Source organism: Marmota marmota, unplaced genomic scaffold (assembly GCF_001458135.2).
Source record: "Marmota marmota marmota unplaced genomic scaffold, marMar, whole genome shotgun sequence".
Taxonomy (NCBI): Eukaryota; Metazoa; Chordata; class Mammalia; order Rodentia; family Sciuridae; genus Marmota; species Marmota marmota.
The window spans coordinates 5677459-5749547 of record NW_025999990.1 but is presented as its reverse complement, the minus strand read 5'-3'; the positions used below and the strand labels follow the sequence as shown (position 1 = coordinate 5749547).

Here is a 72089-nt window from a genome sequence, read left to right as displayed (position 1 = left end):
TGGGGGAGCTACCATTCCCACCACTAGCAACCACAGGAACCATCCCCTTCCAAGAGCTCTGGCCAACACGCAAGATTATTTGTTTCCCCAAAATATTCCTTATGATTTGCCTGAATGAGATGCTACTTAGCATTATGTACCATGTGCTTTAATATGTTGGTTTCTTTCACCCTTTAACTCCATTTTTTTTAGAGAGAGAGGGAGAAAGAGAGAGAGAGAGAGAGAGAGGGAGAAAGAGAGAGAGAGAGAGAGAATAGAGAGAGAGAATTTTTAATATTTTTCAGTGGACACAGCATCTTTATTTTATTTTTATGTGGTGCTGAGGATCGAACACAGTGCCCCGCACGTGTTAGGCGAGCGTGTTACCGCTTGAGCCACATCCCAGGCCCTAACTCCATTTTTAACCCTCTGTGTGACAATTGCCACATTTTTGTATATTTAAATAAGGGCCATCACTTTCTGTGCTTCTATTTACCAAGTTCACATGATTTCTTGTGTTTCTTGCCAATTTGCTAAACTATTGCCCTGGGATAGTCCATCCAACTGATGCCTTTACTCTATATTTTTACATCCTTGTCTTCTTGATCATAGTCCCTCTGATACTATTTTTTTTTAAAATCTTTTGTTCTATCACTCTAGAATTAAAGATCTTAAGAAAGTTTCAAAAATAATTTTAAAATCCCGTTGGTTTTTAATGTTGATATAGAATATCTGTATTGTGTTTGACTTTTCAGTGGTTTAACCCATCTAAAATTCTCCTCTGTATTTTCTTCAGCTGTTGCAGACATGTAACTGCCCCACTCCCCTGGAGCTATTTCCATTTACCCAAGTGCACCTGTCTGTTTGTGCCTCTTTTGTGTGCACACTTCTTTTTATGCCGAGTCATTTGCTTTTAATTAACTTCTACTCAGACTAGAAGTCAAATGTTTCATCTGTTTTTCACTTTTTCCTGCACACATTTTCTAACCTTCTCAATGGTGTCATACTGTTCTCAATGTGAAACATAATCACCCACTCATGTGTGTGGTCTGACACCATTCCCTGTCACTTTCTTGACTAGTGTTCCCCAGGTATTGATCTACGGAGAAGTAAGAATTGATGTCAAGTTGTTATTTTCTTTTTCAGAGAAATAAAAAAGAAAAACACAAGCAACTAAGGGAGTTTTCCATGCAGCTACGTTTGGAAGTCTACCATGCTATTCATTCTCATTTTGTCTTCTCAACTTTGTGGTCATTAAAATGGCTTTTAATTATAAAATGAGGATGACAAATGTCATTATGTGTTCCTTCCAACATTTCCTTCTTTCAATCCATCTTCTTTCCTCCCACTCTCTTTTTTTCTATGTTTCTGCATTTATTTAGTCCCTCTTTCTTTCCCTTTATTTCTCAAAATATTTCTTTTTATTTCCCTAATATAGTATAATAACAACATTTGGATCCAAATTTCCAAACTGCTTTAATGCTCAGAACTACTAACTCTCTCTCTCTCTCTCTCTCTCTCTCTCTCTGTGTGTGTGTGTGTGTGTGTGTGTTTAACTTTTCAAAACACACTGTCAACAATTCCCTGGTAGCTTGATCAGTGGGCAGAACACTGTTGATGCAAAGTATGTTGGATAAGTGAGTTATTGCACCCTCAGATATGCCAAAATGGTTACAATCTAAGAACTTAACAGGATATGGGATGGAATAAATACAGACACTACCAGCGCTAAGGTGATGGGAAATCTGCTTGGTTTGCAAGCTAAGCAGGTTCACTGCCTAAGTATTGTAATTATCCCCAATGACTTCTCCAGTGATTCTATTACTTATACTACTCTACACCCTAATGAACCCAGTGCCCCCATAATTAATACTCACTGTTTTTGGAACAGCCCAGTATATTCTGTGTTGCACAGCTGCTGATCTGCATACAAACTACTGAGTTCGATTAACATTTTTGACTTCAGTCCAGCACATAATTAAGGCCCACCTCAAAACCTCAAGGAAAAGTAATATTTACAGAAAAAGGGGTGTAGAATGTTTTGGACCTAATATGCCAGTTCAAATTCAGCAGCAGATTGTGAGAGCAATAAATTGTGACCTTTTGGTAGAACTGTAAAGTGGTACGTAAAAGATAGTCCTCTAATTGCTTCACTTACTGGCAATTGGGTGAGAAATAATCCAATACAGGTCAGATAAAGTGATTGAATTACCCTTTGGCTCCCAAATAGCTAATTTCTGTGCTGTAGTCGACTCCACCTACAGGTGTCTGTCTCTATTTCCATAAAAATACTAGATGGAATCCTTTGGGAAAGTATAAAAAATACATGCAGACACCATAAACCACATAATAGAGTGAATTCAATACCTATTCTGCACCCCCACTGAAACAAGGTGCAAATTCAATTTTAAGGAAAGCTAACACTTTTATTCCATTTTAAAGCAATTTCTTACCTAGCAGATGGGTATCTCTCTCTTCACTTGTATTTCTTGAGGTGCAAATTAATTTTTTGGTTCAGCTAGTAACTCATCCTAGTATAAGGAAATTGTAAGAGTAAGGGCTGATTTCTTTCTCTCATGAAGACCATTGTGTTAAATAATTATTCCGAATTCAAAAAAATATTTGCATTCTTTAGGAATTAACCTCTACTGGCAGATTATTCCCTAATAGGTGATCATATTTTATTTCCTCAACATATGTTGCAAACTATTATTTATTTTTAGATATCAACAGGGCAAAATAGATATTTTATGCACTACTGTAATTGCAAATTCAATCTGCAAATGCAGTTCTGAAGTAAACAAACATATTTCATTTAAAACATGATAAATGTTTTCCATTTTTTAGTATGATAAGCTGCTGACAAAGAATTTAATAGCTAGTTTTCTTCTTGAAGAAATTTAATACTTATAACTTAGTTAAAAATTTTAAATGATATTTACCCTGTGATTTCAAATGAGACATGAAACCTTCTATTTTAGAATAGAAAGAAATATTTGACTGTGTATGTGTGGGTGGGTGGACATCTTCTAGAAGTAAGGATTTGCAAGTAGATGATGACAGATATTTTGATGTTGAAAAATAATGTTTCATCTGTTGTACATTTAAAGTCATAGAATATCTGTAAAATATTTAATTTGATTGATATTCAAGGCTGAAACTGAGGAATCAAATTATTTCAAAAAATTGAGTATGATGAAGAAGAAATATGAATTAGTATCGTCCACACAAAACAGATCTTGTCACCAGATTGCCTTTCTTAGAAAAAAAAATCTGATTTTATAAATAAAATGTTTATTGACTCTCATAAAGCCTCTGTTTCATGCTAGGTGAAGTCCATCTATCCTACAAGAGGAACATATTGGTGGTGAGTAAATTTTAAACTAACAACGATCACCCATATATGTAAAAACTAATTTTTCCATGATCCCTAGAATAAAAGTTTGACTCCTGAGCACTACTTGCATGACATAATCTCACAGAGCCTTCTGTCACCAATCATCACCACATGTAACACACTCATTGGTCACTTGATCCACTACCTTGGTCTTTCTTGTGACTGCTCAGTGACCTTGGATGGCAAGCTTATCCTCAGCTCCCCTGATGGGTTTACCCAAATCCTGCCTTCTAATCCTGACCCAAATGTCACATCCTCAGTTTTTGTCTAAGCTCACTATTCCCATTTTTTTCTCCATATAATCTATAATTCCTCCTAGAACTTGCTATAACTAACATTGATATTTTACATATTTATTTGTATAGTGTCTGAATCCTCCACTAACTCTCTTCTCCAAGAAAAAGAAGGGGGGGGGATGTCTTATTTATTGCTTTTCACTAAATTAAAAAAAATCTAAAACATGTACACACAATCATTACCATAAATAGTTTCAATAAAAGTTAAAGCATGTCAATGTTGTTTTTAATATTAAAACAGTGACAAAAACGTTGCTGTTAATATTATAAATACCATACGTGATAAAAGAATTAAAGAAGCAGTGTTTTTTTAATCTGTAGTTCTCAGTTGTAGGAGGGAGTGCACTCTGTCTAAATGTTCCACTGATATTTCAGCTATAGATGACAGTTTTTCAACAATGTAGATTAACAGGATTGAGGCAGAGTGTTTAAGTGAACACAGCATAGTTGTAACCTGTAATAATGTATTGCATCTGTGTCTTTGGCAATACTGAGGTTCCTCCAGGAAGTCACACCATCACTGGAATACAAGGGAATTTTGTTGCTACCCATTTTTGTATAACAAAGGCGATAAATGATCTATTCAAATACTGGTAAAAAGTGAAAATTTATAATCATCATGGATGCCTTTATATTCAAAGTAAGATTTTACTTATGATTGGGTTGTAATTGATTGTGTTCATTACATGTTTCTTTGCATAGCGTTGTTTTCAAATTTTGCAAGTTTTAGAAATGTGTTTTACAATAATGTGGTATTTGAAATGTGCTTTAAAAATAGAAAGGAAAATAATTGTCTCATATGATCTGGGTTCCTTCATTAAACAAATTCTCTGGGTTTCATTGGTCTGATAAATGTTATGGGTATGTGATTTATTTTACTCTTCAAGAATCCTTCCATAAATATTAATCAAAACACGGACATAAAGCCTCAGGCATGAAAATTATATAGAGCTTAGAGAGTATACCAATTTTTCTTCTTTCCTCTCGATTGAAGAATAGAAAATAATATTTATTTATTTTCTGCTAAGAGTTAAGTTATTGTGCTGGTTGCTTTCTTAAACTTTATGTTAATTCTTAGAAGAATACTGAGGTATAAGGAGCTTCATTTAACAGATGGGCAACTAACTTAAGTGGAAGTTTAAAAGATTAAGCAATTTCCATAAGTACACAGAATTTTATAACCAATGGAATCAGAATTGAAGTCTTGGTTGTCTGATTGCAAGCTATGAAATTTTTCCTTCTTCTGCTGTTTCCTCTAAATGGCTATTTGAAACAAAGATGATTTTTACTTTGTAACCCTCCAGATAGTGTTCTACAAAGAAAATTACTTACTGAATTTGAAAATAAATTATTTATAATAATATTTAATACTGTATGTTAAAGTTTTTCATTCTAAATCACAATGTGCTTCTTGCATATGCTTTTGAATCATTACTTAATTGTTTAATAGACTGTACACAATAATCTCTACTGATCATTTGAGTCAGCAGCACACACTCAGACAAAAAACAATTATTTAGAAAAATAAAAAATAAAGAATTTTAAAAACAAAACAAAGAAACATTTTGAAAATGTCACAAATTTTTATCAGTATGAATTATTTACTATTTATCAGATAATTTTTATAACAGCTTTTCAACATCTCACTCAGTAATCCATACTATGTAAATAAGAATGTGAGACTCAGGAATGCCTAAATAAACATGCGTAAGAATGTATAAACTAAATGAGATTGAAAGAATAATTTTCCGCCTCTACAACCCAATCTTTATTGTAATGTTATGTCAAAGATCCTGTTAGTCCAATGAGCAATATTTGAATCAGCTCTTAAATCAGTGATTTAAATCAGCTACCAGATTCACCACCAAAAAGTTCCTAAACTATACATAAACGTGGACAAGCAAAGGCATATTAGTTTATGAATAAAGAAGGAAAACTTGTGAGGAGGAATTCTAGCTTTCACAAAGAACTTGAATGTCTGCCAAAGCTAAAAGTAACAGTAAAGACCACTGAAATGATACATATAGTTTATGTTTTCTAGGATGATTCTTAAGGCAATCCTGTATACCCACATTCATGCAAGATGGGATGGAAACAGCAAATGACTAGGGTAGTGACAAATTAAGCATTGGAGGAGAATATAATTTAGTGGCAATCTGTGTGTCTCTCAATAGAACTATGCTTTTTCAACAATAATGTTGTTAGTCATTTACCCAAATTGATTAAAATTAAAAATAAAAACTACTTGTCGCACTTTTATTATATTTGAGAAAGAAAGAATATATTTTCAGCAAATTACTAGTATGGCTTCATAAATGGTGAATTAATTCCTAACGTTTCATTACAAATCTAAGATATTTAATTCAAGATTTTCCCCTGGATCCTTGGTAAAAGCAATACTAAACTCTTTGCAAAGCAATTCAACTAAATTGCTCATTTGATATTTAAAAATATCTCCAAATAGTTTGGCATGTACTGCATTACAGTGCCACACTAACATATCTACTACTTCCTCACCAGAGTTTTCACTATTGAAAATATTTAATTATAAATTGCAAATCCAAGAAAAATATATTTTTTTATATATGTGATACCTGGGAACAACTTCCACAACAGGCTTCACAGTATACTATTCTTGGGAAGACATAAAACATTTTTTGATCGCCAAAGTTTTTAGATTTCACTTTGGTCATTGTAGATTGGAATTCTTAATATGTCCAATAAAAATTATTAAAACAAACAAACCAACAAACAAGAAAAATGCTCTAAGTAATAAAAGTGCATTGCATTGTCTCTTTTAAGTGAATTATATTTTCAGTATAACATTAGGTAGTCTAGTTCATTTAATTTAAATTAAGACATGATAGTCAACATTGTATATACTATAGAATATTTTATGAGAACTAAAGGATGTAAAGAGTTGAATTATAAAACAAAGTACAATAGAACAAAGGAACACACAGGAAATAATTTAAAATTGCTTCATTCTTTTTATAGTGTGCAATACAGACATGTATAGAAGCACAAATTTAAATACAGACATACATACACCTATATAAAACAGGGGTATTACAGAAAAACTTAGACTTTTATTCAGTGTGGTGAGTTTTATAAAATTTGGGACAGACTTCACATTCGGAATCACTAAAACAAAAACAGTTAACAGTGGCAGCATTTAAAAAGTTTTAGTTGAGGTGACATGTTAGAAGTAGCTTCAACAAGTGACTCTAACACATTAAATCAGAAACTCCTAGGTTGATTACTTAATATGTTATGGTTTGGATATGAGGGGTCCCTCAAAAGCTCCTGGGTGAATGCAAGAATATTCAGACAAAGTGAGTAGATGATGAGAGATGAGATTTAATCAGTCCATCCTGGTTTAAATGGATAATGGGGTGGTAGCTGTCGGCAGGTGGGGCATGGACATAGGAAGTGGGTGACTGGGGGCTTGCTCTGGAAGGGTGCATCTTCCTTGTGGCTCCCTCCCCTCTTTCTCTTCTTTGAGCCATCAGGAAGTGAGCATTGCTCCTCTACCAGACCCTTCTGCCAGGATGCTCTGGCTTCCCTTGGACACAGAGTGATGGACTTGTTCGTCTCTGGACTAAATGTCTAAAATTTTGAACCAAAATAAACTTTTCCTTATCTGAGTTGTTCTTGTCCGGTATTTGGTTCATAGTGATGAAAATCTGACTAACACCATAAGGAAACCACAATGACATAAATGGGCGTATTTTCCTGAATTAGTGTATTTCTTATCTGTTAAAACAAATATTCAACTCACAGCTTGATGTGGGAATTAAATCAATGTGCTTATGCATAATGTCTGAATATTTGACATACAGACAAGTATAGTGAATATTGCATTTAAAAAAAATTCCCTTGTTATAAGTTGATATAGACAAGAATTTTAATCCATTGACTTTAATACTCAGTGCTTGACCATGTCATGCAATACTTGTTGCTTTAAGATAAGATCATCTTGGCTGGACATGGTGGTGCATGCCTGTAATCCCAGCAGCTTGGGATGCTGAGGCAGGAAGATCACAAGTTCAAAGCCAGCCTCAGCTAAAGTGAGGCACTAAGCAACTCCGAGACCATGTCTCTAAATAAAACACAAAATAGGGCTGGGGATGTGGCTTGTGCCAGAGTGCCCCTGAGTTCAATCCCTGATAACTGGAGAAAAAAAAAAAAAGATAAGATCATCTTCCAATCTTTGACTCATATATTTGAGATCAGCATGACAATGAATCATTATTGCACAAGGCTCTTATCAGTGAGGCACAAAGAAACATAGTAACTTTTTGTAGCACAAATGATGTCTACAAAAGGCTCAGGGATAAGGGAACTACCTGAAAGAATCAGGAAGGCCATTGGGGCTTTTGTCCATTTTCCCAACAAAAGGAATGTTTTTTGTTGTTGTTGTTGTTTTTTCCCCAGCTCTTCAATTAAATCTAGAAGTCAGATGTTTCATGTTCAAAACCAACCTTAGTTTCTATCAAGACCCTAGAAATGAGGGAGAGGTTCATTTTAGAGTGGTGAGTTCCATGGAAATCCATGTTTGTCACCTTGAAAAACTTGTCTTGGCAAAGGATTGTTGTCTGTAAACTTTCTAGAAAGATTCTTCACAAATTTTCTTCTTCTAAGATGTCCTTTACATTCTTAATGAATATTGAAAAGTCCCCCGGTTTTTTGTTTATATGGGTTATATCAAACAATACTTATCATATTACAAATAAATCAAAACCAAATTATATGAAATGCATTTATCAATTCACTAAAAATAACAATGAACTATTCTGTTACTTTAATAAGACTTTACAAAAATAGTTATATCTTTCCAAACAAAAATAATGAGGTGTGACATTCTAAAAATGTTTTTGTAAACTTTATTAATGGCTACTTAACAAAGATAAGTGTGTGAGAGAGAGAGAATCCCCAGTTGCCTGGGATCTGCATTGCAGTCTGGGGCTCTCGCTGACTGATCTTACTGTCCACTCCATTTTCTGTATCAGTTATCAGACCTGCATTGTGGTCTGAAGGCCTTTCCTACTCAGCCCTGCTCATTCTTCCTTATCTTGCTCCCAGATGTGACCCTTGCCTACCTGTTACATCTCTTGCACTTCTCAGTCCATCTCAATGTCCCTTTCCCACAAGATTCACCTGGCTACACACATTCTGCAACATGAAAGTAAACTGCTTTTGTTTTACACCTGCAGAAACAGAAGTTACTGAGATGTTTAAGGTATCTTTGGGTTATGGAACTGAGAGCTATCTGTATGGGCATTTGCATATCAGAGCTCTAGGTTTTATTCTCATTCAAGTCCAACTCAACTATAACCATCTGTGCTTGGATGGCATGCAATGAGGCAAGGGACACTTCTCCGAGAAGCCCTTATTTACATGAAGTATACACCTAATTCACAGTTAAGCAATGTTAGAATTTGTGCAGCCCCCTGAAGACACATTGAAATTCCTTGTCTTTATATTTCAATTCTAGGGACTTTTAACTGATGCAGGGTTATAGATAACTAATGCTGCATGTGAGTTCTGCTAGTGAAAGGAACTGCACTGAAGGTATTCTGGAAACAATACCCATGCTCTTTTTTATCCATAGTGAGCTCCAAGCACCAGAGACTTCCACGGGAAAGACATACTTCATACTTAACACGTATGAAGGAGAGATTCTTAAGAGAGCTGCTGTAATGCTCATCCCCTGGTATTCACACTACAGCCTCCTTCCCTCCACCTGACTGTGAGCAGACAATGACTTTCTTCTGCACGGTAGAATGAACAAAAGTGTCACATCTGCCTTGTAGTTCTCTCCTTCATTGGTTTGAGGGAATAAACCACATGCTCTGATCCAGAATATGGAGAAATCCATGATGTAAGAAAATAGGACCACACATCCAATGTCCCTCAAAAAGCTAAGTGAGCCTGGAAGTGGACCTTTCCCTATGGAGCCTTGGGATGTGACCAAAGCCCCAGCCTATGCCTTTATCAAGGCCCAGAAAGAACTGAAATCAGATACCTGTTTCAACCAGGCCCAGACTACCACAGAAAATGTGAAGTTAAGGAATTTTTTTTTTTTAGAACTCTGGTGATTTTTTTACATAGAAATAAACAATTAATAGAATAGAGGCTGGGGTTGTGGCTCAGTGGTAGAGTGCTTGCCTAGCATGTGTGAGGCACTGGGTTTGGTCTTCAGCACTGCAGAAAAAATTTTAAAAAGAAATAAAAGAGTAACTCTCACCTTCCTTCCTCAAGACCCCATTTTGACAAATTTCATGATAAAGTTCATCTACTCAATACATTCAGGGACCTGTTTGAGAGCTGTCAAGGGCATGGCAAAGCTTCTTGTCAGCATGTCTATGGACTCCAGAACCCAGAACAGGTTATCAGGTGCACATGCTGAGAAAAGTAGCAGGGAGGGTTCAGATGCAAAGACACAGAGTGGTGTCCGCGGAAGTGCTAGTTCACAGTGAGGGAGAGTGTTCCACATTTAAATGTACTCCATATAATCCTTTCCTATTATATGTTACTATCTAATGTATGTTTTATCCTCAGCTCATCTGTTTGCCCACCAATTTGATCAATCGTTCAGTCTCTGTCTGGTTAATTTTTGCTATTAAATTTTGTCAGTCCTCCAGTCTTCAGTTATAAGATACATGCATGTCACTCTGTGTGTGTCTGTGTGTATGTTCACACACACACACACACACACACACACACACACAGAAATGCATGCATAGCTTTATTTATGTTTTCTAGGATCCAAAAAATACAGCCTTTCTCTTGGTTATGACACCTAACTAAAGAGGTTTTCTATATGTAGTATGGGCACCACTGTTGATTTTCAAATGTGGTGGCTGAAAGACTCCTCTGTTCTTCCAAATGACCTACTTTTGTAAGGCTGTGATGATGTGTTGTTGTTACCCTACTGCTGTGGCACATAGCATGGCTATCTTTGAGGCCTTACTGACTCCTGCCAAGGAACTCTGCAGTTGTATTAGATCTATCAATCAATTGGAGGAGAACTGACATCTTTACTTGAAGTCTTCCAAACCATTAACATGATGTATCACTCCAGTCATTCAGACGATTTTCCTGTCTTACATCTGCATTTTTGTAGATTTCAGTTCTTATATATTTATTGAATTATTTTTATAGTTTCTATGGGTCATATTTTTCTATTCATTTTTAATGCTTGTAATTTTAAATCAAATGCAGATCATTAGCATTATTTTCCTTACAGTTCTGTTTGCATGACAACTTGCAGAAAATATCCCTGTATATTTATGGTATTTTTCCTGCTTTATAATCTGATTTTTCTCTTTTGACTGTTTAAAAATTTGGTTAAAATCTCCGACTTTACACATTATTTATGGATTTTTTTCAATACCATGTTAGGATTAATTCATTTATATTTATCTCAAATTATTATCTTAATCCTGTTATTAAGAGGCTATACTGTCTAATTCAGAGATGATGGTTAGGATGATTTCAATATTAAGTTCACAGTGTATATTATGACATCATATATTGAACATTGTTAGTCATAGTATGATAAAATGATACAGTTTGGAGTTTAGCAAAAATAAACCAGAATCTTAGTAAATATAAAAAACATTGAGATGCTTCGATTAAGTGATGATATTGACAAACCAAATATAGCTATGTATAAGAGTAATTGTTCACCATGACCAAGTGTCATACATCCCAGTAAGCAAAGCTGCTTCAACTTTCCAAACTCAATTATGTAATTTGAAATATTAAAGAGGAAAATCATATTAAAAAACTAAAGAGGAAAAATCACAGTTACCTTATGAATAGATTCAGAAAAAGCATGTGACCCACACAATACCTAGTTATGATGAAATCTCTCAGAAAACTAGGAATAGGGGAAGATTTCCTCAAGTTTATAAAGGACATTTTCAAAAAGTTTACAGATAACTTTATACTAAGTGTTAAGAAGTTTCAAACTTTTCTACTAAAATCAGGAATAAGACACAGATGTCCTCTCTTATAATAGGTATTCAACATCATATTGGATGCCCTCGCTAATATGGTAAAACGAAACAAAACAAAACAAAAAGGTACATATATTTGGAATTAAAAAATAAAATTGCCTTTGTTTACAGATAACATGACCATCTATGTACAAAGTCATAAGGACTGGAAAAATTATGTAACTAATAAGTGATTATTTTAGCAAGGTTGAAGAATACAATGTAAGCTACAAATTGATCACTTTCTTATACATCGATAAAGAACAAGTAGACAAAAATTTAAAAACAATGCATCACTATGAACATCCCCCACCAAAAAGGAAATCTAACAAAATATGTATAATATCTACATGAGGAAAAAAAATACAAAAATTTGATGAAAGGTATCAAAAGACAGCTAAACTAATGGAGAGACATTCCATATTCATGCAGATGTCAGACCTTCAAGCTTCATGTATGGATTCAAGGTCATCTAAATCAAAAGGATAGCAAGTTATTTTAATCAGTTTAGTGTAAAGTGTATATAGAGATGAACATAATCTAAAATAGCTGATTCAATATCGAAGTGTATAGACTCAATCTGGGGACGGCTACTACCTGACTTCAAGACTAACTATGAAAGGTGCAGTAATCAGGACATCATGATTTCAGAAAACAATAAACAAATGGACCAAAGGAACAGATAAAGAATCCACAAATAGATCCACATAAGTGTAATCAACTAAGCTTTGACTCAGAGTCCAGAACTGTATAGTGGAACACAATCGACTTTCTCAGCATTTGGGGCTGGACCCACTGGACCTCCAGCCCCACCCTACTGGCAACCACACAAATCTTTATGTTGTTCCTACATATTTGCCTTTTCCAGAATATCTGATGGCTGGCATTGTACAGACATAAAGAATGCATATTTACACCCCATGTAGTGTTTTTTTGTTTGCTTGTTTTTGTTCTTTTTCAGAGTACATAGGATATTCAGGGCAGTAAAGTTTATCTGTATAATATCACACTGCTGTGAATACAGGTTACTATACATTTGTCAACAAATAGTCCAATGAACCATAGAATGTACACCACCATGGGGGGACCCTCATATAGTGCTCTGGATTTTGGATTATACTTTGTCAATTTGTTCACTATGACAAATGTATCACTGTGGAAAGGAATGCAAATTGATGAGAGCTTCTGCTTGTGTGGGGCAGCAGATACAAAAATTCATTTTTCACTCAATCTTGCTGTGAGCCTAACACTTTTATAAAAATAAAAGTGTATCAATAAAAATCATAAATGTGAATTTTAAAAACAGAGCTCTTTTAATATGTACTTAGTAATATTTTAGAACTTGGTTTTGAGTATTCACCATTAAAATAGCACTTCATAATGAAAGAATTTAATCGTTTTAATAGCTAAACACCGTTGGATTTAAGTCTGATACATAAAAAGAGAAATCATACTGAGAAAAATCTATTCAGAATTAAAAATTAGACATGAATTTAAAGTAATTTTGATTGATTTTATTAATTCAACAATAAAATGTCTCTGAAAATGTTTCCTAAAGAGGAAACCCTTTGAGATTTTGAACAATTGCAGAAAAATTAATTTGTTTTTTCAAGTCAATATTTTTAAGACAACTGGAATATATGCATATTGCATTCTGTTATTTCAGATAATCTTATCAAAATTCAGTCTTAACCATAAAAAATATAAAGAATACCAAATATTTGTTTGTATTTTGTACTTTTTTGTGACTTCTGGATAATTACTTTACAGATATAATCCAGGTGATACACGTAAGTATATGCATATGCACACCTATATAAAATATCACATATCTAATGTGCATATGTGCTAGATATGAAAATATTGACAGAGAATTTATTTTCTCCTAAATTCATAGAAGTGCCATTTAAACATTAGGAATCTTAAAGCATTTCAAACGTTATATCTGTGTTTCATTATACCATTTGCCATCCTAAACTTGAGATTCAAACAATGCTTATTGTACCAGTGTTTTATACTCATAAATCCATTAGGTCATTTGCAAATTTTGTTGGAATTGTGGTTTTTTATTACTTATTTCTTTCATACATGACAATAGTGGAATGCATTACATTCATAATTATCCATTAACAACACAATTTTCATAACTCTGTATATAAAGTATGTTCACACCAAATTATGTTGGAAGGACTGTAGCATTCATTAGAGAAAAAAATACAGTGAGGTGTGGCTTAACAATAGGGATGCATTCTGAGAACAGTGTCAACAAGCAATTTTGTCTTTGTTTGAACAACAAAGAGCATGCTTCCACAAACCTAGAGGGCAGAGGTGAATTCTGAATGAGGCCATTGGTGTAGTCAAGAGACAGAGTAAACAAAGGATGCATGAGGCATGTAAAATTTTCTTATCTATAAGTAGAAGGATTACACTCTAAACTATGGATAGAAAGGAGAGTAAATACATAAACCAGTAAGATAATGGTTTCTAGGTACTCTACCTGCGTGCTGAGTTTTTGTATGACTGGCAGGGCAATAGTTCTGTTCACACCAGAATCATCACCAACACATTGTACCGTGACATTGTCATAACTACCAAGTCTCTAGGTGACAGGAATTTTTCAACTCCATTGTGGTCTTTTGGAACTTCCATCATATATGCAGTCTGTCATTGACCAAAACATTGTTATGCAAGTCAGGACTGTACAGAGTATTTACAAATTGTTTAAATCCACTCATTAAGAAATCCTGTCCCAGGTTAATCTCTCAATAAAAGCTCTTACACATGGAAAGGCTGCAGGATGCTATTTAAGCTGTATTTTGCTAAATGCAGATTTTGTCAAAGTGTTCCAGGGAAAGACTTTCTCTTATCTGAATTCATAGTTTAAACCATCCAAAAATGTAAGCCTCACTATTGTACTCAGGTCTAAGAAGGAAATATCAAAACCTCTAGGAAATTATGAAGCCTAGCTTTATTAAAGATAACTTGTCAAGATCATTTTTCTCTTTTTCTCATTTCATTTTGTAACACCACATAGAAACTGATACACTTGGATAACCTTGTGTAACATCTTTCTGTAGAAACCTGAGACCTCCCCTGCTCCTTGCTACAGATTCATTCTATATTTCTACATAATTTTGTTCCAGGGGTAGCATTTTATAAATGCTCACTTCAGTTGGCTCCAAAGTGTTGCAGTTTTTTTTTTCTTTCTTAAGTCTTTATTACAACATGTAATAGACAACACCCAAGGGTTGTGTTAGTCTACCAATAATCCTATGCAAGAAATTAAAAGTTTACTTTTTCCATTAACTCAACAACTATTCTGTATTCTCTCTTTACAATGTAAATATGTAAACTTGAAATAGAAAAAAAATTAAAGCTCCAAAGTCATTTGCTGAAGGTATCTATAATGATGAATGTATCTTTAATTTTCCTTTTTCCTTGTATGTCCCACATTTAATATTTCACAAATTCTTGTCATTTTTACTCTTCAAATCATTTCCTTGAATCAATTTCATTGTTACTAAGTTAGTGTAATCTCTTATAATTTTCACTTCAAGATTTGCAAATCTCTCCTCTCTACCCCTTTTAGCTGGTTCACAATATTGTGACTACAGCTATATTTTTGAAATACAAATCCAATCTGTCATTATTCTAATTAAAATCCCTTGACATCTTCATGACAGACAGGAAAAATTCAAACCCAAAGTAAATCAACCAAGGCGTCTTGCTCTCTTGTCACAAAATAATATTTTATATTTAATTCCAAGGATTTTTTTAGATATCAATCTAATGAGGTTTAGGAGACTTCACTCTGTGTCTCCTCGGGGGCTTTACATGTTTTGTTTTGTTTTTCCTTAGAAGGATGTCATGAATTTTTGCATCTATTTCTGTTGAGTTCTTACACTCTATTCTGTGAGCATTTGTTTACATGTTGGGTTATTTTAAAATATAATTCAATCTTTCAATTCCTGAATGGCCTGGATTCTTGAACAATATTTTAGACATGCTATTGTCCTATACAAACTCTTAGATATTTATACCACTCATAATATTTCCTGAAATTTCAATCCATATTTGCAAATGCCCCATATAACAAAAACATCTCCAAAATGCACACAGATGAGCTTATGCAGGGTGAGGATTGTAAGCTCTATTCCTCAGAGGTAAAGTGTTCAATAATGAGTAAGGTTGTTATGGGTATTTTTAAAGAAGCTCTTAGTCTCATCAGTATCAACAACAAACATATCTGGAATGTTTCTATCTATAGGATACTGTGATTTAGTTGAAGTAATCTAAATATTTAAATTTATTGTAGTTTAAATTGGCAAGACATCTGGGACATTTAATTCCACTTGCATATTCATCTACCAAATTCAGATATGAAAAGTGAATTTCACTACTATATGTATAATTCAATGTCTGCAGTGTCTCATTCATGAATGTCCAAAAAGACAAATTGTTCTCATCTATCAAACCTTATTTTGGCAAGAAACTGGCAGTAAAACCAAAAAAAAGCTGCCAAAGTTTGGACTTCACAGAACTTTATGCCTCCTTCAGACTCTATTGTAATCTGTCACCATGTGTCATTTTGAATGTGTTTCTTTTAGGACTGGCATGGAGTCATATTGGCAGGGAAAGACAATCTTTATTATTGTTATACTTTATTCAAATGAGTGAGAAATCCAAATGAGGCATCAGAGTTGAGAACACATATTCAAAGCTGAAACTTATTAGGTAAGATCTTTGGGGCCAGAACTCAATTAGCATGCATGTCTATCTGCCATAGTTACGTGCCAGGGGCGTATGGGTACTCTTAGTCAATAATTCACCAACCATCCAACTAATACTCTTGCATGTTGAATATTTCACATTTCAAAAACAGCAAATTCCATCTATTTTATCTTATTTAATATTCAAAACATTCTAGAGGGGACACAATGTACTTGTTAAATCCCCACTTTTTATACTACTAATTTGAGACATTTATTTAATTGACCATCCCAGTAAATCAAGTAATTTGCATCAAATATAGATCACAGTGGAGCATTTTCCCCTTTCATTGTAGCTGATATGCCATCACTTTTAGTTTTTCTGAACTAAATATATGATCAATAACAAAACGGAACAGCAAATAAGCAGAGGGCTTTTTGTTATGTCAGAACAAGTACTAATGAATTTCCACCCTTGGACCTCAGAATTAAAAGAGTCCCTAATTGTGGGTGTGACTTCCAAGCATCATGCACACTTAGGAAGACCACTTACTTAATCCATGGAACATTCAGTCTCAGACTGAGCAGACTTTGTAATGGGGATGTGCAGGATGAAGTGACAGCAGAACCAGCAGCAAGTGTACCTAATGCCTTGGTGACACAAGGGCAAATCAGGCTTTGCTGCTGAGTAAATGCTTCTGAATGCGTGATCCTTCCAGACACTCAGCTCATCTTTTATGTCCAATTATTTGGAATATGTAAAACATTTCTAACTTGCATGAAAAATGTGTGCAAAAATAAAACCTCCCTTCCCTCCTTTGCTCCCTCTGTCCCTCACTTTCTTTCTTCTTTCCTTCCTTTCTTCCTTCGATCCTTTCTGGACTCAGATATTTATTTTAACTTTAGGTTTTAACCCAATAGTGTTTATTTTCTTGCTCATATTCCTCACTTTTAGGCACTGGAGACACTTTCTGTTACCTCTGCAGTATCCTTGGTGTATGCCATCAATGGGGGATAAACTATTGAGGGAAAAGTAGAGGACTTGGACTCTTAATTTATCAAAAGATGCTTCGGGATCATCTTCTTCACAGCTCAGGATTCTGTCACTTCTCCATGGAGCTTTAGTCTTTCTTGTTGCAGAATAGTGTTTTAAACCAATCTCACCAAGTTGTCCTTATTACTTCTTAGTGTAATTGCTGGTGTGCTCTCTGTGCTGATAGAGCATGAATGAATGCCTACCTGTTTGTGTTTGTGTACTGTTTCATGTACATACACATGCGTACCATGTTTCTTTCTTTAATCACCTGTATTGAGCAAAATGTGGGTCTGTATGTGTCCCAAGTCTACTCCATTGTCACATACTGTCTTATTTTCTCTTTACCTGTCTGTGCATCATCACTCCACAGTAAGGAACCTGGTTGCAACCATACACCTTCCATTTGCTTAATAGATTAGTTATATAACATGTGGTGTTGGCAGTATCAAAATCATTTCCCTGGACTTCTTGAGCAACAACTTTATCAACTGCCATAGAACCCTTCTGTGCTGGGCCTTTCCACTTTTACCCTCTTCACTCACTGCTCAAGTTGCTTAGGTTAGCATCTTCCTAACTCCCCATTCTACCCACCTCCCTTACTGGGGATGTTTTGTATATTTGGAATAGAATCTCTTGTTACTGTTTATGTTCACTGCTGGGAAGATTCATCCATCTAGATGGTATTGTTTTTATTTTTTAAAATTTTCAGTTATAATAAGAGTCTACTGTTTCAATATGTAATTCAAAATTAAGAATGATACACATGTTTCATATGTTAATTTTCCATCCGTATTTTTTTTGGGGGGGACCAAGATGTGACTGTTCTGTTCTTTCATTGTTTTTTAATTTTGTTGTTTCCTTATTGTTTAATTTACACAATTTTCCAAGTCCTCTATCAGATTTGTGCTTTGCGAACCTTTTCTGCCAGTCTGTCACTTGTCTTTTCATTCTCTTAAAAGTGATTTTCACAGAGCAGGAAAATTTTCATAATGCATAAATTATTGATTTTTGTTTCATGTATTATGCTTCTGGTATCCTAAAAATTCAGCATCAAACCCAAGGTCACCTTGATTTTCTCCTGTTATACAAATTTTAGAGTTCTGCTTGATAAAGTTGGGTTTATGATACATTTTGAGTTAAGTGTTTTAGTGTTATTCTTGTGGAAACTCTAAGACTTTGTCTAGACCCACTTTTATTGCTTATGCATATCAAATATCAAATTGATGGAGCCGCCTTTATTGGAAAGAATATCCTTTATCCATTCACTTGCATTTACTTTTTGTAAGAGATCAGTCGATTATGTTTGTAAGGGTCTACTTCTGAGTGTGCTTCTACTCCATTGATGTATTGTTTTGCCAATATCACTCTGTTTTGAACACAGTAGCTGTAGAGTTAAGTCTTGAAATGGGCTAGAGTGCCTACTTACATTGTTCTTCAGTAATGGGTGGTGATTCTTGGTATTTTGCTTTTATATATAAGCTTAGGATCATTCGGTAAATATCCACAAAATAGTTTATTAAAATTTTGGTTGATATGATTAAATTATATCTGTTAATCTAATTCCAAAAATTCTCTACTAAAAATATTTGAAATAAGCAATATATGACATGAATGTCTCTCCATTTACCCTTCTTTAATTTCAGAACTGTATACCTTTCCTCAACTAAATGCTTAGCATTTTTGTAGGTTTGTATATTAATATTTAATCTTTAGGGGTATTTTTAACTGGTATTGCCTTTTTCATAAATTTCAAATTACAATTTTTCATTGCTTTTATAAGAAAAATCAATTAACATTTTTCCTGTGACTTTACTATATTCACTTACACAATCTAAATGTGTTTTAATAGATTATTTGGGATATGTAAGACAATCATGCCAACTATATACTGCAGGTTCATTGATTATTTTTTTCCCTCTTCATTGATCCGTGTATTTGTTTTTCTTTCTTTTCTCCCTGCACTCATTAGCTATTCCAGGCTGTTGCTAAACAAGAATGATAACAAAGGACACCCTTGCCTTGTTCCCAGTCTAGATGTTCTGCCCTAAGCACTGAGGTAGTATGAGATAGGTTCTCATAGTTATCCTTTATCAAGTTCAAGAAATTCCTCTCCACTCCTAATTTGCTGATAGTTTATAAATAAATGACCTTTGTATTTTGTCAAACGTTATTTTATGCATCTATTCATATGATCATATAATTTTTGCTTTATGCTTTTACATTAATTGATTTTTGAATCCTGAACCAAACTTGCTTTACCTGAAATAAATCCCGGTTGCACATGGCAAATTATTTTTATACATTGTTTCACTTAATGCCCTTATAATTTGTTGATGATAGTTGCATTTGTGTTTTGAGAGACACAGGTTTGTAGATTTCTTGTTAAGTGTGTGGTTTTTTTTGTTTTTGTTTTTGTTTTTTTGCTGTTGGGGTAATACAGGACTTTTAGAATGAGTTGAGAATCATTTCCTTAATATATTGTGGATAGTTGTAATTTTTTCCTAATCATTTATTAATTCACAATTAAAGCCAAATCAAGTTATTATTGATTCAATATATTTAATAGATATAGGCATATTCAAACTTTCTATTTCTTCTTGTATAAGTTTTATTTAGCGGTCTGTATTTTCTAAGAATTTTTTACATTCTAAGAAAATTAATAAATTTGTGAGCACACAAATGTTCTCAGTTTATTATTTCTATTAATGTTATTATTATTATTATTATTATTATTATTATTATTATTAATGACACCTTCTTTATTTCTGACATTGGCAATTTTTGCATTCTTGTTTTATTTGTTGGTAGCCTGGCTGAAGGCATATCAATTTCACCAATGTTTTCTAAGAACTAGAATTTGCTTTAATTTCTACTATTGGTTTTCTGTTGTAAATTGTATTGATTTATTATCATTTTTGTTGTTGTTATAGCTTCTCTTCTGTTTTCTTTGGGACAAAATTCTTCTTCCTTTATTTTGTTATTGTGAAATCCTAGACTATTGATTTTGGATAAATGTTTTCCCTAATGTGTACACTTAATGCTATAAATTTCTCTATCAACATTGTTGGTGCTGCATCTCACAAATTATTAGGCAATATTTTCATTTTTATTTTTTTCAAAATTATTGCATACTGCCTTTGAGTCTGACTTTTTCTCATGTGTTATTTATAAGTGAATTGTTTGATTTCAAAATTTTAGGCATTTTCTATGTTTCTGTTATTTATTTCCAGTTTAATTTCTTTGCAATTGGATAATATACCTCAAAAGAATTCTAATTTTAAAAAGTAATAACAGTAATAATGTTTAAATTTGTTAAGGAATGCTCCATGTCTTAAAATGTGGTATGAGCATGAGAAAAAATATACTTATGGTTATTAGATGGACAATCTTACAAATGTCAAATAGATCAAGTTGATGGAAAGTGTTTCAGGCCAACTACAAACTTAACTAGTTTTTCTATTTGCTATATGTATTAGTTAACGAAAGTGGTAGAAGTGTTAACTATAATAACTATATTTATATTTTTCTTTTTATTGCATAATGATCCAATTCATTATCATTGCTGTTACTAAAGAATCTTTTCTTTTCCTTTGGTTTTTCTGGTTTTCTTTTAAACACACTACACACACATATACTCTCTCACACACACACATGCACACACACATATTTGGTGTTTCTGTAAGCTTTTCTGGTGGTGTGGTTTGGTGGCATGAATTTGGGGAAGTTAATAACCCCTCTTACTTTACATATATGTCAACTCCTTTGTCTCTTCCTCAGCATCATACACAGCTCTTCATATGCTACAGCTTTTGGAACTGCCCCACAGCTACTGAATATTTTTTTTCCATTGAGTGTATGTGTGTGTATGGTTGTATTTACGTTTCTTTTTAAATTTCAGGTTGAGAAGTTTCTATTGACATGTTCTCAAGCTGTCTGGTTCTGTCCTGGGCTAAATTCAATCATCTGATAATCCTATTAAAGAAATTCATTTCAGTTACGGGATTTTGGATATCTGGCTTTTTCTTTTGATTCCTCCTTAGAATTTTAATCTTCCTATTTAGATCTGGTCTTTCCAGTTATGTCCTTTTTAGAACCCTTAAGATATTAATCTTAGCTTTTTAAAAAAATATCCTTCTGGATAAGTCTAATATCTGTATGTCAAATGAGTCATGCTCTGAATTTTATTCACACTTGTGGGTTTACACTGTGGGGGTTTTGTTCTGTTCATTAGTCTTTGTGGATGGCCATTCTGTTAGTCAGATAATAGGGCTTTACTGTATCTGGTGTGGAGCTGGTCCTTGTTCTGTCTTCACTGAAGTGCAGATACCCGAGGCTTCACCTTTCTTGAGAAGGTTCCTTTTTTTTTTTTTTAATTTCATCTCCACTCTTGACTCAAGGACTTTTCTGTCTCCTTTTAAGATAGATTGTGTCCTGCAGATCTCTCAGCTGTAATGCTCTGCAGTTATACTGGGGTCCTGTTGGTGCAGAGCAAGGTGTGGGAGGAAACCATCTCACCTTATGGGTAATGTGAGAACTCCAGCAGGTCTATGTTCCTGAGCTGTGAGTTTCACACATGTGTCCCCTTCCACCTATGCTTTTTCTTTAATTTGTGTTGAAAGGTGGAGGGAGTCAAGTGGGAGGAATGCACATACTCTAGGACAGATAAAGTTCTGGAATGTTCTTTTCCCTGTACAGAACACATTCCCGTTTGTGGAGAACTCAGGGGCCATACTTCACTGGGATTGCTCTTCCCAGCCTCTACCAGAGACAGGAGTGGATCTCTCTTTGCTCCATTCAGTGAAACTTGGTGTGGCTGCAGTCAGTAAAACCCATGAAAATGTGAGGGCCCTCTGAGTCTACAGGCCCAGGGCTTTCTATTTCAGGCTGGTCCTCACTCAGCCTCCAGCAATTTATGTAAGTCATCATTTGAGTGCTCTAACCCATTCATGGCTCCCAGGGCATCTTCTGAAGTCCATAGATCTTACTGTGCCCATCTGGACTTTCCTATCTCAATTTCCACAGGGGTGGCTGGCCATGACCTTACATCTCTGATATGTCCACAAAAGCAGGATTGTTCAGCCTCTTCAAGCTTTCATGTTGTCAGGATACCTTCTAAGAACTTCAGGTATGGAAGGAAAAATGCAAATCAGGACATCTTTTTTGTATTTTGTATTCGAAGCTGCTTTCTCAAGGAAGCTATATTAATTTACTTTGTATTTATGATACCATCGGTTATTGGTGATACGTTCTGTTCCCTCACATGTTGAAGTATAACTTTAGAGAAGCACGCTGAGGCAAGCATATAATGCAGGGTTTATTTTAAAAGGAGTAACATAGACTTCTCCCTGGAGGGAGATGGGGGCCATAGCTGGTGTCTTGGTATCCCAAGGAGCGAGGGTGTTCTGCCCTTTATATGTCCCAGGCTTCTTTGGTTCTCCTGTTCTTTCTCTTGTCTCTGTCCTTCCTTCATACATGATGAGACCCTGGGGATGCTGGGTGGGATGGCCAAAAGGTGAAGAGTGGATGGTCTGGAGGGGCCAAGGTGGTGTGATCTGGGCAGGAAGGGGGCATAATTAACAACTCCCTGTAAGGAGGGACAATCCCTGGGACAGCTTATCTTAGCAACAGGTTGGAGCTGGGGCAGGTTATCATGATTAGGGTGGAGGAAGGGCTGTGAAGGCATTAGGATTTCAATCTCTAACCAAGGTTCCAGACCCAAATTGGCCTCCTTGATCCAATCTCACTGATTTGCCTCCTATAATGATTGCCTGTCTAATTCTGGTTTCACTTATGGGGTCTTTTGTAAGGGAAGCAACGAAATACAAGGACTAATTTTTAATAATTAAGGAGGGATGACCTGTTCTCTGGGGACACTTTCTGGGGTCAACAGGAATCAGTGTGTCACACAACATGGTAGGCTGAGCTGGTGAGTCCTGTTAGTGCATGGACCACATGGGGAATCCACACAGGAACAATCGTATGCCATGGAATTTCCTCTTGCCTCTGCCCTGACCAAGGTAAGTTTAGGAAAAGGGATCTTGGGAAATGTGTGGAACCAGCAAGCTCCTTACTGTCAATACTGTTACTACTGGGGGACAAGTAAGCAGATAGCACCAGCCTTCCTTGAAGAGATTGAATGCCAGAGTAAAACAAGAGTGATTAGATTCTGGACTTCCCTTTTCTCCAGCATTTGGATCCATTACACTTTGAATTAATAAACATTTGGGATTCATGGATAAATGGAAAGCCCCTTGAAAGCTCCACAATGGACTATCTTCTAGTTGTTGGAGCTGTAGTAGGGGCAAAATTGACAATTAAAAACTTGAAACATGTGAGTATTATGTATCAAAAGTTTTGGAGATATGTAAAACTGGTAAGAAATTGATGTCCTTAATGTATATGTGGAATGAAAAGTATGTAATGCTTAATTGTATTTAGTATCATTTAAAATTACAATAAATATGAACACAAAGATCTGAAATAAATTTTAAATTTAATATCTTTAAATATATTTTTATTCTAAGCATTTTATACTTGTGCTTTTTAAAAACTTATTTACATTTATTACTAATTTGAGTCAGGTTATGATTGAATAATATGGAGGGATCTTTGGATCATTGAATTCTTTATTTCTTCATAAATTCACAGCTCATTTTAATTAGCAAATTAAAAAAATAAGTTAAAAGCATATATGAATTTTTTAAGGTATGAAATACAGTAATAATTCTTACTATTGATTTAGTTATCTGTGTTACCCATTCTCAAGAAGCCAGAGGACAGCATCCCAGATGAACATCATATATTCCCAGATGTGTTTCAAGGAAAGATTTGTGACTGAGCCTGAGTCCTCTCTTATATAAGAATGCTAATAACTATAAGTACTCAGCTAGCATTTACAAAACAGGTCTGAAGTGAAAGTATCCCTAATATTTATTATATGGTTTAACTGAAAAAAATACATTAACATTGTGCTTTTTTCTTTTATCAAATTGTACTTCAAAGATAATAATAGTCCTAATAATAACAATAATAATAATAATTACATCTAGCTTTAACTAAACCTTTCATCTGTCAGGCAATTGCCAAGCTCCCTATCTATATCAGCTTACATAATTCCTGAAAACTTCCCAGGATAGAAATAGTGCAATGGTTAATTTGAATAGTCAACTTGATTGGATTAAGAGATGACTAAGATTCAGAGGATTCTGGGTGGGTGTGTCGAGGAATGATTGGCTGGTGGGATAGTGAACTGAATCGGAGACCTTCCTAAGTATGGGCAACACTGTCCAATGGGTTGGAGGCTTGGACAGAATAAAAGTTGGAAGAACAAGGAAGCAGAAGCAGATGCAAGCTTGATTCTTCTCAAAAGGTTCTTGATTGCTGCTGTGATGATCTGAGGATATCAGACTCTTACTTCTTCACTGTGAACTCTGCCAGTGATTCTCCAGGGAGTTTCCAGAAGCCTTTGGTCTCAGACTGGGGTTGCATCATTAATCCTCTTGTTCTGAGGCTTCAGCATCTTGAATTATGAAGATACTGTGTCCTCCAGCTCTCCAGCCTGCAGAAGGCCACTGTGGACTATATAGCTTCTGGTTCTATAATCCAATCTAATAAATCCCCTTTTTACAATGATACCTCCTGTTACTTCTCTTCCTCTAGAGAACCCTGACTAATACAAATAGTTTACTTTTCATTTCACAAATATAAATCTAAGGTTTGAAGATGTGCATGGATTCTCAGATTGTCTCTAAGTTGGTAGTGGACAGAACTGGGATTTTATCGCAGAGAAGAGAGTCTCGGGTTCACTTCATAAACCCTCCTTGTTAATGCAAAAATTGATTCTAATAGAACTTCTCCACTTTCATTTTTCTTGAATTATTTTAGATAATTATGATTTTTTGTCATTTGAAATTTAACATAATATGTAAAATATATGATCTGTTGTAGACTTATAATTTTGAATGAATTATACTTGTGTGATGTTTTTATGTATCAGTTGAAATAAAGTTAAATTAAAAATGTGGGTTAGGTTATTTAGGTCTAGCATGTTTCTGAGCCTTTTTTCACTAAATATGCAAAATATTTTGTAGGCTGATACCTATTCAATTTAGTCATTACCCAATTGATAATAATGCATTCATCTATCAAAGTAACTAACACACTAATTGAGATAAATTAGACCATAAGCTAAACTATTTATGAAAGACAGCAGCTAATAATTTATAATTCAGTTTAAAATAAATAATGGCTCCTTCCTTTTAGGAAGAAAATTTTTTTTCTACTATCATTACATTCAGCCTTGTGAAATTAATATAAAAAATAAAGATTACCCACCTTCTCTTAGAAACCTGTTTTTTTTTAAATTTCTTCTGTGCAAGATGGCTAATAAAATTTCTAATCACATTTTTCCCTAAATTCATCAGCAACCTAATAATATTCTGATCTATTGTCAGAAAAAAGTGTGTTTTAGTCAGCTTTTCACTGCTGTAACTAAAGGTTCTGACCAGAATAACTATAGAGGAGGAAAAATTTATTTGACTGCTCATGATTTCAGGGGTCTTAGTCCATAGAAGGCCAGCTCCATTCCTCAGGGCTCAAGTTGAGGCTGAATATCATGGGGAGTGTGTGCCAGAGGGAAGCAGCTCACATTATGGTGACCGGGAAGCAGAGAGAGACTCCACTTGCCAGATCCAAGTATATACCCAATTCCCACCTCCTCCAGCCACACCCCACCACTTCCATTACCACTCAGTTAATCCCTATTAGGGGATTAAATCACTGATTGGGTCAAGACTCTAACCAACCCAATCATTTTTCCTCTGAACCTTCTTGTATTGTCTCACATGGGAGCTTTGGGGGGATACATCCAAACCATAACAAAGTGTGAAAATAATAAATTTATTTTAAGTAAATTTTTATCTTTTTGTTTACTCTGGCATACTCAGAGCTCAGTATCTGGTGAAGTGAGAAGAAAGGAGATTTGTGAGTTAAGTGTTAGAGTCTGTAAACAAGTCAGAATGGCACCTGGCAAAATGCCAGAGGGAATGGTTTGTGAAGTAACACCAGCGAGCCATTAAGTGTGAAAATTCCTTATTGGTTGACTGATGTATCTAGTTTATGCTAATAAGATAAGCTGTGTGGAATGTATAAATACTGCTCCTGTCCTGCAATAAACGGCTCCCATTCCTGCTGTATCAACGTACACAAGTTATTCGTCACCCCCCTGATTATTCTGCTGCAGCCGTATCTCCGGCAGTTAAGCCCTCTAATTGTCTCAGAGGGGAAACAGAAAGAGGGGTGACTGGGAACTCAACACTTGTATGGCTGGGAGCCTCCCGTGGCTGCAGGTGAGCCATGTATAAACACGTATACAGAAGGGCCAGGTCTGTGTATGCTTCTATCAAGAACATATCGGCAGGGAAAGGTGAATGGATGTGTGCACCTCCTCCTCAGAACAGCTAGCTGGCCTTTCAGACAATGCCAGGCACTTTTCCTGAGCCCTAATCTTATCACTAAGAGCTTCATTTTAGTCAACTTGTGATTGAAATTTAAGGACTAAACATGAAACTTAAAAATTTTATGTAGAAATAGAGTATGAAGATTTTCTCATCATCAAAGGTGACAATTCATAGTCCCAAAAGTGGCTTAAAACTAACTCTGAGAGCTAGAATAAAGAGTTCTTTTATGCCTACAATTCCTAGTAGGATATTGTTAAAATTATCATCATCAAATTCTCTTTCCTTTTGATGATGGAAAGGCAGAGCCTATCTTCTAGTTTGTTCTCAGGGGCCATGCTAGTGCCGGGTATTGTTTCTCTTATTGCAAAAGGACGGAAGGAACTTTCCAGTAGCACCAGCATGAGGCACTTATGTGTTTGCAGGGGTGTTTAGTTTGAAATAAAAGTATTTCCAAAGTGAGATACATTATATTCTCTTCCTTTCCTTAAAATGGCTAATCTGATGTTGTTTTCCTACCTTTTCCCAAGACTCCGAACCTGGTATGGTGTGATCTCACTGTCTGTAGGTCCTGGAAAGCTTGGGTCTCCTCCTTTTTCAGGAATCTCCAGTCATCTCATAACCTTTATTTTTAATATAGAATGACATCTTCTTCTGGAAAGCAGAAACACTGATAATTAGGCACACTAGCAGTACCGTCAATATGTTAATGTATGCTTTGAGTGTGTGTTAATTTTCATAACTAATGCTAGAATATCAATTACAGATTCTTATTTGGTATTTGCACAAGCCAACATAAAGGGGTAGGGATCTCATATTGCATCCTGAGAAAACTAAAGACTTGAGTGTATACATGTGGAAAGGGGGAATGTAAGAGCTATTTCACTTTAAACTATAATTTTATCAAGTGCAACAACATTCGAGTTGCCCTGAATCAAGAATTTTGTACTCAAATTACAGTCTGTGGGCTAGCAGTAACACTAATGTCTCCTAGAAGCTTGGTAATAAGGCATAATCTAAGATCTGTGGTTTAACAAGCAGTTCATATAATTAAGGTGTATTAATGTTTAAAAAAACCCACTGTGATAAAAATGTATCACTCACCTTATATTCAGTGGTAAAATTTTGTTGAGAGACACCTACATCAGGCTTTGTGGGATATGTTAGGGCAGTCTGATTGTTTGAGGACCTCGAGTATTATTAATGTTCTATTGGTGGGTTTAAATTAATCAGTTAAATGTGTTCTCTCAACACCAAGCTAAGTAGTGGTTGTAGATTAGGACAAAGGCTGACATTGACCAGAAGGACAGTTCTAGCTTTCTCCACTTATAGTGGAAATAAATTTTCTGTCCTCATCCAAATAGTAAGCATTTGTCTGCTGTTTATTACTTACATAGATAGGTCCAAATTCATTTTAAGTCTCTACATTGGCTTCAAGAAGATGGAATTAAGGATGGGCTTGAACAAGTCAATGACTGTATAAATCCATAGAAGCCATTTTCTTGTTATAATGGCTTCTATCACTTCTCCCAAATTTATTCTGATGGCAAAATCAGCAACATTGACTTTCTATCTGCATGGCTCTTTAAGATGCCATGTTCTATGTAAGATTTCTGTGTTCTTCAGGTTAGCTCTGCCACTGCTCCTGCAACCTTGCCACTCATTACATTCGTGTTCATCATGAGTCTGAAGTTTGAACTCTCCACCCTGAAGCCTGTTTTTTGGGGATCCTGCATCTGTTTTTCTGTAAGCACATTTTTATACAAACATCTCTTGTAGTCAGCTCTGCTATACAGAACACAATCCCATCTGAGAATTTCTCCATGTTTTTTCTGTGGCTTTTGACTCCATTTTATTATTTGCCAGGGCAGTTGAGGTATTTCTGCTTCATTTAACGTGGGCCTCTTCTTACTCCAATGTTGTAAGAGTGACTCTTGCTGTGTATTTGCAGCACCTCCCAGGTTCTGCAGAGACATTAAATGTGTCTATTCTGTCAGAATATTCTCATATAAATAGATTCTAACTTACTCCATCTTATTTTCAGGAAATGATCACGTACCTGCAGGTCAAACCTGTGCTGGTTCTCACTGGCTCTATTCTGCCCCCTCACCCACTGCACCTGTCCTTCGCTAACTGGCCCAGTAGGGTTCCTTGCAACTTGATCATAGTTTCAGGTTTGGTGGTCAACAGCAGATATTTACTTCCTCAAGTTTCTTTAGTCTGGGAAATCCAAGGTCAAGGTGATGGCATCTGATGGGAACCCTCTTGCTGCGTCCTGACAGGGTGGAAGGTAGGTGGTCTGAGCAAGCCCACCCCTGGGAATCCCTTCTACAACAGCGTTACTGCCTTCATGAGAATGTGGCCGTCCTCACCTAAACAACATTCCTCAGTTCACATCTTTTTTACTTTGAGGATTAAGATTATCACATTTGTTCTGGGGGATACACTTAGACCATAGCAAGACACAGAGCAAGAGTATCTAGATATTGGTGTGGCACTGTTTGGGATTTTTGTTTGTTTTGGATGTCGCACCAAAACCTCAGGTTATGAAAGGAAAAATAAATATGACTACTACAAATTAAATATCTTCTGCACAGCAAAGGAAACAAGCAACAAAATTAAGTATCAAACTATAAATTCAGAAAAAATATGTGCAAAACCATATCTCTGAAAAAGAGATTAATAGCCAAAATTTATGAAGAACTCATACAACTCAGCAGTAGATAAACAACCTGGCTAAAAATGGAGAGTGGACCTAAGTGGACACTTTACTAACATTTTATATTAGACATAAATTTGTCAACAAGTAGTATGAAAAAATCACCAGCACTAGTCATCAGGGAAGAGCAAACCAAAGCAACTGAAATGTCTCCTTACACCTGTCACAATGGCTATTATCAGAAAGCCAAGGGAGTGTGTAGAGAAGGGAACCCTGTACCCTGGTGGTGGGAAAGAAAAATGGGGTTGCCTTTGAGGAAAGTAGTATGGGGGCTTATAAAAAAAATAAAATAGAACTACCATGTGGTCCCACATCCTTTTTCTAGGCATTTCACTCAAGGAAGTGAAATCACAATTTCACAAAAGTATTTTCACTGCCATACTCACAGCACCATTATTTATAAGCGCCAAGATATGGAAATAATCTGGGTATTCATCAGGGGACAAATTAATTCTGGCACGTACATACCATGGAATATTATTCAGCCTTAACAAAAGAGATCCTGTCATTTGAAATAGGGATGAAGTTGCAGGGCATTATGCAAAGTGAAATAAGCCAAGCACAGAAATGAAAACATTGCATGATCTCACTTATGTGTCAAACCTGAAAAAAAAATAAAAATAAAAAGTCAAATATACAAAGAGAATAAAACAATAGTTACTAGAAGCAGGAGCTGAGGATGGAAATGGGAAATATAGGCCCCTGGATGCAAAGCAACACATGTGCAATGAATAGCTCTAGAGAGAAAATGGCAAAATGAGGCCTGCACTTAATAAAATTGTATCATAGTTGGAATTTCTGCTGAGTAGATTTTAGCTACTCCTTCCACAAAAACAAAACAAAACAACAAAAAGAGGTTAGCCATGTTATGACAGATATGTTAATTCACTTCACTATAATAACTTTTTTTTACTATCTCTCTATTCTAAAACATCATGCTGCATATCTTAAGTTTACACAAAAATTGATTTTTAAAAATAGACCTATAATTTCCTTAAGTTTTGATCCTGTTAACTGGCTGTTTATTCTTTTCCTAATGTGATATTTTTTTCTGTGTCTTTTTCTGTTTTATAAACCATCATGTGAAAGTTGTAGCTAGTTTTTTTTTTTTAATGTAGTCTTTGGCACTGTCAAACTTGAAATTGTCTAGAAAAGAATTAATATTGGTGATGCTTGAGAAATGGTTCCTAGAATATCACCATGGTTTGGATGGCCAACTTGAATTCTAGCACACTTAAAAGCCTGGTTCTATGTAACCTCTTGAAGTGTATTTAGCCTAACCCTCAGAAAATTTATTTTCATGTAATGGTTAGAATGAATATGACAAAGCACACATTTTGTGGAATGTTGATTTTCATAAAATAGACTGCAAGCTAATATGTTATGCATTATTAAATAACATTGATCTTACAGTAAACGAAAACCTTTGACAATTTTCACATTAGTTGATAATCTCAAGCCCCCAAATTAATGTGTTCATTCTTGAAGGCCTTTGAAGCTTTTTCTCTCTGATTAAATATACATATTTAAAGGGTGTATTCAAACAAATTTTAATCTTTTCTACTTTTTTCATTAATATTGAGTCTTCCTGTATATCTTTCTCTTGTTTTTATTCTACTCCAAGTACTAAAAAAATGTAATTTTTTTCTTCTGCCTTTTAAAATAAATTGTCAATTGTTTTTAAAAGTGGTCTGGACAGAGCTCATGGCCTTTAAGCTAAACTTTCTAGTGATCTTTGTCCAGATGCTATGAAAATAGTGGTAAAATCACACATACACAGGTGTGGTCCATGCATCTTACCTTCTGTCCAGGAACTGAATTGCTGTCTTCTATACACATAACAATCTGTAGAACAGGTAATAATTACCCTATCAAAAAAAAAAAAAAAAGGTTTTTACCACAGGTTATTATTACATAAATGCTAACTTCTCACACACTCAGAGTGGTCCAGAGACCTTTGAACCAAATCAAAACATGAAATTCAGCAAGAAATATAACTCAAAGCCTATGTGACCTTTTAGAATCCATTTTGTTTTCTATTGTTAAAAAACTATTAATTCAAAATATCTGTTCATTGTTATGAGGTACAATGTAATGTTTACACTCATGGCAACACTGGGTTATATCAGCTCACTCTAATTGACATGTCTTACACTTCAAGCGTTTTAATTTCTTTATTATGAGTACATTCAAAATTCTTTCTTCTATTTAACAATATTACATTTCAAGATATACAAGGAATCATTGTTAATTATGTTCACCTTTCTTTACATCATAGACCATCAGAACTTACTCCTCCTGTCTAACCTGACATTGTACCTGTTGACCCTTCCTCTCTGCCTATCCTAACACTGTCTAACCTAATATTGTGTCCATTGACCCTTCTTCTTAGTCCTTTCCTCTCCCATTATTCTATGCTCAACAATGTCTACAATTCTCAAAGGGTGGAAGAACTGATTTCTAAGGAATAGATTAATTTATCTTAGTTCTGTTTCTTAGACCTTGACCAGCTGTATATGTAAGGAAAGGGATTCACATAGTACAAAAGGACCCTCAAGGGCTGAAAACAGGGATAGATTCTTTTTAAGGCAGTTCAAAAGGCAAGAAGAGAATCACTAGTAGACAAACCACAGTACAAATATTTGGCATTTTCTACCATGTCTTCAATAGCCTCTGAAAGAATTAACAATTAAACTGCATATTTTATTTAACATTACCTTTGGCTTGACTGTAGCTAATACTATAACATTGTCTCCAGGTGAGTATATTTTCTAGTCAGAAAACATTGTTTCTGCATGGAATTTTAAGGCATTTTCCTTGAAAATTTGATGAGTCAAAAAAAATGGTTACTTATGAGAAGATTCAGGAAAAGGAAGCACAGCTGGGGATGGCTGGCCTCTGACTGGTGAATACAGTGTGATTAATAGACCATGGTATATTTTTATTTGGAGCACTGACATGCAGAATTACCCACTGGCAAGAAAGGGAATTTTCTATTCATACTCAGAGGTAGTCGTATGTGTACAGAAAGCCTCATTTTCCAGGCACTTTTCAGGGAGGGTGCTCATCCTGGGTCATATCTGTCTATAGACTCCAACTATATGGTGAATTTAGAAAGCACAGAAATAGGACTTTCCGCCAGTCCTCACCTTTCATCCTCATTAGACAAACAAGCAGTTGAAAGTGTGTAATGCTGTCGAATTCAGGCTAGAAAAATTAAAGAGTGCTCAGTGAGAGGATGACTTCATAAAGTTGAAGATCTTATTACTGAAGCTGTCAGCGACCTCACAAATAGGTGTTTGTAAGTATCAACCCAGACATTCAGTATGAAACGCTTAAGCATCAGATTGAATTCATCATCAGTTTCGAGTCTGTTGTGGGTCGAATTGCCTCCCCATAAAAGATCAAGTGTCATCTCAATGCCTGGTATTGGGAGTGAGTTCTTATTTGGAAATAGTCTTTGCACACATAATCACAGTCAGAAGAGGGCACAGGGTGGGCCCTGATCCAGCTTGGCTGGGGTTTGTCTAAGCAGATAATACAAAGACACAGACACACAGAGAGAGAATGCCACGGGGTGGCAGAGGCACAGACCAGAGAGATACAGCTATAAATCAGGAATACCAAGGGCTGATGGCCACCAACAAGAGATAGCAGGAGGTAAGGAAGGATTCTACCTGTGGCCTTGTGAGAGCATCCCTGCTGATTGCCTGAAGTCAGATTTCTACCCAGCAGAACTGTGAGAAGACCATTACAGTGGTTTTCATACACTCAGCTTTTTGTACTTGGTAGTGGCACACTTAATAAACTCATGGACACCTCTGCATTAAACACTAAAAAAAAATTATGAATCTGAATTATTCACTTCATTTTTATAATTCTGTGAATCAATTCAACATAATAGATGATAACCTTGGGTGTCTGAGAGATAAAATAATGTTTGATTACTACGAAATTGTAACATCGGAGGACACTGAAACACCTCAAGCTGTCTACCTCTTAAATTATGATTCACTAATTCATATAGTTTCTTCAAAATAAAAATCAGCAACCAAAGAAGATTTAAAGAGAGCTCATACATTGCTAGACTTTTTAAAAGTACTTTTTAGACAAAGTTGTCTATTTTTAGTTGTTAATTTGTAATGTATATAAATGGTTACTTGGGATTTATTTTATATCATAAATAATAATATTAACCATATACTAAATGATCTAAATGTGCAATAAAAAGTTTCATTTGTTAGTTTTGTTTTTATGAATACTGAGCAATTATAACTAAGAAAAGTAAAGAAAAAGATTTAGACTCTTATTTCTAAACAGGGATCCCTGAGTGTCCATCATGCCAAGCTTTCAACTCATATTTTTTCTTTAGAGAGAGAGAGAGAGAATTTTAATATTTATTTTTTTAGTTTTCGGCGGACACAACATCTTTGTTTATATGTGGTGCTTGAGCCACATCCCCAGCCCTCAACTCACATTTTGCTATATCTCCACCTTCAGGGCTTCTTTACAATGTGAGAGAGAAGAGGAAGAGGAAGAGAGGGTGAGTCATCTTGATTGTGACTTTCAACCTGAGCACTCAGTAGGCAACAGACACTGCACTAAGCACTCTTTATGCATTTTCTCTTTAACTTTTGTAGAACAGTGTGAGAAGATATTGATTTTCAAGTAATATTACAGGAAAGAAAAGCAAGTCTTATCCAACATCATCAAGTCTCAAAGCTATTGATTGGCACAGTTAAGGCTCAAATGGTTGACATTTTTGTAACTACTTCTGGTGTGGCTCTATTTCCATAGTGCATGGGAGGGTAAGGGGCTGAATGTAAAAGCTAAGCTGTAGCATTATATTTAGTTCATACATGTTTATAGGTAGAATACAAATCTGCACCCAGCATGTGGGTATGTTCCACACACGTGCAGAGTATAAAGACTTTCTATTCATGGCAACAACCTAAATTGCATTTAGCCAGTCACAAGAAACTAGTCTACATTGAACAATTACAATGTGTTAATAAAACCATCACAGAAATTTCATTTAAAAGCTTGAAATAATCCAAATTTTTAGCAGCTCTGACTTCATTAGCATTACCTCATTTTATGCTAGTCAGTGAACTGTGCTGCTTTGGGATTCTTTCTTTTTTATTATCTTTTAATATTCTAAGTCAGCAAAATTGTATTTACCCAAACCAACAATTATAAGCACACAAACAACTCTTTCAAAATGTAACTATTTTTTCACTATTATGCATAAAGAACATAAACTATCACTGATAGATGCATTTTCTAAACAGAATATTAACATTAGCTGTGTAGACAGCTTACATAGATATTCTCTTAAATATTTGTTAACATTCAAAGTGAAAGGGATTATTAGTTTATTTGAACACTATAGTACTGATCTATCTTTACAAAATAATACAAAAAAATGAAGAAGAAAGTGAAAGCTTACTCCCTCGCAGCCAGAGCGCAGCTTGATTTCACAGCCAGCCTTCCACGTTTCTTGACCATGTGCAGTTTGCCGATTCTTTGCTCTCCACACTCTGCTTCAGCCATAAAACAAAAGATAATGTATTCTGTCAACAGGATGAAATAAGGTAGGCAGGTAATAGAGTCTGAAATGTTTACAAACCTATAAATGAAGGCTACACCATTAATATGAATGAATATAATCAAATGCTTTCATGATAATTGCTACATACATAGCATAGCATAACCTAGCAATTTTTAGTACATTAGTTGCAGGTTTTATAATCATGGGAAAACAATTAGTGCTTACAAGTACTAATTTTCATGTTATAAAGAATGTTCTTTTAAAATCTTTCCATGTCAACAGTAAGGCAATTATCACAGATTCCTATGGTTTCTTCATGAACCCCAGACAGACTAGGTATTGTAATGTATTTAGCTCAGCCATTGTGCAAAGTAGACTACTACCCAATTAAGGACAACTAGCCAATTAAGATTTCAAGTAAGGCAGGCCCTTTTCTAGTCTATGTTAGTTATAGACCATGATCCTGAACAACAATAACACAAGGAATATTCATAGAAATCAACTTTGCTGAAGCAGTGGAAATCTTATAAGCAAGGGACAGTCCTCCTGTGATGGTCAGGATGAGGCCTCTTTGTGAGCACCCATCGAGGCGGGACTTGTGTCCCTAGTTATAGGAAGTGGTGTCAGCCTAGAGCTGACACATGCTACACTGATAGGCTGTGGTGCAAGAAGACTCTCAGCTGATGTCACACCCTTCCTCCAACAGCGCACACCCAATGGCTGCTAAAGGCAGGACAGGGAATAAAAATCTTCTCAGGAATTATCTGAGGAAGACAGCTCCTGAGAAGGGGGAAGCCTGAAAACCTACCCTCCTCCATGTGAAAATCAGAGCATGGTTGCAGCTCCATCATCTGTATAAAGATACACACCAGGCTACAGAAATAGAACTATTCAATCCACACAGTGAGCACTCGATCATTTTATATTGCAAAGATGCAAGATACAAGTAATTTTTACACTGAATCACTGAAACAGAAAAAAAAATAAATCAGACATAAATAAAGACAGAGTTTAAGGTTCATAGATTCAAGGTTAGATTGACACATTGACAGTGACTTTATTATTTGTTATAAACCTAAGAATGAAAGAGAATAAATTTACGAGATTATTATTTTATTTTTTGGTACCAGGGATTAACTCAGGGGCACTTAACCACATTCTCAGCCCTTTTTTGTATTTTATTTAGAGATGATAGGCTCTCACTGAGTTGCTTAGTGTCTCACTAAATTGTTATGGCTGGCTTTGAACTCAAAATCCTCTTGTCTCAGTTTCCAGAGCCACTGGAATTACAGATGTGTGCTACCACACTGGGCAAGATCATTCCTGATAATAATAATAATAATAATAATAATAATAATAAATTTGCATATAAGTATACATATAGGCTCATAGAATCATTGATGTCTTAGGATCAAGTATTAAGGATAGCTTATGAGATTTTCCATAACATCTAGAAACTTAAATGGTATACTTTTCTGAAAATGTAATACCTATTTTGAGCTTAGCATCATATTATATGTTCTCTAATATATGACCAACTAGTTAATAAGTGATAATGTCATTTAATCATTCATTGGGGATAAGATTTGAATATTTTAAGACATTCTCTGAAAACCATGACTAAGTGAAAATTATTACTGTTAGCTCAGCTATTAGAAAGGACACCAGTTCTTCCAACCCTCAGAAATAAACTAGGGAGTGACATCAGCAAGATGGCAGGATAGGAGGGCTCCCTCATATCCCCACAACAATAATTGGTAAGCCATCTGGGAACAGACGTGCCTCTGTGGGGGTTTGGGATCCAGAAAGGAGGCTGCAAAGTCTCAAAGGTGTGCAAGCCCCAGGGGGGCTATTTTGAGGCTCTACACTTCCATGTAAATATCAGGCTCACCTACTGTAGTCCTAGTGACAGACCTGGAAACAACCCTGTTTCCTGGCATTAACAATTAACACAACTTCAGGAAAAAATAGACAGCATTTCAATCATAGTAAAGACCTCCCAAATCCCAGCTTCAGCAATTGGATTGGTTATCTAGACAGCAATTAATAAGATAATCAATGGATTTGAATAAAACTAAAAAAACAAGTGGACCTACTGGATATGCACAAGGCATCCAATACAGCAGCACTATGAATGTTCGTCTCCAGAGACACGGAACATTCTCCAGGAGAGATCCTATGTTAGACAATAAGATTAGCCTTAACATTCTGGGAGGATTAAAATCACATCAAGTATCACTTCTGAATTAATGGTATAAAAGTAGAAATCAATACTAAGAAAAATATTTGAAAATTCAGAAACATGTATAAATTAAACAATGCATTCCTAGAAATAAGCAGGGTTGATTTAGTTCTTCTAAAAGGTAGTCGAAGGAAGATAAATGTAAAGCTGAGAACAGAAAAAACAAATGAAATTCAGACTAGAAAGATAGCAAAGCCAAGAGTTCAATAAGAAACAACTGACAGAATTTAGCTAGACTAACCAGAGAGACAGACAGAGAGAGAGAGAGAGAGAGAGAGATATTACTACATTTTAATACTTTTTACAGAAACACAGAAAGGATCATTGCCATGGTTTAGGCCTTAGGCGTCCCCCAAAAACCTCCTGTGTGAAACAATGCAAGATAGCATAGAGGTGAAATGATTGGGTTATGAGAGCCTTAAGCTAATTAGTGTTTTAATCCTCTGATAGGGAGTAACTGGATGGCAACTGGAGCCAGGTAGGTGTGGCTAGAGGAGGTGGGTCAATAGGGGCGGGTCTTTGGGGTGTATATTTTGTCCATGGTGAGGGGCGTCGCTCTGTTTTCTTGTGCTTTCTCAAGTTGCTTTCCACCTCCACAGTCTGCTGTGTGATGTTCTGCCTCCTCTCAGGCCCTGAGGCATGGAGTTGGCAATATGTGGACTGAGACTTCTGAAATGTGAGCTCCACATAAACTTTTCCTCTCTAAAGTTGTTCTTGTCAGGTCTTTGGTTACAGGGGCAAAAATGTTGACTAAAACAGTTAGAAAAGCTACCATGAGTTATCATATGCCATGAATTATAGAACTTAGAAGAATGGATAAATTCTAGAAACATGATTGTAAGAGTGAATCATAAAGAAATAGGGATCTGAACACATCTATATTGAGTGAGGATTCAGAGGATTAATCAAAAACATCCCCAAAGGAAAAATCCTTGATTTCATAACTCTACTGCCGAATTCTAACAAATACATAAGGATAAATTAACACCAACCTTCTCAAGATCTTCCAAAAAAAAAAATTGAAGAGGAGAGAATATTTGCAAACTAATTTTAGGAGGCCAGAATTACTTTTGAACCAAAACCAGGAAAATATGCTATTCAAAAGAAAATAGTTTTGTTTCAACAGGGTGTTACAATCCTCTACAAAATACCAGCAAAATGGATTCAACAGCACAGTAAAAAAAATTATAACCTGATGACCAAAAGGATTTTAGCCCTGGTTGGTAAGAAAAATTTCAACATATACAAATACACAATTATAATCAACCACATTAACAGAATGAAGGATAAAATTTGTATAATCTGAATAGATGTAGAAATTTTTAATCCAACATCTGATCATGAAGAAAACTCTCAACAATTTAAGTGTAGGAGGATTGTATCTTAATAAATATCATACTGACCCATCACCTAACTTGAGACATGATGCTGAAAACTGAAAGTGTTTCCTCTGAGACTAGGAACAGAACAAGAATTTCCATTCCTGCTATTTTACTTTATCATAGTCCTCGAGGTCCTATCTATATCAATTAGGTGAGAAAAGTAAATCAAATGTATTTTTATTGGGAAAAAGATGTGAAATTATTATTAAATACAATGCAATTATGTATGGAAACCCTAAAGACACCACCACCACTACCACCAACAAAAACCTTTTATTTCTATTTTTTTTTTAGATATTTATTTTTTAGTTTTCTGCGGACATATCTTTGTTTGTATGTGGTGCTGAGGATCGAACCCGGGCCGCACGCATGCCAGGTGAGCATGCTACCGCTTGAGCCACATCCCCAGCCCCAACAAAAACCTTTTAAACCAATAAACCAATTAAGAAAAGTTACTGGGGGCTGGGGATGTGGCTCAAGCGGTAGCGCGCTCGCCTGGCATGCGTGTGGCCCGGGTTCCATCCTCAGCACCACATTCAAACAAAGATTTTGTGTCCGCCGAAAACTAAAAAATAAATATTAAAAAATTCTCTCTCTCTCTCTCTCTCTCTTAAAAAAAAAGAAAAGTTACTGGATACAAAAAATGTAAAAATCAGTTATATCTCTATGTAACTGTGAAGTTTCTGAAACACTAATTAAGAAAACATTGCCATTTAGAGTTCATTCAAAAGAATAAAATTCTTAGGAATGAATTTAATGAAATAACTGAAAGTGTTTGTACATTGAAAATAATAAATAAGACATTATTGAAAGGAATGGAAAAGAACCAATTGGAATTATATCCCACATTCATGTCTTAGAAGTTTTGATGCTATCAAATTGTCCATTCTACACAATGTTGATCCCACAGAATTAGAAAAAAAATCCTATAATTTTTATGAATCCACAAAAGAGCCCAAATAGCAAAAGCAACATGAGCTCATCACACTTCCAGAACATAGCTGGAGGCACACACTGGAATCAGTTGCGTAATAAATCTGAATTTAAAGAGTGTTGCTGGGGAATAACAGCAGATACACAGACTCCTGGAAGAGAAAGACCCCAAACAAGTTCATGCTTGTAGAGTCAACTCATTTTGAGAAGGGGACCTATGTATAGGGAGATGTTCTCTTCAGAAACAAATGGTGGGAAAGCTGAGTAGCTATATCAACATTGAAACTGGATCCTTATCTGACATTATATTTTAAAACTAAAATGAAATATCTTAAGGACTTAAATTTAAAATCTGAAAAAAAAACTTCTAGAAGTAAACAAAATAGAAATCTCAATGACATTGGTCTTGGCAATGGTATTTCTAGGTGTAACACCAAAAGCACAGAAATAGTAGTACAAACAGACAGCTAGGATTATACCTCACTAAAATGTTTCTGTACGCAAGAAACCAGTGGGGTAAAGAAAGAACCCATGGCATGGAGAAAAATTTTATAAACCATACATCAACCCAGGGGCTAATATCTGAAATACATAAGGAAATAAACTCGACCTCACACAAAAAAGCCAAAGCAGAAAGAAAACTAAGCTGCAAAAGAGGAAGCTGCAAAATAGGCAAAACACAGAATAGAAATATCTCCAAAGTAAACACAAATGGCCTAAAGACTTATGGAAAGGTTCTCAATATTACTCATCACAGGGAGAGGCAGATTAAAAGTCCAGTGACACATAACTTCACACTCACAGAATGGCTAGCATAAATGGGATGAGAAAGAAGTGTCAATGATGGTGTGAAGAAAAGGGAACACTTATATATTATTCATGGGAAAACAAATCCGTATAACCATTGCATCAACTGGTTTGGACTTCCTCATGAATTTAAAACCACTATACCGTGCAACAATCCCACTTCTGTTATCAAAGGAGATGAAGTAAGCACCTCAAAGAAATGATAGTACTCCCATGTTCAATGAATCATTGTTCTCAACAGTCAGGATATGAAGCAACATAATTTGTCCATCGATGTCTTAAAAGGTAAGAAAAACTATATATATATATATANTATATATATATATATATATATATATATATATATATATATATATATATATATATTCTGTGGTGTATGTTACTTCATATATTATGGAAAATTATTCAACCATTAAAAAATAAAGAACCCTTCCCTGTGCAACAATATGGATGAAACTGAAGGACATTATTCATGCTATGTGAAATCAGCAAGACACAAAAATACCAAAACTTTATAGCCTCACTTAAATATGCAACTTTAAAATGTCAAACCTGAAGAATCAGATATTAGAATATTGATTTCAGAGACTGGGGAGGGGTGGGAAGAACGAGAAAATGTTGGTTATATGGTACAAATTTTTAGTTATAGACTGAATAAGTTCTGGAGATGGACTGTACAACATGTGGCTACTGTCAATTATATTATACTAATCTAATTTTTTTTAAAGAAAGTGGGTCACAATGTTTTCATCACACACAAAATACAATTAGTGTGGGATTTTTTTCCAAGTTTTTTTACTTGATTTGGTAAACGTTTCATACTTCATACTTATATAAAATCATCATGTTGTACAATTTAAATATACATGATTTTGTCAATTATATCTCAATAAACCTGAGGAAAAATAAATTATGGATTGTGTTCTTGTATATAATTATCTGATTTATTATCAAATTGCATGAGACATGATTATATTTATCAGTTCTAAGCCCCTATATTCTAATTCTAATTCTACAGTTTACTGGGTCTTTTCCAAATAATGAGTAAAATACTACATTAAATAACATTAAAAGTAATTGTGATTTAAATGGGGTTAGGTGAGTAATGGCATTATATATAAATAAAATGACCTTGCCTAGGGGCTGTGATCTTTGTGAGAAGTTCTCACATTGTGTGACCTTGGGTAGCAGTGAGTTATGAGCTCTCTTCTTTGCTAGCTCTTCTATATGGCAATTGCATTTATTTCTGCTTCAACTAATAGTAAACACAACCTTACTGTGTACCTAAGCTTTCTGAGGTACACATTAGAATTTTTTTTTGCACTAACAATATACAGAGAAAAGAAAGGTCATACATGCAATTATTTCCAAAATAGAAAAATTTTATGTATGTGTATGTTCTTTAGAATTGTTCAAAACTATAGTGTTCTCTTTTTAAAATAGGGCAAGGGAAATGACTTCTGACTGTCTTGTTACTGTAGGAAACTACATATTCAGTGGGGGAGAAATAGGATTGCTTTCATTATGTTAATTGTATGACAATTTTCCCGATCCAGAAAAGAATTGATATTTTTTTTAAAAAGTACTCAGGTGTAGTAAAAAGTCTATATCATACTGAAAATGTATATGATATTCACTTACTTTTCAAAAATATGTGAAACTTTCTACAATCTTCCCACATAAAATAATGTAATAACTTAATTTTTTAAATTCTAACCATTAAAAAGTTTTTTGAAACATAGTTACAGATAACCCAACTGCATTCATTCATATTTACTACTTGCTTTTGTTAAATGCATAAACTTTTTTACTCAACTGTATAATGAAATTTATTTCAACTTTTTTCTAAATTCTATGCATTTTCTTTGAGAATGGGATACATGAGTTATGTAAAATCTGCAATTTATGTGCAGTGAGGTAAAATGCTAGAAATGGAAATGTGATGGCATTTTGCTACAAGGAAAATATTTCATTGGGGACAGGTATTTGCTCTGTTTGTAAACTCACTTTTCTTTTTTAGGTGTTGTTTTTTATTATAACACAGTAGCAATGAAAGACTAAATTGTAAACATTCATCATCTAAACATTGCATTTATTGATTTTCTCATATACAGCACTTTGCATACTTAGTGATAGATGTAAGAACCCATGAAAAATGAAAGGTTATAACTGTTCCCGGATTATGGATATACATGAAAGTTAAAAACAAACAAACAAACAAAAAACCTCTGTAATGCATTGCATTCCTATGAAAATACTACTTCAGTAGTCCTAAAAAGACAAAGAATTCTGTGCATGCTAATGTATGCATATGCCTTTAACTTCCTAAAAAGCCTCCATATCTATGTCATATTTATGTTCCTTCTGTCACTCTTAAATCAAAGCAAAAGAAAATCTTTCATTTTTGAAGGTGGTAATTATCTCCTTGTGTTTTAATTTTCCATAACATAAAGAGATATGTAGTGAAATTAACTATATATCTTTTATTTTAATATATTGGGGTTTGAAGCAATAATATAGCAGCACAAATGTTTCCACAGAAATAGAATTCCATTTAGACTTGAGAATCCAGTTACCCACTCTGCCCAATGGGTGCACGGTGCAATTAATAAGTAAGTATGGAATAGAGGGTGATAGAGACCAGGATTGAAAGAGTAGACAAAAGCCAGTTTTCACTGTTTGTCTTATTAACATAGATAAGAACCATCTTTTAAACTTCTACCATGGAAGAAAAAACTCTGTCAGATGATTTTCAAATAACAAAAAAGCTACATTTTCCTGAGTGCCTATTTCTTATTCCATCTGAAATTTATGTAAGTAAAGGTAAATAGTGGAACTCACAAATTCTATGCTCATAAACTCAGACTGACTATGGGAGCTAATTGCAATCAACAAAGGAAATAGACACTGAAAACCAGAAGAATCACTTTGGTTTTAATTTTGAATCTAGTTTCTTCCGTGATCTGGAGCAAATATTCTCTCCAGTTCACCTTGATTTCATAACTTTTATACAGATAAATTTCCTAATTCACAGATAATAGCTCTTAGTCCAGGCACTAGGAAAGAAGACATCCTGAATAAGTGAAAGAACTGGTATGATTACTAAAACATATAAGTAAAATCCGAACAGTGAGCTAAAAAGTTGACAGTATATTATGTAGAAAGTGTAAAACTGCCTTAATTCAAGTTCTGGCTTCTTTCTGAGGGGACGTTACACCATGTATAAGTGTGAAGGCATAATACGTGTTGTGTGCAGCCAGTGAACATGCCAGTGTCTAGCATCAGGCTGCTTGTTTAGTGGCTTGTTTTCCAACAACCCATCTCACTGTAAAAAAATCAAATATGAGCAAAGTCAACAAACACCTAAAATTGCTCTTGTCAAGCCCACATCGACAACTATGCTATCGTTCCCCCCCCCTTTTTTTGGTCTTCCCTCAGAATCTTGTTGGCTGTAGGTAATTTAAAATACTGGGTTTTTTTTTTCTCCCCCACAATCTACAGCAAGTAAGACACAGTTGAACACAAAAGGTTTGGTAATGATGACAGCTGAAAAATTCAGCTCAGAGAGAGTAGAAATGACAATTTGACAGTTTGGTATCAAAGAATAAGACAGAAGAGTCATAAAAAAAGTATTGATGTAATATGCTGAGATTTCCTACAGATGCCTGGAATCAACCACAGTGCAAAAAAAAAAAAGTGAAATCATCTTTGATGGCCTTAGTTAAGAAATCAGTAAATTTCATAGACCATTTTACAAAGATGTTATGAAACCATAGGAAATGAATCCAGGAAAAGATGCCAGCGATGATCTGAGTCCTATGAATGCCCCAGTTTGTGTAAGAGACACTAAAGCAATATGAATTTTATGATTTACTCAGAAGTATAAATAAAGCATTAAAATTGTTTAAAAAAATCACTTGCTGGGTAAATTATAATTCTCTATAAAGTTTTCTTCTGTTAAATAGATTATTCATTAACAATCTAAGGGGTGTATATATCTGTGTACATATTTATATATTCACACTTATGTATATACCAGCATATGGAACTTTCCAGTAACTATGAGAAACATATGTCCTAGTTGTCAAGTAAAACATTACTTTAGACTTTCTACTGTATTTTTTAAACTTCAATTTGAGGTTGAACATGCTTATGCTTTTAGTATTCATTTTAAAGTTACAAGTTTATATCTGGAAAAAAAAAAGGTAAGTCCAGAACCACTTAATTGTTATCACTGGATTGGGAGTAAGGACAGGTTCCACTTGAGACCTGATATCTAACTGATATATACACATGATGGATGGAATCGTCTTAGGTTAATATTTTATACATATGTTTAATATCAAGCCAGCGAGACAGAAGAAGACAATATCCTAGACATTTGAGCCATGCATAAATTTTCATTTACATTTAGTGTTTTCAAAACGTAATTGATGAGTCACTGAATGAAAATCACTTCAATACTTGATGCATTTATTCTAATAAAGTAAAACAACTACCACAAAGCCATGGATAATGATACAGTACTGACGCCAGATCAGGGGGAGAAGGAAGAGTGAGTAGGGGTATCTCATGTCACAGAACAGCTCTCAGAATATTTTCTCTCCTTTCATGCTCTCTCTCTCTCTTTCTCCCTCTCCTGTTTTCTCAAACACACACACACACACACACACACACACACACACACACACACACTCCATTTAGGAAAAGTCTAATTGGACTTTGGAAGACTTTTTTAAAAAAGTAATATCTCAGCAGAAAACTGAAAAATTAATAGAAGTTCTCTACAGGAAGAGAAAGGTAATGAGTTAAGAGTGTTCCAAGAATTACAGGCATGTGCAAGTTTGGCAGGTTGAAGAAGTGAAATGTGCAGACTTCACTGACGATGGGGCATAAAGTTAGGGGTCGTTGTGGATGCCAGAGAATCATGTAAGAAAGAGATTTAAAAATCAGGGCAAGGAGTTAGTGTTTGAAAGAGGAATCTGAACATGAAAGAGGTTAAATATATATATATATATATATATAAAGCATTAAGAAGAAATCATTAAAAGGAAGAGTTGAACAAAGAAAGGCAAGAAACAATTGAAAAAAACAGTCTTGACTGGAATTAGCACTAGAATTTACCTTGTATTCCTTTTTTTGCTTGTGAAAAGTTTGTGCTTACTTACCTTCTGTCCTCATAGCCAAATGAAGGATTTGCCTTCACACTTGGAATGATTTCCAATCATGCATCTCACCTCATCCCACTACAATTTGCTAGTCTCTTTATGCACATCACTCATCTGAATCTAACAGAAACAACTGAGTCCCTTTGAAAGAGGCCAGCGCATGGCTGGACTTTTACCATATAATTTATTATATGTCCAGTGACCTTTGCTGATGCTGATTATTACCTCCTCTGAAGAATCTCTTCATATTCCCAGCATATCTTTACCCAAAGATAAGAATTTTGATGATGGTTCTTTTATAATACCCTCAAATTGGAATCAACAGTAATATCTATCAGATTAGCAGTGGATAAATGAATTCTGGTGGTTTTAGTTTATTGTTATTTAATAGTAACAAAGAGAGAAGCTTAGTTACATACAGCCACATGATGTCATAAGTGAGAAAGCCTTGCAAAAAGTATAGTCCAGATATTTATAATTTAAAGAGGTTAAATTGGAATGGGGTATATGAGGGTATTAGGAATGTCCTAGGATATTGGAAATGTATTATTTATTGGCCAGGATTTTGTTCATGACCTTAAGTTATAGTTAAACAGCAACCTTTATTTTCATGAATATTTCCTTAAATATATTCATTTCACAATTTTAAAAAAATGAGGGGTATTGGACTGAATATAACAGATATGACCACTCTTTCTCTGTCGAGTTTGTGACACCATCCCTGGTGTATCATCTTACTTTTCTAACTGTACCTTCTCAACATCTTTGGAGGGTCTTACACCCCAAAATTTTGGTATTAATCAGAACTCTCACTTAGGTCTTTCCTTGGGCAATCACTTGCTTTAATAACACAGCCAACATTGTTTATATACCATCCGTATTTCAAACTCAGAAAAATTTTAAAGCTCAATGCAAACATGCCCAACTCCATAATGAATATTTCTTTTAGAAAGCCCCAACAAAAATTTCAAGCTCAATTAGTCCCAAGCTAAATATTGTCCTACCCTCTTTTAGTTATTAATTTTATTTATACCCAATTGCTCAGACCATGGGTTTTGGAAATAATGCTGAATTCTCCCACTGCAATGCTTCCCATCCTATAGATTTCCAAGCCTTGTGAACCTATTTTCAAGTAAGTTCCTAATCTACCTATGTCCCTTAAGTAGTCTTTCTTCTAGCAATAATGTCATTTGAAGGCAACGCTTATGACTTGCTTGAAATTATTTGCAGTTTCTGTAGCTCATTCCTAAATTAAGCACTGCCTCTCATCAATCTATCCCTCCACACAAAAATTGAATAAACTTTTTTTTCAGAAACAATTTGATCTTATTACTCTCCTAATTAACTGCCATAATCTTTCAATTTTGTGTAGATATTTTTTTTCAGTTTACTAGATAATGTTTTCAAGGTAGATGTTCATCACCTTTGCAAAGGGTATCAGGCATATGTAGATTAAATGAAGGGTTAAAGCACATACAAACTTTAAACAAAATAGTTCTCATAAGTACCAAAGAATGACCAAAAGTTGATCATTAATTTCCAGAAATTTTCCTTTCTATGCACATTCTAAATTGACTTTTATACATACCTCATGCAAATAGAAAGGGGGTCAATCATGACCTCTACATATTTCTCTCCATATGGTCTTGCCAAAACCCAAATTTGGAAAATTCCAAATATGACCATCTTTGGAAAGTACTGAGATTCAAAAGAACAGCATATGTCCCCTAGTTTTCAAGTTTGTATATTATTTCTCTCTCTCTCTCTCTCTCTCTCTCTCTCTCTCTTTGCCTATTCTCATTATCCTTATCCTTGATTGAGAAATAAATTCATATTACTAAAATATGACTCTGTGAATGCAGAGAAAGTGTCTGTTCTCTCCCTGGCTCTATCCCTAATACCTGCAACAGTGCCTGAAACAGAGTAAGTTTTCTCTGTATTTAAATCCTCCAATGAATGAGTGAAACCAGTGTGTATGGTAGGGGTTTCTAGATACCCCAAAAATTGAAGAATGAACTCTTCAGTCAGAAAGAGGCATTTAAAGTAAAATTCCTTACAGAGGAGCAAGAGGAGTTACTAATCTCTTGTGATGGTCTAGCTGAAGTGATGTGGAAAAGCATGCAGTTTGGAAAGCAGGAGGACAAAGTAACAGGGAGCAAAGACACAAATAAGTAGAACATTGCTGGATACCATTACCCCCGTGGAGAAATACCCAGAATGATTCTGCTGGACACAGTCTTTCTGTGTACTCACTTCAGTGACACATTGTCTTATGCATCCCCAGGTACACTTGATCTGAATCTAGCTACTTACTGTATCTCAACAGTAGTCTTGGCATATAACTCAGTGACCAAAATGCCCATATAACACTTGGGTCAAATCTTCTAAATTGGAAATAAAAAATAATAGATAAACATCTCCCTGAGGTAAAATGCAGGTAAAAACACTGCTGAAAATACCTTCTGTAGATGACATTTAAATGAGCGGAGTGTCTGGAAACCTGGTCAATTGAGGATAAAGCTGGGAGTGAAATGGATAAGTAATTGGACTGAGGACAGGATTGTCTGGATTTCCTTCTCAATTCTGACACGTTCTAGAAGTGAGGACTTGGGGAATTGACTTACTCTCCTTGGATTTGGTATTCACATTTATAAAATAATGATAAAACCATCTTGTCCTTCCCTGAGGCATCGGCAAGCTCAGGCTTAATAATACCTGTGAAACCATTTCATGAAATTCATAGAAATCTTTGAATCACCCTTTTCCCTGTAATTGTTATTATAAAGCTCTGTTCCATGTACAGTGGTCCTTTTTATGAAGCTGTGCCTTTTGTCTTTTAACAGGGATTCTAAGGTGAGTTTTACTTTGTGTCCAGTGATAACTGAAGCAGCTTATCCCTGGAGTGTGTAGTCAAAGTGGAGCACAAGGAACTGCAAGTACAGGTCTGAAATCCAACTAAAGATCAGGGAACTACAGAGAGTCAAGTTCAATGTAAAGCTGTCTCTTGATCACTTTCTCGGGGGAGAGAAAAAAAAAATGAAAAAGGAACAACAAAAAAGACACTGCCACCCAGAATGAAAGTCTTGATATAAATACGTCTGACTACTGCTCCTTGAGAGGAGTCTAATCACTGCTTACTTAAGGCAGAGGCAGAAGGAGGGCTGTCACCTCAGCCCCTGAGGAGGGAGGTCAAAAATATGCCTCGGCTTTTTGCAGCAATTAATCCCACTGCATCCTTCCTGTAAGACATCCTGGGGGTAGAAAGACCTTAAACTATAAGGAGTCTGTCTCATCATTGTACATCTAGTTTCCAAGGATAGTATGCATCGGTGTGTCCATTATAGAAAGCAAGAGTATTATGGCTTGAAAATAACTATACAGAAAGAGAAAATAATCTCCGCGTTAGGATGCTCAGTTATGGAGGCAACATATGTGGCTGCTCAGCTGGCATTTAGAAAATATTCCTATGCAATCATTGTCCTCAACTCTGAATTTCAGGGCTGTGGTTCATCCAAAATTCTGAATCCAGAGTGAATTAAAATTAAATATAAATCTAATCATTTTGATATTTCTTTTCCAGAAAATATATAATTAGATAGATAACAAAGTAAGCAGTTTGATGTCCTTTATTTCCTGGTAGTTATTTGTAAACAAGAGAAATTAAAGAAGGAATCAGTTTTGTTCTGAAAGGTTTTGTATCTCATACTCCTCAACTTGAAGCCATCACACAGTTTCCCTAATGACCTTGGAGCACTGTTCTGAGTGGAAAAGCTATGAGAAAGGCAACTGCAGCAGTAACACTGTGGCTCGAGATACGAATTTCAATGTTGCAAAGGTGTGGGGAAATATAATTTTTCCATTTATTTTATGGAACAGAGAATTGAGATCCAAAAAACCAAATAACTTGCAAGGTCACAAAACAGATATATGTTGAAATCAGCATGAGAGGTTCCTTTCCGACCCCTTGTCTGTAAGTTCCCAGTTTGCATTGTCTCCCCATTATACACTAGGGGTTTGTTAATGTTATGTTAATGCTTCCAAACAAGATGTACTTTTGCTCTACAAAATGTTGTGTTTATTAGACAACAAGAACAAACTGTGTTAATGCATTTTTCATACTTTGTCTATGCCAGTGGGCCCAGAACAGTCAGTGAAAAACTCACCTGAAGTCTTTCCAACATGTCCAATCTAAACGCAGACCCCTTCTGAGTTGTAGGGGATTGCTTTGAATTCCTGTGAACAAATATTCTAGAAACAAAGAGTCTTCTTTGTGCTTTTTCTTTAAACTCAGTAATAGTATCATTTTATAAATAAGCAGATAAAAACTATAAATCATCACAAGATAAGTCCTAAAAACAAAATAATACTGTAAGGGGAAATATAACAATGGAACAATAGCATGGATCTTGAAATAAGCACGTACAGTATGTGAACCATCATTAAAATTAATTTAAAAATTAACCTATGAATAATATTTTACATACAGACAGAACCAAACATAATTACAATTAATTGTGAATGTTGTTATTAAATTATTTGTTTGGTTTCCCATTTGGGGGAATCATTATCTCAAAAGATGTTAAAGAATGTGACAAATGAGACAAGTGTTTATATAACTAAAAATATCTAGCTTTAATACTTAACTAAAAAGAAAGAAAGAAAGGAAGGAAGAAAGGAAGTAACAAACAAAAATTCTGATAGGGAAACACGGGGATTATTTTAGTTATATTGTTTCATAAATCTACTTTGAATTCATCACATATATGGTTTCCTTACTGTATGTCTCCTCTCCCTTAACAATGACAGCAACAACAACATCCATGGAACCTGTGAATGTTGCATTGTTGGAAAAGGGGAATTTTGCGGATATGATTAATATGAGGCTCTAGAAATGAGAAGATTACTGTGGGTTGTAATGTCTGTCCCATTGCTCTCTGCCCTCCTCTTCCCTCTGCCTTACCCCAATTTGTCGGTTTTCTGGGTGGATCCACAGAAGTAGAGATTGGAGTGGTGCAGTCACAAACCAAGAAATGCAGGCAGCCACCCAAGCTGAAAGCCACCAAGAGCCTCCTCAAGAAACCAGCCCTGGAGAGGGAAGATGGCGGCGAGGGGAGTGCATTGCCCCCGTGTGCTGCTTCACTGTGTGGGAGTATGACAAGTCAGGACAGCTAAAGGCTATCTTGTTAGGAATTTCCAGCAATAGTGGGGTGCTCCAGAACCTGGAGGAAGGATTTCCATCGCACGAGGATCGGCTACGGGGACTCAAACGCGAGAGGTTTGTCGCACGGAGGGTAACACTGCTTATTCAGCAAATCGCCCCGTGGCTAGAGTCTGCAGCGCGTGCTGGGAAACGAGGAGATAGCGACACAGGGATACAGCGCTGCAGATTCTGCCAGCCGTGCAAGCACCATACTCAGGGCTGAATTCTGGGTTCGAGACGGGGAAGGAAGCGGTCCATCTCGGTTCTCCACACCGGTCAGACCACAGAGGAGGCCAGCAGCCACCATGTTGGAAAGCTGACGTCACCATCCCTGTTTTCGACTGACCGCAGCTCATTCAGCCATAGAACAGGTAATTTCAGGCTGCCATTCGCCTGCGGCTTGCAGACAGATTGCTAGGGTTCAGTGCCTGGGTGCTTCTTAGAACCTGATCTTATTGGAGCGAACACCGAGCGCGGGGCGGCCGAGTTCCGGCTCCCGGAACTGCCCTGGCCCAGGGCTAGGAGCCCACGGAAACTGCTTCTCGGTCCGGGTCCTGCTGAGGGCCGGTCAGGACTCACCCGTTGCTTTGGTTGCCCGGCAAGGGGAACGAAATGCTGCCATTCGCATAGGATACCAACATGGCAGAGATCTGATGTCATCAGAAAGCGGCGGAGGAGAGAACTTCATCAATACCAGCGGCGACAGAAACAGTTGGTCTCCTGGTAGGGGGGGTGAGGCACAGACACCCGAGTCTCTTTAATTTGTCGTCGAGCCAGAGGGGAGGAGCCGGGCCGCCGCCAGCGCCCGGAGCAGGCCCAGCGGCTCGCCAGCGTGGTGACCGCGTGACCCCAATTGGAGAGGGGGCGGAGCGGAGCCGCCACCCGCACCCGCAAGGTGGGCAGACCCGCGACCCAGTGGTACATGGGCGTGGTAGGAGGGGCAGGGCAGAGCCGCCGTTCGCGCTTGCAAGGTAAACAGACCTGTGACAGCCTGGCGGGTCAGGCCCAGTGGCCTGCCAGTGTGGTACACACGTCACCCCAACTGGAGTAGGGGCAGAGCAGATCCTTCTCCCACGCCCGGATCAGGCCCTGCCGGTGTGGTGGTCACGTGACCCCAATTGGAGTGGGGGCGGAGCGGAACCGCCACCCGTGCCCGCAGGGTGAGCAGACCTGTGACCAACCTGCAGATCAGGCCCAGGGGTCCGCAGGCGTGGTAGGAGGGGCAGGGCAGATCCGCCGCCCGCGCCTCCAAGGTAGGCAGACCTGCAACAGACCGGCGGATCAGGCCCAGGAGCCTGCCGGCGTGGTACACACACCACCCTAATTGGAGTAGGGGCAGAGCAGAGTCGCCGCCCGTGCCAGGAACAGGCCCAGCGTCCTGCAGGCGGGGTAGTCACGACACCCCAATTGGAGTAGGGGCAGAGCAGAGCCTCCACCCGTGCCCGAAAGGTGGGCAGATCTGCGACCGACCAGCGGGACAGGCCCAGTGGCCTGCCGGTACGACAGACACGTCACCCCATTTGGAGTAGGGGCAGAGTAGAGCCGCCGCCCGCGCCTGCAGGGTAGGCAAACCTGCAACCGACCGGCGGATCAGGCCCGGTGGCCTGCCGGCGTGGTACACTCGTCACCCCAATTGGAGTAGGGGCAGAACAGAGCCGCCGCCAGCGCCCAGAACAGGCCCAGTGACCTGCCGGCGTGGTAGCCACGACACCCCAATTGGAATAAGGAGAGAGCAGAGCCGCCGCCCGCGCCTGCAGGAAAGATACGCAAGCAGTATGAAAAGACAAGGAAAGAAAGGACCACAAGCAATGCAGGTCAACGCAACTTTAGAAGAGGTAACAGCTGCAGCAGATGGAATGTCAGATAAAGAATTCAGGATATACATGCTTCAGATGATCTGGAGTATCAAGGAAGACATTAAACAGCAAAATCAGACAATGAAAGATCACTTCGACAATGAATTACGCAAACAAATCCAGGAAGCAAAGGATCAACTATACAGGGAGATAGAGGTTATAAAAAACAAACAAACAGAAATCCTAGAAATGCAGGAAGCAATAAACCAACTTAAAAACTCAATGGAGAATACTACCAGCAGAGTAGAACACTTAGAAGATAGAACATCAGACAATGAAGACAAAGTATTTCAACTGGAAAAGAACATAGACAGCTCAGCAAGACTGTTAAGAAACCATGAGCAGAACATCCAAGAAATATGGGATAACATTAAGAGACCAAACTTAAGAGTCATTGGGATACAGGAAGGTACAGAGCTCCAAACCAAAGGAATGAGCAGTCTATTCAATGAAATAATACGAGAAAACTTCCCAGACTTGAAGAATGAGACAGAATCCCAAATCCTAGAAGCCTACAGGACGCCGAATGTGCAAAATCATAAGAGATCCACACCTAGACACATTATAATGAAGATGCCCAACATACAGAATAAGGAGAGAATTTTAAAAGCTACAAGAGAAAGGAAGCAGATTACATTTAGGGGTAAGCCAATCAGGATAACAGCTGATCTTTCAACACAGACTCTGAAAGCTAGAAGATCCTGGAATAACATATTTCAAACACTGAAAGAAAATGGGTTCCAACCAAGAATTGTGTATCCAGCGAAATTAAGCTTCAGGATGGAAGATGAAATTAAAACCTTCCACGATAAACAAAAGTTTAAAGAATTCGCAGCTAGAAAACCATCTCTTCAAAACATCCTCGCCAAAGCATTACAGGAAGAGGAAATGGAAAATAACAATGAAAACCAACAGTGGGAGGTAGGACAGTAAAGGGGGGGGAAATAATCAAAGAGGAAAACAAACCATGTTTAGTAACAGAAATAAACAAATATGGCTGGAAGAACAACCCATATCTCAATAATAACCCTAAATGTTAATGGCTTAAACTCACCAATTAAGAGACACAGGCTAGTAGAATGGATCACAAAACAAGACCCAACAATATGCTGCCTACAGGAGACGCATTTGATAGGAAAAGACATACATAGGCTGAAGGTGAAAGGTTGGGAAAAATCATATCACTCATATGGACTTCGGAAACAAGCAGGAGTGTCCATACTCATATCAAATAAAATAGATTTCAAGCCAAAGTTAATCAAAAGGGATAAAGAGGGACACTACATACTGCTTAAGGGAACCATACACCAACAAGACATAACAATCATAAATATTTATGCCCCAAACAATGGTGCAGCTATGTTCGTCAAACAAACTCTTCTCAAGTTCAAGAGTCTAATAGACCACCATACCATAATCATGGGAGACTTCAACACACCTCTCTCGCCACTGGACAGATCTTCCAAACAAAAGTTGAATAAGGAAACTATAGAACTCAATAACACTATTAATAACCTAGACCTAATTGACATATATAGAGTATACCACCCAACATCAAGCAGTTACACTTTTTTCTCAGCAGCACATGGATCCTTCTCAAAAATAGATCATATATTATGTCACAGGGCAACTCTTAGACAATATAAAGGAGTAGAGATAATACCATGCATCTTATCTGATCATAATGGAATGAAACTGAAAATCAACGATAAAAGAAGGAAGGAAAAAGCATACATCACTTGGAGAATGAACAATAGGTTACTGAATGATCAATGGGTTATAGAAGACATCAAGGAGGAAATTAAAAAATTCTTAGAGATAAATGAAAACACAGACACAACATATCGGAATCTATGGGACACATTGAAAGCAGTTCTAAGAGGAAAATTCATTGCTTGGAGTTCATTCCTTAAAAAAAGAAAAAACCAACAAATAAATGATCTCATACTTCATCTCAAAATCCTTGAAAAAGAAGAGCAAAACAACAGCAAAAGAAGTAGAAGGCAAGAAATAATTAAAATCAGAGCTGAAATTAATGAAATCGAAACAAAAGAAACAATTGAAAAAATTGACAAAACTAAAAGTTGGTTCTTTGAAAAAATAAACAAAATCGACAGACCCTTAGCGATGCTAGCGAAGAGAAGAAGAGAGAGAACTCAAATTACTAGCATACGGGATGAAAAAGGCAATATCACAACAGACACTTCAGAAATACAGAAGATAATCAAAAACTATTTTGAATCCTTATACTCCAATAAATTAGAAGATAGTGAAGGCATAGATAAATTTCTTAAGTCATATGATCTGCCCAGATTGAGTCAGGAGGATATAGACAACCTAAACAGACCAATATCAATTGAGGAAATAGAAGAAACCATCAAAAGACTACCAACTAAGAAAAGCCCAGGACCGGATGGGTATACAGCAGAGTTTTACAAAACCTTTAAAGAGGAACTAATACCAATACTTTTCAAGCTACTTCAGGAAATAGAAAAAGAGGGAGAACTTCCAAATTCATTCTACGAGGCCAACATCACCCTGATACCTAAACCAGACAAAGACACTTCAAAGAAAGAAAACTACAGACCAATATCTCTAATGAACCTAGATGCAAAAATCCTCAATAAAATTCTGGCGAATCGGATACAAAAACATATCAAAAAAATTGTGCACCATGATCAAGTAGGATTCATCCCTGGGATGCAAGGCTGGTTCAATATACGGAAATCAATAAATGTTATTCACCACATCAATAGACTTAAAAATAAGAACCATATGATCATCTCGATAGATGCGGAAAAAGCATTCGACAAAGTACAGCATCCCTTTATGTTCAAAACTCTAGAAAAACTAGGGATAACAGGAACATACCTCAATATTGTAAAAGCAATCTATGCTAAGCCTCAGGCTAGCATCATTCTGAATGGAGAAAAACTGAAGGCATTCCCTCTAAAATCTGGAACAAGACAGGGATGCCCTCTCTCTCCACTTCTGTTCAACATAGTTCTCGAAACACTGGCCAGAGCAATTAGACAGACGAAAGAAATTAAAGGCATCAAAATAGGAAAAGAAGAACTTAAATTATCACTATTTGCAGATGATATGATTCTATACCTAGCAGACCCAAAAGGCTCTACAAAGAAACTATTAGAGCTAATAAATGAATTCAGCAAAGTGGCAGGATATAAAATCAACACGCATAAATCAAAGGCATTCCTGTATATCAGCGACAAATCCTCTGAAATGGAAATGAGGACAACCACTCCATTCACAATATCTTCAAAAAAAATAAAATACTTGGGAATCAACCTAACAAAAGAGGTGAAAGACTTATACAATGAAAACTACAGAACCCTAAAGAGAGAAATAGAAGAAGATCTTAGAAGATGGAAAAATATACCCTGTTCATGGATAGGCAGAACTAACATCATCAAAATGGCGATATTACCAAAAGTTCTCTATAGGTTTAATGCAATGCCAATCAAAATCCCAACGGCATTTCTTGTAGAAATAGAGAAAGCAATCATGAAATTCATATGGAAAAATAAAAGACCCAGAATAGCAAAAACAATGCTAAGCAGGAAGTGTGAATCAGGCGGTATAGCGATACCAGACTTCAAACTATACTACAGAGCAATAGTAACAAAAACAGCATGGTACTGGTACCAAAACAGGCGGGTGGACCAATGGTACAGAATAGAGGACACAGAAACCAATCCACAAAACTACAACTATCTTATATTTGATAAAGGGGCTAAAAGCATGCAATGGAGGAAGGATAGCATCTTCAACAAATGGTGCTGGGAAAACTGGAAATCCATATGCAACAAAATGAAACTGAATCCCTTTCTCTCGCCATGCACAAAAGTTAATTCAAAATGGATCAAGGAGCTTGATATCAAATCAGAGACACGCCGTCTGATAGAAGAAAAAGTTGGCTACGATCTACATACTGTGGGGTCGGGCTCCAAATTCCTCAATAGGACACCCATAGCACAAAAGTTAATAACTAGAATCAACAAATGGGACTTACTCAAACTAAAAAGTTTTTTCTCAGCAAAAGAAACAATAAGAGAGGTAAATAGGGAGCCTACACCCTGGGAACAAATCTTTACTCCTCACACTTCAGATAGAGCCCTAATATCCAGAGTATACAAAGAACTCAAAAAATTAGACAATAAGAGAACAAACAACCCAATCAACAAATGGGCCAAGGACCTGAACAGACACTTCTCAGAGGAGGACATACAGTCAATCAACAAGTACATGAAAAAATGCTCACCATCTCTAGCTGTCAGAGAAATGCAAATCAAAACCACCCTAAGATACCATCTCACTCCAGTAAGATTGGCAGCCATTATGAAGTCAAACAACAACAAGTGCTGGCGAGGATGTGGGGAAAAGGGTACACTTGTACATTGCTGGTGGGACTGCAAATTGGTGCAGCCAATTTGGAAAGCAGTATGGAGATTTCTTGGAAAGCTGGGAATGGAGCCACCATTTGACCCAGCTATTCCCCTTCTTGGTCTATTCCCTAAAGACCTAAAAAGAGCATGCTACAGGGACACTGCTACATCGATGTTCATAGCAGCACAATTCACAATAGCAAGACTGTGGAACCAACCTAGATGCCCTTCAATAGACGAATGGATAAAAAAAATGTGGCATTTATACACAATGGAGTATTACTCTGCATTAAAAAATGACAAAATCATAGAATTTACAGGGAAATGGATGGCATTAGAGCAGATTATGCTAAGTGAAGCTAGCCAATCCCTAAAAAACAAATGCCAAATGTCTTCTTTGATATAAGGAGAGTAACTAAGAACAGAGTAGGGACGAAGAGCAGGAGAAGAAGATTAACATTTAACAGGGATGAGAGGTGGGAGGGAAAGGGAGAGAGAAGGGAAATTGCATGGTAATAGAAGGAGACCCTCAGGGTTATACAGTGGAGGGGGTAGAGAGAGAGGAGGGGAGGGGAGGGGAGAGGTGGGGAGGGGGGAGGGTGGAGGGTGGGAAAGGCAGCGGAGCACAACAGACACTAGTATGGCAATATGTAAATCAATGGATGTGTAACTGATGTGATTCTGCAATCTGTGTATGTGGTGAAGGTGGGAGTTCATAACCCACTTGAATCAAAGTGTGTAATATGATATGTCAAGAAATTTGTAATGTTTTGAACAACCCACAATAAAAAATAAAAAATAAAAAAAAGAAACCAGCCCTATCAACACCTTGATTTTAGCCCAGTAGGACTCATTTAGATTACAAGACAAAAATGATGGAGGATGGGGCTGACTATATAGCTGGTTGGTAGAGTGCTTGCCTCGCATGCACAAGGCCCTAGATTCAATCCCCAGCTCCACCAAAAAAAAAAAAAAAGATGGAAAGATGGAGGTTATCTTAAGTCACTAGGTTTATGATAATTTGTTATAGAAGCAACAGGAAACAGACACAGTAGCAACAAATTCATTAACATAAAGATCAGTGACTTCTAGTCTAAAATAAAATATTGTAGTCAAACTGTGTCTTTTCTCTTGAGTTTTGAAGGTAAAAATATCGATGAAAAGTCCATTATTGGATTATGGTCATGTTGTTTTTCTATTACTAAATTTTACATATAGGAAATAATAGATCATCTAAATAGTGAAACTTAGTTAAACTTAGTATCTTCCATTGGTAATTACTTTTCTTCTTTTATTACAACATTGTCCTTACACATAATAGTTAGGTTCATTGATGCATGGAATTTGATGTACTTCATTTCAATCCCTATTGCTCTCTGCCCTCCTCTTCCCTCTGCCTTACCCCAATTTCCCCCTCTACTGATCTTCCTTTCACTTGCTTATTTACTTATTTATGTATTTATTTTCTTGGTGAGAGATATATATATATATATATATAAAGGTGTAATTGTAATTCACTGTGGTGTATTTATACATGTATATACGATGATTTTGTTAAATTCATGCCAACTTCCTCTCCTTTCTGGTACCTCCTCCTTCCCTCTTGTTCTCCTTCTTTAAGACTACCCTTCCCTATATATTTATCATATTTAATCCCCGTCCCCTCTTTTCCTTTATTTTGCTCCAGCTTTCACATATGAGAGAAAAGATTCTACCCTTGATTTTCTGAGTCTGGATTACTTCACTTAGCATGACGTTTAGTAGCAAATGTCATAATTCTATTCTTCTTTATGGCTGAGTAGAACTTGATTGGGTATATACACCACATTTTTCTTAATCCACTCATCTATTGACTGGCATTTTGGCTGGTTATGTAATTTGCCTATTGTGAATTTCACTGCTATAACAAATGATGTGAATGTATTCCTATAGTATGCTGATTTCAGTTCACTCAGATAAGTACCAAGCAATGGGATAGCCAGGTCATGGAATGGTTCCATTCTGAGTTTTTTGAGGAATCTCCATATGGCTCTCCAGAGTGGTTGTACTAATTTAATTTTTACCAACTATATGTATGAGTGTTCCTTTTTCCTCACAACTTCACTAGCATGTTACATTTTCCCTTATATTTGTTGGTCATTTGTGTTTCTTCTTTTGAGAGAAGTTCGGTTTCATTTATTTTATTTATTTATTTTTTGATGTTACATTTTTTGAGTTTTCTCACTTTTCACTATCTTTACGTTTCTCTCCTCCTCTCTTCAGCAGCTGTAGTCACCTGTCAAGCTGGCTGGCACATCTCTAATGCATTTATTCTTATATTTTCAGTTGCTGATTTTTTGTGTCTCTATGATTTCATTTACTGCCCAGTACTGAATTTTAGTTAGTTCCCTAGTTACCTACCTGTTGAGGAGAAGTCTTCCTGAATTTTAAATGTGGAGCTAAATAATTGCTGAGAAGTGTATATCTACCATTTTCTCTCCTCAGTAATTAATTTTCTTGATAGTCTGTTTTTCTTTCCTTATATGATATCTTGTAACACTTATTTAAAATTAACTTTTCATTTAAAACTATATACTACACCAGGTATTGACATGGATATTTCCAAGGTTAAAAAGTGGGCACCTAATAAGATCCTTGCAGGTCACACTCTCAAGAACAAGTCTTATTGTCCTGGAGGAGAAGAAAATGAAAAGTGGTGAAATGGTGCAGGCTTGCAGCCTCACATCTGTCTGTCCCTAATCACTTTCGGCATCCATTGACATGGCGCTCCTTGTGGTGGTGGAAGCCAAATGCAAACCAAGATGGGAAAGATGGCAGGGAGCCATAGCTTGAAATGGATTGGGATCAAACTATTTAGAAAAACTGAAAATGTGAAGTCACATGCTCATTTTATAGACTTCTTCACAACAACCCTGGGAAAGAGAACAGTAGATTATCTCAAAGTAAGTTTTATTAGATGTACTTACATAAGCAACAGAATTTCAAAGATAAAAATAAGGAAGTGAATCTGAGCTCACTATTTTCTACTTAATCTTCATGTATTTTGATAGTTACATACTAAGGTGAAGCCATGTGAGTCACAGTGTCTCAGTGTACCCTCCTCTTTGGGGTGTGTGGAATCTGTGGCAAGAGTGATGAGAGGTCACTGACATGATTATGTTATATCACATAAGAGTTCCTCTCAGCAAAACAGAGAGATTGTCTTGCTCTCCTGGAAGAAGTTAGATGCTATGTTGTGAAAAGCTCTGTGGAAGGGTCACATGACAGAGTATTGTGAGTGGGACATGGCTTCAGGAGTTGGGAGTGGCTTGCATCTCATGACAGTTTTCAGGAGAATAGTGCCTAAGCCATGGAGCTACAGGTATGAATTCTGCCAACCATGAGCTAGAAAGAGGACCCTAGGGCCTAGCAAGGAACACAACTGGCCAATTCCTTGATGGAAACCTGGGAGATCTGACTCACAGAAACTATGAGGTAATTAGTGTTCTGTATTAAGTGGCTACGTCTGCAATCATTTGTTAAGCAAGGATACAAAATGAATATATCTATAAGCTCAACAAATCAGCTTCACAGAATATTACATAATTCATATAAATTATTTATGCATCATAAAACATAGTTATCCATATGCTTAATTTACAATTTTTAAAAATAAGAAATTAAATCTATGCAAGAACTATTGCTTTATAATTTTGTTTTCATATAAAGATGCTTGACTAACTTTCAAACTGAGAAATTTGTTGAATATAATTATTCCCAAACCAAGACAAACAGTCTAATCAATGTGAAGTTTTGCAAAACAATCATCTTGTCACCATCCATCAATATGGATGAACTGTTTTATATTTGAGTATATATAGTCCTTAAGATTGAAATTACATTTTTAATTAAAAATAAATTATTTAATATATAATTTTTTTAAAAAAATCATCCTTTTTTTTTCAGTACTAGTGATTTAGCCAAGGACCTCATACATGCTTGGTAAGTACATTATAACTGAGCTAAGTCTATAGTCATTTTTATTTTAGTTTTGAGACAGCCTCCTCTGAGTTGACCAGGCTGGCTTAAAAAATGTAATCCTCATCCTTCAACCTCCCTATTACCTAAGATGACAGGCATGTTCCATTGTGCCTGGCTTCATATTATCTTTAATAAAATTGTGAGTTAATTATTTAGGGAAAAGTTTAGTGCAACAAACTGGCCTTTCTATATATGGCTAGTATTTTGAAATGGTGGCATAAATACTTTAGTCTGCTCTGTGGGTTCTGAAACCAAGATCTAAGCTTACATCTAAGTTCTACTCTGAGTTTTTATCTGACCTTGAAAGTCACTTAACCTCATTTGACACCATAGTTTTCTTAACTGTAAAATTAAAGTAGTCCTCTTCATCTTGATGTCCATGAGAACATTCTAAACTGTAACTCCCTGTAAAATGGTACTTATTATTTAATATTTTCATTTTTCTACTATTTGATAAACATTAAAATGCCAAGAAATAAAAAGAGATAGCTCTTTGATAGATCATTTTCTGTACTCTGATTTTTGCAGCTAGATTCTTGTTCTGTGATAAAAATCAGTTTTGAAATGTTATTTTAATCTTTTTTTTTCTGCTTTGAGTGTTGATTTTGTAGCTCTCACAGCCATTATACTTTCCATCTTTTCAATTTCCTTTAATTCATGTGAGAAAAATCCATCAAGGTGATCAAAAAATATCCAACATGGTAAGAATGTTAACTCCTTAGCACATTTCAACCATTTTTGAGTATGCCACAGTCACAAGGAGAATGGGCCTTGATGGGGGGATAGAAACCCCAATCAAATCTCCTGTGCCAACTCTATAATTTCCATTGTTGTAAAGTAGCAAAGATCATGTTCACATCCTGTTTCTGTTGAGCAATGGGAACTCACTGATTAAGCTTTAGAAGAAACTAATTGTGCTATAAATAAGGATTTGTGGTATACCACCCCATTTGCATAACTCCACAAAGCAGCATTGCACATAATGTAGCACTGTGTGTAATGTAATGTGCATTAGTAGATTAGTTGGTTTGAAACCAGGGTCTTCCTTTAGCTTTTGAGGTCTTTATTCAGAAACCTATTGTGATATCTAAATATCACATATTTGACATAAAATTATCTATATTTAGATGTACAATTGGATGTTCTGATATATGTATAAATTGCATAAAGTTCACCACAATGAACTAATTAACATACCCATTACCTCTACATAATTAAAAATGGTGTAAAAGATTTAAAATGTATTCTTTTAGCAAATATCAAGGAAACAATATGGTTATTGTTAACTACTTTCATGATGATATACATTAGGTTTCTAGAATTTATTTATCCTATGTAGCTGAAATTTGTCCCCTTTAGCCAACATCACCTCATTTCTCCTTCCTGGCCTCTATTTTGGTGAGTGGCCTATCATCATAGAGATCATTCATATTAATTCTAAATTAAGTACTTAGAAAGATATTCATACTTGTTATAACTAAGGAATACCTAAGTAAACAGTTTTCTTCTGAAGTATCAGACAGTTTAAATATTTGGAGAGATATGTACCTCAAAGTGATAGAGAATGTGCTTGTTTGTGTGTGGTTGTTCTTTAGTTAACCCCCAAGTCCCTGCTCATATCCTGTTTGCCTTGTACAAAGCAATCTACTCATAGTTCTCATTGTTCAAGGGGGCCTAACAATTGTTATAATTTTAAAGTATACATATATTATGTAGGTTAAGTCAAGATTTCTATTAATTTACAAAAAGAGAATAATGTATCTTGAAGGGAGATGGACCTCCTGATCACATTTTCTATGCAACTATTTCAATTGTTGTGTACTATTAGCAAAGACAAAGTTCATACAATGTTTCTTCTGACCAATTAAAATATATTTTAAAAGTCTCAGATTATGAAGAAATTTGTAAAGAGTCATATATATTTCAATATCATTTATTGTTTATTGTTTTTTATCAGAAAAATTAAGCAAAAGTACTTCTGTTTTTTTTTTACATCCCAATGACCAGATATTCGGTATAGATAACTAATACAAAGTAATATTTGTACATTTAATAATTTCATCAGAATATAAAGGTACAAAAAGAAATGCTAAGCCATCTTCTATCACTTTCCTTTCCCCTGCATAAATACAACTAGACTTGACCTAGTTTATGGATCAGGTATGCCCCTTAGAGAAAGAGATGTTTACACTGTGACCTGAAGCAAGGGTCAAGATTGTGCCAGGGCATAATGTGAAAAAAAAAGAATCATTACTATTTTAATGAATTTTCATGCAAATATCTCAGACAAAAGTGTTTGTGGTACTGGGGGAATTTATGAAGTATAGATTACTAGAAGATAGGCATGAATGGAACAGGGGACAAGAGAAGGGCAAAACCTTTCTGCAAAATCAGAAAGGTTTGTGGATCCTCATGTCAAGGAGTACAGGCTAATCCGACAGGAAACAGGTACTACTTAGAGGTAACAGGAGCAAATGTAGTGACAGATGTGGTGTATCTTGTGCTAAAACAAAAAAAAAAACAAACAAAAAACAGCATTTTGCTTCCAACAGTTTTACTCATCAGATATTCTAAGAAACACAGCAGGTGGAATCATTATAAAGGTCTAGATGATATCACAAAGAGTAAGGGGGATGCATAGGGAAAAAGTAAGAAAAGATAAAACCAAAACATTATCATGGAAAGCCATAGGGGATCTGGGACCTGTGCAAATATCACACACTGAGTTTAATAATAGTATTTGGAAATCTCAATACCCTATCCTTAGTATTAAATAGAACAACCAGACAGAACAAAATCAAACAAATAGAGGACTTGAATAATAAAACCACCAAAGATATAAATAGGACAAGAATAGCATACACAATCTTTATGTACTCAGAAATTGGAAGAAAAATTGTTAAGATGTCAAGTCTACCCAGAGTGATTTACAGAGTCTGTTCAATCCTTGTAAAATATCAATATTGTTTTTCAGATAAAGAATAATTCATCTTAAATTTCATGTGGAATTGCAAGGGACCATGTATAGTCACACCAATCTTGAGAAAGAAGAGCTAGGGGCTGGGGTTGTGGCTCAGCGTTAGAGCACTCACCTAGCCTGTGCAAGGCACTGGGTTTGATCCTAAGCACCACATGAAAATAAATAAATAAAATAAAGGTATAAAAATAAAGTTTTATATGTATATAAAGTAAAACTTTAATATATATATATATATATATATATATATATATATATAGAGAGAGAGAGAGAGAGAGAAAATAACTAATTTGGAGGCCCATACTTTCTGATTCCAAAACATACTAAAAGCAATAAGAAAACAGTGTCATACAAACATAAAGACTGATATATAAACAGTTGAAATTGATGGAGGCTGAGAAGTAGTTCTCATATATTTGTTCAAATTATTTTTGACAATGGTGCCAACCTCATATAATGAGTAATGACAGTTTTTTCAACAAATGGTGCTAGAAAAACTTGCTAGTCACATACAATAGATTAAATTTTGACTTTACGTAACACCACAAACAAAATTTAACTCATATGGAACAAAACTGAAATAGAAACAAGTAAGGAATATCTTCATAACATTGCTTAAATCTTAAATCAAATAGAACTTTTAAGGAGTCAAATATCATTCAGTTGACTGGCTAAAAATTTGTGAAATGATAAACCTTATTATTTGGCAAATGTTTTGGATGGCATTTTGAGTACATTCTAAAAGAGTAGAATAATGAGTTAATAATATAGATTAATATCACATATCAGAGTGCTTCTCTCAGTACAAGTGTTTTCTATTGCTTATTGTAAGGCCTCAATTACACATTATGTTTGATGTGATTGATGGGGACCTTATGTCTAATTAATCCATGAGCTTGGGATTTTGTTGCCTCAGCCTCCCACATTCACTATTTAAAATATCAGAACATAAAATTATATTACAAAGAATATCCCTTACACAAAAAAATGTGCAAATATCAAGTTCAAATTTAAAATTTTGAAAGCAGTCCTTCTAATATTGTGATAAAATGATGATTTATGCTACCATTATTTATATTCATCTGAGTAATAAAAGCCCTAGAGATTTCAGGATAAAATAAAATTAAAAAAAAACTATATAAAATTTAAATATTAAAAGAAATAGTCATTTGCAAGTAACATGATTGCACATAAAAAACAACTCAGTAGTAGCTACAGGTTAACTTTTATTAGTCAATAACCAAATTAAGCAAAATTATTAAAGAAAAGATCGATAGACATTTTGAATCTATTTTTACAAGCTAGTCATGAGCAATAAGGAAAACTATAGTATCTATAAAAAGCAATAATAAAATATATAAAAGAGGACCCAAAGAAACTAAAATATTATTGAAATAAATTAAGGAAGACTTATATCCATGAATTGGGAAACTCAATAGAATAGTATAAAGATGTCCATTTTCCTTGCACTGATTTGTAGATTAAAAGCAAGTCCCAGTGCAAATCCCAGGAGGCATTGTTGTTTGTAGAGTTATTTTAATGCTTTTCTACAATTTGCAATTATCTAAAATGACCAAAAAAGCCTAACATATTAAACCATAAATAATGTTCTATTGAGTTTACATAAGAATTTTAGCAGGGTATGACTAGGTGATGCTACCGTGACTGAATCACAGTAACCTCAAGCCAACCCACAATCAAGAACAAAATGAAATTGTGTAATTTTTTTTAATAAGAGGAGTGCCAACAGATTTTTAGCACCTTTAATCCACTGCAGTTCAATGTCCTGTCATAAATTCACATTTCTCCCTCATGCAAAATTACTCATCTTTCTAAAGATCCCCAAAGTCTAGTTCCCTTACATCATCAAACCAAGTACTCAATGTCATTATCTAAATGAGTTGGATTTAGACTGTGGCATAGTCCTTGGCAAATAAAAACTACTTCAGAAATGCAGAAGTTCCTTTACTAGGAGTCAGTCCAACTCTCAGGGAATTATTCCCCGTGGCTCTCACCTCTGTCTTATGAATTATTTTCCCTTCCAACTTCAGAAATAACCTATGTCTGCAGTAGCTTGCAATATTTTCAACCTGCTTACTGCCTGTTGAAAGAATAAAGAGAGTTGAGAAAATTGTTTTCATTTTAAATTGTTTCTGCCCCTTCATCTAATTTGATGCAATTACTTTAAAAAGTGTGTTGGTTTCCGGTGTATCATTTTATAATTCATTCAGTTAAATATATGGCAAAATATTTTTTAAAGGTGTAGGGGTGTGTGTGTTTGTGTGTGTGTGTGTGTGTGTGTGTGTGTGTGAGATTTATTTGACTTGCAGTTCTCATCCAATGTTGAGTAACCTCAATTCCTGAGGCCTTCTTGCTGATGGAGTCCTAAGGGAGCACAGGACTAAACATTTATTTTTAAGGTATTAATTTCTCCAGCCTATCTAGGAAGACAGGGTGCTTTGGGACTGTAAAATCTCTGTCCACAAAGCTATTTCCTGTTGGAATATTGTAAAAAGCATAATCCTGAAAACCTTAAAGACCCTCCTATTCAGCCGAGTTTCGGAAGAGTAGACTAATTCTTGCATATTTTGGAATATGCAAAAATGAAAATATGAAATATGAAAAATTTCTCTTCCAGTCACATTCCTGATCTCATTGCTATGGCTTTCAGTTAAGCCCTGAATTTTCTTTTTGGCTTGTATTAATACATGGCTTTGAGAGTTTTTTTCCAAGAGAGACTAGGGGTATACAACAATTATTTTATTTTCAAGTCTAGCAGGTTCCAGGACTTTATATGCCTTCAATTGTGCTCAAAAGCAGAATGGCACTTTCTTTATCTCATCCCTCTTTTAATTCATCATAGAAGACAAAAGGCTTCTAGAATTGGCCACATTGAGCTTGCAGACATCCTTGTCGAAGTTTCAATAATCATCAGTTACTCTATTTCCCTGATGGCAGGTTGATCTAATAATATTTTCCTCTAATAATATTTTCCTCCCCATCTTTGTTGTTCTTATCAGTAGTCTCCCCCAAGCTCTTTAGATTTCACTGAAAGATTTCTCAAGGTATTTTCACCTTTCCACAACAGTCTCCTGTGAAGTTTTCAGCTTCTACCAACTGATATGCTGAGCAGCATTTTAGTTTATGTTAGGAATGCCTTTATTGCCCTGTAAATAAAATATTTAGAATATTAAATATTTTAGGGTATAAATTATTTCTTTTAATTCTAATGAGAAATCATAAACATTGTGCTTCCTTCTTTTTCTTAATTCATAAACTAGAGTTGCTCTAAAGAAAGTGAAGCTAAATTTCATGATGAAAATCAATCAAAGATTCAAGAGGGAGGAAACAGACATCGAGGTCCATGGGAAGAGCACCAGCTAGAAGCATCTTTATTTGTGTCTGGCAATGACAGACACAAAAAGGTGAAGCCCAGCCGCAAAGCACCTGTTGCATCTCAGCCCCATCATGGCTGTTAAAGTCACCAAGGGCAGAGGCAGGCAGTGCATGCCACCAGCAGAGGAAAACCAGTGGCCGGCCACATGGTGAAAGGCATGGGGGACTCCTACTTGTGATCAGTAAGTCCCTCTACATGAGCTGGTGGCTGTGGAGAGTCAATGTGGTTGAATTTCCAGGTGTATGATCAGGTTCTATTTGATTTGAAGTGAAATGTTTAGGCCGAGTTTAAACAGGTCCACAAAGCTTTTACCACCAGAGTCCCAAGGTCAAAATAGATGTCCCTATAATTCAGTTTTGGTTCTTTAAGTTTCTGTGAGCTGAATAACCATGCAATTTTGAGTAGACATCAATTTTAGTCATGTAATGAGGTTTCCTTTTCTCAAAGAGAGGTGAGAATAGAAAAACACAATTTGTAGTGATTGTTTTTTTAATGTTAAGAGGGGTTTCTTTGGATGTATCAGTACTCCCTAATGTATACCATAAGAAAGAAAATCTCAGTAATTACATATATATTTACTTCTGTTCCTTGAGGAAACACAAAATCAAACTAAATCATACTTCTAGAATAGCTTTCAATTAACTTCAATTATGTATTGTATGATATTTAGCTTCTTATAGGGAGACTAATTGTTAACACAGTATAATTACTCCTTAAACAGGTGACTCTTTTCCTAATGACTTGATTATATTTGGCATTCATTATGAATGCACAGATATGTACCTAATTTCAACTTATTCTGTGGCCAGAACTTAGCTCAAGTTTTATCATTATTCCCTGATTTTACATTCAGCTTGCCCTATCAACTCCTACCAAAAGCCTTAGATCATTATTGTCATTCCATTAAAAAAAAAACAATAGATATTAAACAGCATGATGAGCTTATGTTACAAATATCATTATTTAAAATTTAGCATTGTTGTCTTATAAATAAAATATTTAAAATAATAAGTGTATTTCGGTATGATTTTTTAATTTTAAAGTCAGAGAAATCATGAACACTCTCTGTGCTTCCTTCTTTTTCTAAATTTGCAATTTTAGAGCAACTCTGAAGAAAGCAGAACCAAATTCTATTATGAAAAACCAGAAAGAGAAGGCCAAAATGACACCCTTGTTACAAAACACAACAGGAAATTTAGAATTTAAGTGAATGTATTGGAGAAAGCACATCTCCCTTGAGTCTGAAATAAATTAATTGGCCTGTGTATAAATAAGTCATGAACATTTTGTAATCTTTCAGAGTAAAAATAAGTTACCTGCAAAAGACCTGGAGGACTAAATATATGTTAGAGTATTTTCATATTCTATAAATACAAGCAAGATACAGAAAATCTGCAGGATGAGAACACACTGTCTTTAAGATTTTATGATTATCTTACTGTTTTTCAATATATTCCTCATTTCATGATGGATATGATTATTTATAAACACCTAGCATGAAGACTGACCTGAAAAATGAAAACCTCTAAGGTGCAGAGTTTTTAAAAGGATAGTCACTATCATTTACTATTCATATAAACTTTGCCTTCAATCTGCCATGTTGATTTTTTGATGCACTTTATTATTCCCAAACCTCTGTAACTTTACATGTATACACATTTAACTCTTATTGTGAGCAAGTAGTGAATAGAACGAAATTAGGAAAAAGTCTCCAGTCTTTTTTTTTCTGGATTAAAGATAAAATTACCCACTTTAATTTCTACTTCTCTAAAATAATAGCAACAAGAAAACTCTTCAAAGTCCATGACTTTAAGAAATAAGTAAAGAAGAGGATAATCACTTTAAACACAGCTCCTACGCCCTGAAAACAAATCATGTTTTAAAATACTTTCTCCTGACTCTTGCAGTCTCATTATAAGTCATTGTCCTAACTTTTTATGACCAAACTATGAAAATTTGGAAAATCTAGGTAGTTTGTTTCTCATTTTCATTTAAAACATGTCCCTTTTCATATTTTGATGAATCAGTTAAAATTCCTGTGTTATCATCTGGTTGCACATTAATGTTGTAATTGTTAAGGACATTGAACAAAGTCCATTACAAGAAGAAATATTACAATATGTTTGTTCATTAATATATACCATGTAAAATTTTTCTGGTCATATATACAAAAATAATAAGTGATTAGAGTTTCCTGAATTTTGTCAAGGACATTTTAATAAGAAAGAAATTTTGAACACATATTTTTAAAACAGGTAGAAAGAAAATGATGGAGAAAACCCTCCAAATAATGAAATTGAGGGGAAACTGTATCAATTGTATTCTTCCCACCATTTTTGTTATTCTGTTCACTTAATTCACATGTTCTTAAGCACATATTTTTCTCAGCGTTTCTACTGCTGCTTAAAACACAGACGCACACACACACACACACACGCACACAACATATTCACATACATACTCAATCACAAATAATCTAATTTTTTTTCTATTTTATTTTGATATTTTTGAAAAAATAATTTTTCCCTGGGTGTTTTTTATTATGCTATAATCCAAACCACTATCATGCATAGCAAAATAGCCACTAGTATAAAGAAAGACATACTTCAAAGCACCTTTGCATAAATAAGTATGGGAATTTAAAAAAAAAAGATAAACAGCCTATAGTTTTGCATAATATCATACAAGATAAGAAAAGTGTGTCGTGTGTGCATGTCCATGCATGTCTGCAGGTGGTACATGTGGAATGAATGTGTGTAAGTACACGTGTATCTGGATAGTCCCTAAAAGAGTGTGGGAGGGAGAAGAGGCAACTCAACTAAGGGGTGGGGCATTCCCTCCAGATAAGTGCACTGGAAGGGAGGCAGCCCAGGCTCCATCCTTCAAGTGATCTGTGGCAAACTTTTAAACAAAATGCCAACACATGTAGATCTTCTGCCCATTCACAAAATGTGTTGTCCAATGGCCCTCTTACAGGACCAGAATAGATTTATATCATTTTGAAAATATTTATTTGCATAAAATTAAACTTATTAGGTGATTTCAAAAGAACATTGTTTTTAATTAGTCCTTTAAATGCATGACAAAGAGAATCTATACGTTTCTACCTCTAAATAGATGCTGCGCATCTTGAGACCTGGTGAATATGCGGTGGATTTTCTTTCATGTAATGGTGAATAAGAGAATAGAAGTGGTCCTTTAAAGGAGACGAAACTTTGCACCTCAGTTTCTGTTTGTTGTCAAAAACCTGAGAAACAGCGGCTGGGGCTGTCACTTAGTGGTAGAGTGCTCGCCTAGCATGAGTGGGGCACTGGGTTGGATCCTCAGCACCATATATATAAATAATAAATAAAGGTATTGTGTGCGTCTACAACTAAAAAAAAAAAAACAATTTAAAAAAGGCGAGAAACATCTAGAACATTGTATTAAAACATCTTTTGTTTACATCAGTCTTCATAAATACATAGTTTTGTCTTATTTGTGTTTCTCTGTCCTCTGTTATCCACTTGTTTAATGTGATCAAGGTTAATTGTCATCACCACACCATGAAATAGTTAACAATATGTTTTCAGAGCTTGGGGATAAGTAAAAGCGGCTAACATAGTGTCAGAGTTGAGAAATAGAGTTCCTGCAAAGAACTCCACATTCCCAGATGGTTGAAATATCTAAAACATGTGTCCATGTTCAGCAGGAGATGGTTAGGCCTTTTGAAGTTTCCAAAGGACTGTTGTCAAAATAATAGCTTTAGGTCATGTAGACGTACAATACAGCACATCAAATAAACCTGTGTAAGTCTATAATAGGTAAATTTATCTAATGTAACATGGAAAGTAATCTGTTACATTACTAAGTCTCTGTACATGATTTATCTGTAAATGATTGATTAGTAGTTGATTTTATAAATAAAATGGTCCTTTTTTAAAGAAAATGTTTTTATGGATTGTTTTTCCTTTTTAATATCATAGTTTATACTATTCTAAATATTGCTTAATCCTCCTCTGACTAGATAAGTTAAAACATGTTCCTGGAGTATTATCATCTATACAACGATGTTAAACACTCCTCTTTAGCATAGGATGCATATTATTTTTAAAGTCAGACTCAGAAAGCATTTCAATGGCTGAGATTTTTACACAGTCTTCTAAATTCAGAATGGAATCAGTTGGTTATAAGCAACATGTAACAACAAAATCCTTCTTTCTCTATCCTTCTTTTCATCCCTGTCCTCTCCTTCTCTTTCTCTTTCTCACCCTCTTTCTCTCTCCCCTACTTCTTTTTCTCATATTAACTAATAAAAAGCAGCTACACCACTCTAGTTGTTCCCAAAGTATTTTCTAATGTTCAAACTGAGAAAATGTGTAGATAAGGTCAGCAAGATGTAATGTACACCTTCTCTCAAACAGAAATCTGTAAAGTGAATTTTCCAAATTTAATTTTAATTTCGGTCTTAATTATGCTTCATGAAAAACCTGGAAAACTCAAAGATTTTCCAGGAATGGAATTCTTACAGTATTCTGTAATTATAGTCATTTCATTTCTTTAAAACACTAATC

The 72089-nt window shown here is 35.6% G+C and overlaps 1 long non-coding RNA gene across 1 annotated transcript; it reads right to left on the bottom strand.

Moving 5' to 3' along the window:
* Nucleotides 1-27957: 27957 nt before the first annotated feature.
* LOC125617784 lies at nucleotides 27958-35142 on the bottom strand. The gene is made up of 3 exons (XR_007348899.1): nucleotides 35047-35142; nucleotides 31398-31465; nucleotides 27958-28842 (listed from the first exon to the last, which is right to left on the bottom strand). It is a non-coding gene; the product is annotated as an uncharacterized LOC125617784 (long non-coding RNA).
* Between the last annotated feature and the right edge of the window lie 36947 nt (nucleotides 35143-72089).